The following is a 72089-nucleotide window of genomic DNA, read 5'->3' as shown; positions in this document are numbered from 1 at the left end:
AACCCAGGGAGGTAATATTCTTATCTTCATTTTACAGATGAGGAAACTGAAGATGGGGAGGCCAAATAATTTGCCTCAGGTCACAAAATTGGAAAATGAAGGAGCAAAAATTCGTATCTAAACCAACTGAGGTCAGGTCCTATGCCTCCCTCTCATCCAGAAGATTAATTCAGTGAGCAGGAGTGATCTATTTCTGTCGCATAGCCTTCATTCTGTGGATGACTAATCAAACCTAATAAAAAGATTGCCATCATGCCTTAGCCCTGGCTCATTTTGTTGGATTCTGGAGAAAAAGATAGGATGGACGAAATAGACGGCCTCCAGGGCTGAGGTGTCTGGCTGGGCGTCTTGGTATCTGGACCTAATTTCTAGGTCATATCTACTTCCAAGGAGTTTGGAGGCTCTAGAGGACAAAGGCATCTCAAGAGACCAGCCCAGAAGTCACAGCACCTCCCTGCAAACTTCTAGGCAACAGGAATCCCCATCTTTAACCTGCAGAGTTTGCATTAGGTTTTTGCCAAGTCTAACATTCTGTGACAGACTATGATGAAAACAACTAGAATGACGTTTTAGAGGATAATCAGAGCCCTCCAAGACAACAACCAGACACTGTATTTGTACTCAATACTCCAGTTACCACCCCACTCCGCAAACTTAACAGAAATTAGCCATTTACTGAAGATCTGTTTCTCAGTTTGTTTCTATGGAGAACACACAAAAAGTGACATGGAGCAAGCCAGTATCATCTGGGGATTGGTAGGAACTGGGGATGTTTAACTTGGAGAAGAGAAAACTCAGTAGTGGGGGTATGGGTGGGTGTAGCTGTCTTCAAGTACTTGAAGGACTGTCCCAAGGAGGAGGTATTGGATCTCTTTTGTTGGGCCCCAGAGGGCAGAACCTACAGTGATGGAGAAGTCACCAAAGAGGCTACATTGAGTTTTGATGTCAGGAAAGTCTTCCTCACCATGAGAGCTGTACAACAATGGAGCAGGCTGCGTTGGGGACTTTGAGATCTTTCTCTTTGGAGGTTTCAAGCAGAAACACAAGGACCACTAATTTCTTATGTTATAATGTTATATTGGAGATTGTTTTGTGTGTGAGTTGGATTACGGGGCTCTTGAGTGCCTTTCCAACTTGAATATTCTGTTGTTATGTGAGTCAGAGCAAGAGTGGCAGTTTCTCCCAGTTCTCTATCTGTCTGTCTGTCTGTCTGTCTTTCTCTCTCTTTGTCTGTCTGTCACATCTCTCTCTCTCTCTCTCTCTCTCTCTCTCTCTCTCTCTCTCTCTCTCTCTCTCTCTCTCTTTCTCTCCCCCTCTCGATCCTTCCCTTTCTCTCCCCAAAGATGTTAATATTACCAATTAGCTGTGGATTTCCAGTGTAGGTCTGAAGTAAACAAGCAGCATTTGGGAATCAGCCTTCTTCCTATCTCCATCACCTCCTTAAATCTCTTCCCAGTAAGGGATCAAGGCCAGGTAGGAGGAAGAAGCTAGAGAATCTTGTCTCCTGATACCTCTTTGGACCAGCAGTCCAATCTTAGATCCACACAAAACCTTCCACAGAAAGAGATTAGACTAGACCATCATTGAAATTATTGCCTGAGGAGAGGAAAACTTCGCTACTTTTGCCACTGAACAAGGTCTCTCAAGGTCTTACTTACCTATCTGTATAATGGGAATAATAGCAGCGCTTCTCTTCATTGGCCCAGTGACCTTCGGCTTGCATTTTCACTTCTCTTAAATAAGAGAAGGTTCTCTTATTTCAAAGTCTGTCCCCTTTGTTCTGCCCACAGCAAATTTGCTCAATGTTCTTTTCATTCCTAATGCCTATGCCAAAGTTATTACAATACCTACAATTATTTCCTTGTTTCAGCTCGTCATTCTCTCATCTACCTAGCACTTAAAAAGTTTCTGAAATCCTACTTCCTCTGAGGAATCTTTCCCTGAATAAAGGAAAAGAGAAGACTATTATATACAACATCCCATAATTCTCTGTTCACTTTTCCTTTCTTGCGTATGTGATGAGTATGTGTTTATTACATAGACAGATTTATTCAAGAGTTGTTCAATGGTCTGCATGCCTGTAGCATCAACGTGGCCTCGCTTATCTGATTCAACTTGAAAACTATTAAGCACTCTCAATGAGCTTACAACCCAATATAGGAAATCTGCATCTACACAAGCGAGTGTACTAGTCTATTAAGACAGAATGCAATGAGTACATGACAGAGGCCTAGAGAAAGCATCACGAGAAATGTGAGGAGGGAGATGTGGTTTTCAATGTGAGGATTAGGAGAACCTTCATGGTGGAGTGGCCCCCACCTTAACCTTGAAGGAAAAGAAAGATTTCAGCAGGCAGAAACATTTAGGGAGTGTATTCTAGTCATAGGAAATGTCCTGGGTCAATCCGTAGAGACCAGAAAGGGCGGTGTAAAAGCTTGGCTGGAAGACAATGCTTGAGGTACATCAATGAACAACGAGCTTGGAAAGGTGGATTGGAGCTAGTTGTGGACTGTTCTGAAGACGATGGGCAAAGGCCTGAGTGTTTTCGAGCAGGGAATTGACATAGTCAGACTTGTGCATTAGGAAGATTATTTTGATGTTTGTTTGGGGTAGTGTCGGGGAGAGAGGATGGAGTCTTCCTGACTCCAGGCCCAGCACTCTATGATGCACTAAGGCTAAGCTATCTACATGCCAGAACATTTTAGGAGTGGATAAAGTAGGCAAAGACATAGGGGCACAGGTAAGGAAAGGCAAGAAGGACCGTTTGTCTGGGTAGTAGTATGTGGGAAAGGGAGGAATGTGCAATAAATCTGGAAAGGTAGGATAGGGTTAGGTTGTAAAGGGCTTTAAATGCCAAATGGGTTTTATGTTGATCATATTCCTTATAGATACCGATCTCATATCTATCTATCTATCTATCTATCTATCTATCTATCTATCTATCTATCTATCTATCTGTCTGTCTGTCTGTCTGTCTGTCTGTCTGTCTGTCGGTCTGTCTGTCTATGTATCTATGTATCTATGTATCTATCTATCTGTCTGTCTGTCTGTCTGTCTATCTATCTATCAATCATCTATCTATCTCTGTCTTTTCTGTCTGTCTATACATCAATAATTGGAATTTATTGACTGACATGAATAGTCTTTAATTTTATGGACGTCACTATTAGAGCTGAGAAGAGGTCAGGTAGGGACAGACCTGTGGCAAGAAAACCAAACAGGAGTTATTGCAATAGTCCAGCTAAGAGATGCGAGGTGCTTGTACTAGGATGGCGGCTGTGTGAGTGGAGATAAGGGTATGGATGTGAGCAACAGTGTAGAGTAGGCTCTAGAGGATTTTACAACTGATTGGCTATTTGCAGTGAGTTAGTGGATAGAAAGAGTGGAGGTTGATGCTGAGCTCACCCACCAGGGTAACTAGAAGAATGGTGATTTCCCCTATGGAAACAAGGAATTTAGGAAGAGGGATGGTTTAAGTTTTCAGAGAGGTAAAGACAAGCTATAGCAGTTCACTTGCTACCTGTGTGACATTGTTCATCACTTAATGTTCCTAAGACTCAGTTCATTTGTAAAATATTGGGATTAGATTACATGGTCTCTAAGTTCCTTCCATCTTTAAATCCTAAGAATAGGTAAGATTTCCAAGTAGAAAAAGCAAAAAGGAGAGAAGAGAACTAAGAGCTTCCAAAGCTAGTCAAGCAAGGAAGGGGAACATTCATGAAATGGAAAAGGGTGGGGTGGGGTAGGAGAGGGAGTGTTGTATTTGCAAGAATGGTAGGACAGTCCATGGGAAAACCGGCCACTAAACAGCTGCTTTTGTTAGAATTCAAATGACCTTAAACTGCAGGAAGGAAGAACCTAGTTTGGTCTGGTTCTTTGGAAATGATGCCCACAACTTCTCCTTGGTAGCACCTACCCTCGGGCCAGGAACCTGTTCCCAGAAGTTTCACATTTTCCAGCATCTTGCCAACCACTGTCTTCCTTTCTCTCCCCACCCCCCAAGTAAATAGGGATAGTTTCCTTACCCACAGAGCCCTGAGTAGTAGGCAGAAAGTGGGCACTAGAAACTCAATATAAGCTGATGCATGGCTGTACCTATGCGGCCCAAATGATTTGGAATAATCACATCTTTGTCTACATTGGTTACTTGGAATTTTCCCCTTCCTTCCCAGTATTTCCATTTAAAAAATCTCTGTATTTTGGAGGGGGACTTTTCAGGCAATAATTCTAGTTCACACTTTGCTTTCTTAATTTTTGATATCTTCTTCTGTTCCAAGAAGACAGAGTAGGAAAGGGATGGTCCTGAGGGGAAATAAAGATGATTTACTTCAAATATAGGCAGTCCCATTCTACGCCATTCATTCTATTCAATAAATGTTTATTAAGTGCCTACTGTATGCAAGACAAGAGGCAGCTAGGTGGCTCAATAGATAAAGAATTAAATTGAGTTGGAAGAGCTGAGTTCAAATTTGACCTCAGATATTTACTAGCTGTGTGACCCTAGGCTAGTCACTTAACCTCTATTTGTCTTAATCCACTGGAGAAGAAAACGGCAAACCACTGTAGCATCTTTACCAAGAAAACCCCAGTCTTCCTAATGCACAAGTCTGACTATGTCAATTCCCTGTTCAAAAACATTCACTTTATTTTGTGCGTGATTGGGTTTTTTTTTTTGGTCTGTGTTTTCTTTTACAACATGACTAATATGGGCAGTATTGTGTTATGGTCCACGGGTTCATAAAGAGTCAGACACAACTGAACAACAGCAGTGCGTGCCAGGCACTGTGCCAGATATCATTTTATCTGATCCTTTGAAGGAACTTATTTTCTACCATGACAATATAACCTGTGCATAAGGAAGTAATCACACAAAATGTGCAAAGTAATAGGAGGTTATTTCAAGAGGGAGAATGATCAGCATTTTCACTTAACAAGCAAGGGGATGAGGAAGGGCCTCATGTAGGAGGTGACACCTAAACTGTGCCTTGAAGGAAGCTAGGGATTCTGCAAGGTGGAGGTGAGGAAGGACTTCATTCCAGGAATGAGATAACATTGATACAAAGGCATGGAGGTAGGAAATGTCATGTGTACTGGGCAGTTTGACTAGAATGGAGGGTGTGTGGAGAGTAATAGGAAATATGATTATAAAAGTCAGTGGGAACCAGATCATGGAATTATTTACATCTCAAGAGGCTGACTTTATATTCTATACTAGAAGCAACAGAGAACCATCAGAGCTTTTGGAGTAGGGAGGAGGTGACTATAGTAAGATTTGTGTTTTAGGATGAACAATTTGGTGGTTATGGAAAGGATCAGAGGGGAGAGACTGGAGGAAGGGAGGCCAGTTGGGAAGCTGTTTCAAGAGTCTGAGCTGTGGCTGTACCAGTGTGTTCACTGTTCTGAAGGAGTATTCTCATCCCTGGATGTCTAGCATTCCTGGTCAAGATAGACTTATATGAAAGATCTAAACTTAGGCCTTTAGTGTCAACATCCTGGGGCAGCAGTCACTTCTCTTGGAACTGATCCAAGGAGCTCTTTTCTTTGGCTTTGTGACATGCTCTTTTCATGATTTTCTAAACCTTCATTGATCACTAAATCCCAACTTAAAGTAGTGATCTGTTAATTAAGAAGATCTCCAATCTTGGATCACTGAGCCATCTTAGCTTCAAAGAGGACAATCCAGAGATTTGCTATATCTGATAACTGATTACCTTTGTCCCTTCTGTCACTGCTACTATGTCCTAGGGCTTGAGCTAGCACCTTATTTCGTCTCCTCTTCCCAATCCAGTCACTACAGAAGAGTAGCATCTTAGGATTTAGAGCTAGAAGGGACATTAGAGGTCATCTTATTCAACTGTTCCATTATATGTATAAAAAAACTGAGGTCAAGGGATATGAAGCAAACTGTCTAGGGTCACATAGTTAGGAAGTAATTGACTTAGTACTATAAGGTTGCAATTTTCTAAGGTTTATTTGTGAGAGAAAGGAGAACATGAAAGTTCAGTAATAATTAGGTTTATTTATGAAAGAAAGGAGAATGTGAAAACTAAGTAACAATATACCAGAGATAGGTAATATGAAGTGAGAATAAAAGAAAATGCCTTAGTTCCAGACCAGTAGCTACCAAACTAGCAATTTCTAATGAGATTTTGGAACACGACATGCTAAGTTGGGAACTGTCCATACAAGTTGAGTTCATTCATCCACCCATCCATCCATTTATTTATTTATTCATTATTTATAAATTAATGAATTCATTCATTTGCCTGTTTATCTATCTGTTCATTCATTTGCGTATTTATTTGCTTGTTAGTTTATTTTTATACTGTTCCTTTAAGTGACCAGAATGATTTGTGGTCTTGAGAAGGCTGTGTCTGATAGCATATGTGATATTTCAGTGTTGAGGAAGTACAGCTCCCTGCATTTATTTCAAGCCCTGACCTTATCTTGTCACCGAGAAAAACCCAAACTGAAAATTGCAGTCTGAAGAGAGAGTTATGCTTCACCACCTTTTTCTCTGGTCAGCCCCACATATGGTTAGCTTCCTATAGGTCTTCCAGTGTTAGCTCTGTTTTTTCTCCCTCCATTCTCTTCCCACTTGCCTACTCTCATCTCTTGGGAACACATCCTTGAGCATACACAGCACCAAGTCACTGCTTCATCCACCTTTCTATTTTCTGTGGAAACAGAGGGGACATGACAAATTTAATTCAAGCTCATCTCATTGCTCATTATCCTCTGAACACAAGATTAGGCTTCCTTTGTGTTCCTTTGTGAGATGACATTTGACTGTATGAGGATGGTGAAATGGGACTATTCCTTATCCTAGTTCCCCACCTGCCATGAGAGTCTGGGAAGACAGGGAAGGTGGGGAATTTGGAGTCAGAAGACGTATTTAAATCCTGTCTGCTGCTTACTTTGGAGTGCCAGTTAAATTGTCTGCATCTCAGTTTCCTCATCTGCAAAGTGAGGGGGTTGAACATTTTGAGGTCCCATCTGCCTCTAAATTTATGATCTATTGATCTTCAAGAAAGGCAGTTCAACCAGCCAAATTTTCCCTCTAAAATATCCCTAACCAGATATTCGTCTAATTTCTGAATGAAGACATTTGACTAAAGAGAAATTAATATCTCCTGAGCTCACCCCTTATTTTTTGGAAAGCTCAATTATTTGGAAGTTTTCCCTTACATTGAGCCTAAATTGACTTCTCTGGTACTTTTATTCATTGCTTGTTGTTAGCAAATCACCTAACCTTTGTAAGTTTACAAATGGAAAAGAAAGCTGTGTTTATCATTGTTGACAGATTTAGCTAAGACAGTTGCTAGGGGGGGGTGGGTGGGACATGAGCCGACAATAATGAAAAATGGAAGGAAGACATAACTACTCAACTCTTACTTTGTTTCTGTTATTTACTGTGGAAAAAGCTCTTTAGACTGGAAAGGATAGGATAAAAATGGTTAGCAGGGAGTTGAAATGTGAAATAAATCAAGAGAAGGTAAGAGAATACCAAACTTCTTTTAGTGAGTCACCAGGTTGGATGAACTACGTCCCAGAATACTGAAAGAACTGTTAGAAGTAATATCATAATTAATGGTTAATATGCTGTTGCTTTCTAGATCTTTGGCAGAAGAATAACATATGCCTCTCATTTGACTTCAGCCAGTGCAATAGATCTCATGAAAGAGGGGTCCCCAATGGGTCATTTTGGTTGGAGTGGGGTGGTGGCTTTCTATTATTTCTGTCAGGGTAGGATCGTTTTGATTAAAAATAGAATTGTTCCTTGGAAAAATGTGTGGATATATTTTTGTTTGAATGTGCACCTTCACTTACCTTAAGTTTTGGCAGTGTCTGGGATGCAGCAGGTAAAGCATTTCTTAACCCTCAGGAAGGAGGAATTGAAGAGTAGGGAAGAATGGCTATGACTAAGAGGTCAAAACACGGATATTTTAAGCCCCTTTCTCCTTGACCTTGCTCTCTTTTCTGCAGAGTAAGACATCAGTGGCTTGACTCTGCTCAAGATCACTTTTCTTCTTTACCAGGTCAATTGTAGGGGAGAGCTGAAAGGTTTCTCTTTTTGTAGGGAGAACTTACCTTCTTTGAAGGCAGCAAGACTACTCTACTTCTGGTGGGCAAATAAACAACCAGCAGACTTTTTCCTTCCTTCCTTCCTTCCTTCCTTCCTTCCTTCCTTCCTTCCTTCCTTCCTTCCTTCCTTCCTTCCTTCCTTCCTTCCTTCCTTCCTTCCTTCCTTCCTTCCTCCCTCCCTCCCTCCCTTCCTTCTTTCATTCTTTCCTTCTTTCCTTCCCTCCATCTTCTCTGTCTTCTTCTCCCTTCTCTCACTTTTCCCTCCTCTGCCTCTTCTCCATCTTCTCCCTCTGTCCACATAGGGAATCATACTCTTACCTGCAGGTGCTCTGCTCAAAGGAATATAAATTTTTATCTTTGAAATCTAGCAAGATATCTTGGGGTTTAGAGGCTAGATTTCTTTTTTTATGGATCATTCCTTAAATCCAAGCCTCACTTGGTCATTGTTTGAATTTTGATGGCTCAGAGTGAGTGTAATTGTTTCTGTTTTGGCCAGAAATCCTGAGCTTTTTCATCTCCCAGATTAATTTTTTTTTGACTAGGTAAAAGAAGCCATTCTTTGCCTCATTTTTTTACATAGCTTTAATCGCTGAATTGGCATTGCCTCAGACAAACTGGGGAAAGACCTTAGCTTAAAAAGACCAAGGCCTCCCACTGCATCTGGGGCCATCTCCAATCGTCCTGATCTATATCTTGTTACTGGACCCAGATGGCTCTGGAAGAGACAGTGAAGCTGGTGATTTTGCATAGCCCTGCCTCACTTAAATCCAATTCACTTGCAAGTCATGACATCTCCTTCATGATGTCAAGGACCTCTTCGAGAACAAAGTACAGCCAACAACAAGAAGGATAAGGACTACTCTTCTTGTAGGCAGATAGCCAGCAGACTTTGTCTTCTTTCTACTAGAAGTTAGGAAACCTGCATGGCTTCATGTCAACATTGGCCCAACTGGGAAAGTTATCCATTGCCATCTTCCTTTTAGAAAGTTATATGTCTTGTAGTTTTAGGATTTTTGTTAAGGAGTCCAGTCTCACTTATACAGGAATTGTTTTTGACAGATTGGAGTATTTGTACCGAATTAGAAATTTCTCTTTATAGTATATATACTTGAAAGTTCTTATTGATTATCTCTTTCTCTGGAATAGAATTATTTATTTAGTGGTGTTCAGCCTATTCAAAGATCAGTAGGTGAAAAGAGGACTCTGGCCCTGAACAGATTTAGAGGGTTGTAGCCTGGTTAACAAGATAATTGATGGAAGGGTATGGATTGTCAAGATAATTGATAGAGAATAATGAGCAGTCTCATTAACATCTGCTCTTTGAAAAATCACGGCAAGCAGGAAAGATACCATAGAACTAGAGATGAGCACTTTTATCCTGATTTTCAAAAAAGGGAAGAGTTTAGAGTCTTCAGATTGAACCACTTGTGAGTTTCATTTTGACTCCTGGCAAAACTCCAGAACATTTATTTAAAGGTATGGTTTCTGAGCATTTAGGAGAGGATTCAGTGATTGCTCTGATACACCAGGACTTCATTAAGAAATGGTCGTGGCAGACTAACCTTCTATTCTTTTTTGATCATTTACTTCAGGGATTCATTCTGATAATTTGCTTCAGGGAATTTCATAGACATAGTATACTTAGAATTTTAGCAAATAGTGTGACATTTTCTCATGCTATTTTTTAGATTAAATTTTTTTTTTCAATTAACCAAAATCTGCCTTCTTCCCCTCTTCACAAACTATGGTGGGAGTACCAAATCTGTCAGCCACAGACTGCTTTTGTACAGCCTGAGCACTAAGAATGGTTTTTACATTTTAAAATACAATAAAGCCTTATTTAAAAAGGTAAAAACCATTCCCAGCTCCTGGGTTATACAAAAGCAAGCTGTGGGCTGGATTTGGCTCTGAAACCTGATTGTAGTTTGCTGATCTCTGGATTAGATGATCTCTAAGATTCCTTCTGGTTCAGAATTCTATAAATCTATATATTGCACTCAGTGCATAAGCACTTTCTACCCCACCAAAGGTTGTTACACGGTTGTGAGTAATGGAATAGCCCATTCCTTGGAGAATCCTAATTTCAGGGGCCCCCAAGAGCAGTGCAGAGATGCATGGCAGATGCTTTGCTTGTAGGCTGAAGCATATTGCTGACAACGACGTGTGTAAGAAGCAAAGTGAGAAATATTATAGAGGAAATGTAGGATCAGAAAGGGAGGCCATAATGTAGCAAGAGCGAAAGGTAGCATGTATGTAATCCAAATGTTACACTGGTACCTTTGAAATGCTAAAAAAAACCTGAACACCTCCCCCCCCTAAAAAAAAAAAACCAAACCAAACCAAACCAAACCAAAACACCAAACTTAGAGCAGGGGGAAAGGGAAAGAAAGGGAATAAGCTTTTATAAGGTGCTCACTATGGGTCAGGCATTGTGCTAAGCTCCCTATAAATATTATCTCATTTATTCCTCACAACAACCCTGTGAGGCAAACAGGAGATTAAGCGGCTTGCCCAGGGTCACAAAGCTAGTATCTGAGGTTACATTTGAACTCAGGTCTTACTAACTACAGACCCAGCACTCTACCCACTCTGCCTCCTAGAGCAGAAGTACTTAACATGAGACTCATAAACTTGGATGGGAAAAAAAGAATTACATTTTTATTTTCACTAACCCCTGGTTGAAGTTAAGCATGTTTTTCTATTATAAATGTAGGCAACAAACCACAGTAGAGCTAGCAGGACCTGTGATTGTCATCGTTAGAAACCGTAGATATTTTTCGTATCACATTCCAGTGGTTGGAGATATCTCAAAATAGTTTTCAAGCTCACAACTTCTAAAAAATTACTGTAGTTATTAAACCCACTACTATATCACATATGATTGCAGTCTTCTTGTCTCTAGACTATATTTCAACATAATTTTGCAATCCTGCATTCTTTTATTTTATACATTTAAAAACAGTACTCTGAGAAAAGTTCTCAAGCTTCACCAGGTACTGACAAAGTGGGGTCTATGACAGTCTCAGTGCATTGGGTGGGTTTAGGCAGGTAAGTGAAGCCATGATGCATAGACCATAGAGCTAGGATCAGGGAGACCAGAGTCCAAATCTGACCACAGACATTTTATTAGCTGTGTGTCTTCAGGCAAGTCTCTTAACCTCTGCCTGCCTCAGTTTCCTCAACTGCAAAATGGGTATGATAATAGCATTTACCTCTCAGGGTGGCTGTGAGGATCAAATGAGTTGATATTTGTGAAATGCTTTAGCATGGTGCCTGGCACCTAGCAGTCACTATATAAATGCTAGCTATTTTTCTCTATAGAGGATTTATGGAACAGCATAGACAAGCCCTGCATAGGATAAGAAGATATGGTTGGGTGCAAACAACACTATTGGAAGGAATATCCTGGATATATGCTCATTTTGCAGGACTTTTTTTTTTTTTACAAGGGAAGGAGCGTGGCAAGTGGAAAGAGCATTGGACTGAGGAATAGGGAAGCCTGGGTTCTGGCTCAGAGTTGCTACTATGGTAAATAACTCTGTGGCCTTGGGAAAGTAATTTCATTTCTCATTTATCTTATTTATAAAATGGGGAGTGGTAGGGTAAGTTGATCTCTGTGTCCTGTTCTTTCTATATGGCTTGCAGCATAATTTTACTTTTTTAAATGTTTATAGAGGGTGAGACTTATTTGATATTTACTATTGGTCATCTCTGTGGTGTCTTTGATGCCAAGTCTGTGATCAGGAATGGAGTCCCTACTTATAACTTTCTTATGGACAAATACCATCTACTTCACCACCATCTGTTTTGTGACTGACTTCCAAGAATAGAATGCACTGGGGTAAGAAGGCAGAGAATTAACTTTTTAAGGATCTGTAGACTGTTCCAAGGCTATTTTAGCTCTAAGTTTGAAGGAGCTGACGCAATGAAAGAAAGTAACCAGTGATGTCTTTATCTTTTGTCGTTTTTGAGAATTTCCAGTTTAAATAAGGACATATTTACATATCACTCACCTATCATCACTCATGATACTGAATCTGTGCCCTTACCACTTAGGAATGTGCAACACAAGGGGGAAACACACACATGCACAGACACACACACACACACGCATATGCCCCCCCTCCCCCACGGAGAAATTATAGTCAGGAACAAATAGTTTACCAAGATTAATATTTGACCATGATGGCTGGGCAGGTCCACTAAATACTAAAATTAATCTTGTGCCTTTTGTTAAGAATGGGCAAAATACCAGGTTGTTTCTCTCCATTTCAAAGGACAGCAAAATATAAGCACAGATTTATCTAAATTGCAAGATGAAATGTCCTGTGTATCATTAACTTGCCCTGCCCCTATAATATAGGAATGCACCATGTGACACATTTTTCTACTGTTGACATTAATTGAGTTTTTGAAAATGGCAATAAACATATGTGTGTGTGTATATGTCACTTTTCCTTCAGTATACCATTTTCTGAGTCTGTGCTAAGTTGACCCAGCCTTCTTCTTTTAGAAAAGGAAAGAAGGTAAAAGAAGAATGGGTCATGTAAGGGGACTTTAGGAGAGATACTTTTGTGAACTTAATTTGCTTTCCTGTCTTGTCTTGTATTTTTTTTTAATTATGTAGGAAAGATTTTTTAACTTGACCTTGTATTGACTGAGTCAAGGGAAAGAGGGCTTGCCTAGGCTCCAGCTGGAGATTAAAGGTGAACTAGCCATGGTTGACTAGGATTCAGAGTTGGACTGAAGCTTAGTCTTCGTGCTTGGGGCAAATTCATTTGGGTGGCAGAGTGGTATATAGAATGGTTTGGCTGCAGCTGTAGTGGCATGAAGGAAAGGGATAGCCTGTCTCTCCACACTTACTTTCCCAAGAATATTGCTCCTGCCTCCCATGAGATTTAGGGGTAGGGGAAGCAGACCCTGGGAGAGCCAATGACAAGACCCTGGTGGTAGTAGGCTGGGGTTGTTGTGATGTGTAGGAACATGGAGTTGCACAGGAGGATGAAGTGATTGTATGGGAATCAGAGTTGCCTTGAGGAAGAAGTCTCACACCTACAGGGAGAAGACTTTCGCCTTCCAGAAGTGCTCGCTTTTTCCCATGTCGAATACCTGTTGCAACTGAGCTGGCCCCGTGCTAGTTCTGATTCTGTGCTGCTAGCAAAAAGAAAGAAACCCCTTGACTATATCTACTAGGTTTGGTAGTAGAGGCTTTCCTCTAGAGACAGAAGCAATGTGGTTAGAGTAGTTTAGCCTCTCTTCTGGGGTTACTTTCCCAACTTGCACTTTCACTCTCGTGTTGTGATCCCCACACTGTGGCTATTACTTCTGCTCAGAGTCCTAGGAGGTAATCTTAGAAGAAGTGCTGAGTTTTCAGTTCTGTTACTCACAAGCCCCCACTGGTATGCCTTCTATTAACAATTAGCTAGTTAACTCAATTTGCTTTTAGCAAACACGTGTGCTATGGGGATACAGTGAGAACAGTTGGTACAAAACATTCCCCTCCGCCAAAAAAGAAAAAAAAGACCCTGGGACAACTCTGTCACAAATACACAGATCCGTGGGATGATCAGGCTAAAACCTGCAGTGTAATAGTGGTGAAGGGTACGTATGGGTTACACATGTGGCAAAGGTAGAATACAGCTACTGCCACTTCATGTCTTGGAAGTGCTTTCCTGAGTCCGTAGCCAGAATTCTTCTCTGGCGCAAGCTTCTTCTTGGAGTTGCTTCTACTCTTAGGTGATTGTCTTTTCCCATCTAATTTTCCCCAGTGTGTCACTCTGTTTCCAGTTGAATGTGTCCTATGTTGACCTAATGTTTTGTGAACCTTCTTCTGTTAAAATCTGACGTTGCTCTCTTTGATATTACAGTTTACACTTACTCATGATGACTGACGATGACATGGTCAATTTGAGGTGGAGGGACTTAGAGAAAGAGAAAGAGAGAAGTTGAAAGAGAGAAGAGAGGAAAAGAGGAGAGGAGAGAGAGAAAGAGAGAGAGAGAGAGAGAGAGAGAGAGAGAGAGAGAGAGAGAGAGAGAGAGAGAGAGAGAGAGAGAGAGAGAGAGAGAGAAAGGCTTTTCTCCCTTACCAATAGCATGTCTGGCTCCAACTCTGCAGTCCTCAACCCCCTAATTTGGAATTCTTCACTTTTTGCCTGGCCCACTGCTTGACAAGCCTCCTGCTGGACTGACTGTTATTTTTATATATATGTGCGGTGATGTGTCTGATTCTTTCAGCCAATCATTGGATGTTTCCTATGTGGCATCATTTGCTTTCCTCCAATTATCCAAGCCCTATAATCCTCTCAAATTGGTTAACAGCTTATTTATATGCTGTGGTAAGATTGTTAGAAAATTCCTTAACTTCTACTAAAGGTTTATTCAATTGATTCAACTGAGGTGTCTGAGTCTTCTATGATTATATGAATTGAGACGAGGGATAGAACCTCCACCTTTACATCAGGAAGATTTGGGATTTAATTCCACCTTAGACGCTAACCCTCCCTAGACAATTCACATCACCTTTCTGAGCCTCATTTTCTATAAAATGGGGATAATAATAGCACCTAACACAAGGTTACTATGAGGACAAATGCAAAGGCATGTACGAAACTGTTTGCATAACCTTACTGTACTATGTAAAAGTCAGTTATTGTTTATTATTATTAATGATTATCATCATTATTACTCTGTTAGCTTCCCAAAGGCATTTCTTTGCAGGGCCCTCATGAAATAAAACTCATCTGATGTGCTCAGCCATTGCTGCGTGCATGTGCAATGGCTGCTCCCCTCTCACCCCCTGCTGCTGGGTGAGTCATTCCACTTAGAGACAGCCATTCTGGGTCTTGTGTGGGTGGCTGCTGCACAGAGAAATTTGTTCCTGGATTGATCACTACCCTGTGCAAGAGAACAATTGTCCTAAATGTGTCTTTGATTTGCCATTATTTTTAATATCATCTTTATTATTATAGCCATGACAGCTCCTGTTTATATGTGAAGAGTCCAGAAAAGGAACAGGCATTCACAGTGTACGGTTAAGAAAGTGGCTTGCTTTTCTCTCTTGTGATACCCAGTGCTTCAAGGATTTAACCTGCCTCCCCTGCCCTCAATACCACAAAGCTGAGCTCTTTCCCTTTGGCACTGTGACTGCCCCAAAGCACAGGCTAAATAATCAACTCTGTAAACCTTTAATTCCTACCTGCCTTAGGGATCCAGATTCATTGGTTCTCTCCTCCCGTCCCATCTAACAGATGGTGCCATGATGGTTTTATAACTTCTGAGGCCCCAAAGATGAATTGCTTCCTTATTATACCTAGGATACGTCAGAGCAGAGATAGCAATTATCAAGAGTCTGGGGAAATTAGAAGAAAAGCTCTTGTTTTAAACTATTTTTATGTCTAATTGAGCTTATAGTTAACCTTGGAGGGGAGAGGGTGAACTCCTTAAAGGGAGATACTGTCTTTTGCCTTTCTTTCTATCCCCAGTACTTACTCCAGTGCCTGGAACATAATAGGCACTTAATAAATGCTTACTGACTGACTGTAAGGGAAGTTGTCCTAGGTTTTCGTCTCTAAAAGAAGGTTGGCTTTGGAGACAGAGGATCTGGGTTTAGATTTTTGCCTGTTTTCTGTATGACCTTAGGTGAACCACCTGATTTTGGGGGCCTCAGTTTCCTCATTTTTAAAATGATGGTGTTGGATTAATTGACTTCTAAATTCTTATGACTCCAAATACATGAGCCAGTGATCTCAAGTTGCCACGGATCAGCAATTCTAAGCTTCCAGAAGCACAGATGGAAATGACTTTCTGGGGAAGGAGGGAAGGAGGAAAGAGGAAGAGAGAACTCCTAGCCATTTGAAACTGAAACAGATTTTATTCTGATTCACACGAATTGTTGGTAATAAAACAGGAAACTTTCAAGTCAGTTTGCACCATTTGAACCTAAAGCAGGGGAGGACGTTATAATGACCAGCTATTCAAGTTGTTTCCAGGAGATAGAGGCACCCTGAGATGCAAACTTTACATTGTGGGCGGCTGGGGTGTGGGTCTGTAAAATATGGTAGATTGTGCCTGCCTCTGTAACAGTACAACCAGTGGGGCTGACCTTTGTGGGATATCTCCCCCTAGCTCTGAGCTGGCCTGATCAGAGCTGAGGTCTCCCCACCTCCACAGGGTGAGTGGACAGAGGTGAAAATGATGGACGACCAGAAGCAGCTGAGAAGCCACAGCAAGCTAAGGGTTGGATTATTGAAAGGTAACACACAGTTAGGGGCCAGAGGTGTGAGTCATGACAAATGTGCTCAAGGGCATGTGAGGCTGCCTTTCCATGAGAAGGGATGGTTTCTTCCACCTCTAAGTATACAATCCTATTGTTTTCTGTGATAGCTTTCAGCTCTAAAATTCTATGATATTTTTAGAACAGAGATCTGGAAATGAACACAGATTCTTCCATCTAATTACGTATACTAGAGCTGTAGGAACTAGGAAGGGAAGGAATTTTGGAGAAGTGTTGAGGTCAGTAGGTATAATGTGCTCTGTACCTCCTTAGTTCTATCGCCTCCTTTGACGGAAGTTTTCAAGCTATATGGAGCATCTTAAGTGTGTAAGTGAGTCCACTTTGGGAGGTAGGGTAAAAAGGTGGCTACAGAAGCCAGATTAAAGATGAGGGAGGAGCTAAGGGCGGGATCGTGATAAAGCCTAAATCACTGATAGAAACGGGGCTACAATCAGGGTTGAGAAAGGCTAACAATACCATGTGAGGCTTTGGAGGCATGTTGTTGGTCATTTCACAAAGTTGCTCTGCTCATATGAGGGGTTCTCTTTTTAGAAAGGAAGAACCTTCAGTTCAAACTGGTAAGAAACTTCCAAGCCTTCACTGCTATGCTTTGTAGAGTTGACTGGAGGAAGAAAGGCTTTGCCTCTGCTGCTTGGAGGAACTTAATGAAAAAGGGAAGGCTTTTCTTCTGTTGAATGGAAAAGCTGACTTGGGGAGGAAAGTTTGCCTTTTCCTGCATCGCTACCTGCTGCCTGAGAGGTGAAAAGTCCTCAGAAACCAGCCAAGGGAGCAGATGTGGAAAAGCTGTACAAATCCCAGGCTTAGGGTTTCTCGTTTTACTGAAAAAGCACAGCACTGCTTTGGTAGACCAGAAGAGGCTGAGCAGAGCAATAAGCACGCTCATTAGTGAATCACTGAGCAGATCATCTCAAGGAAAGCAAAAGATATCAAGGCCTGAAGTACCCCAGTTTAAATTTCCTCAGGCAATGTAAACCTTATGTTTGTGCCTCCCTGATAATGTTCTTCTAGTGTGGGTTCATTGTCCCCCACAGATATTGTGTGCATTGGGGAGAACATGTGTCCCAGGTATAGGGGTAGACTATTATATTATTATTATTGTAGCTTTGCTTTCTGACTTTTCTCAAATTTTTATTTTTTTAAACACCAAAGAACATATCCTTACACGAAATAGAACAAGAAGATTCCATATGGATTCATGAATCTTCACTTCACACAGCTTGCTTTTAAAAAAATAGTATATGATAAATTCTACATGCTATTTTCAAAACTAAAACTATTCCTCTTATCTGAGCTTCCCTTCAAGCCTCCTTCTGTTCTCCTCTTTACATTTAAAAATGCCTTATAATAGCTCTTTTTTGCATCTTTATTGCTAACCTCTCTCCTCTCATTAACTGAAAGTAGAAAAGGAACACCCCTCCCTGCAAAAAATAGCATAGCCAAGCAAAAGAAATTCACAGAGTGGCCGGGTCAAAAATGTATGGCTTTGTCAGGAGGTGGGACAACATACTTCATAATAGATCCTCTGGAGACAGAATTGGTTAGTACCTTGGTCAGAGTTCCCGAGTTCCTCAAAACTAACTCTCCCCACAATGTGGTCCTTGTAAAAACTATTGTCGTCATTCTGCCCACTTCACTCTGTCAGTCTATAAACTTGGATTTGTGTCCTTTGCACAATAATATTCCACTAGCTGCACATATGATCTGTTCAGCCATTCTTCAGTTATCTAAGAGTTAATCTTAGGCATCCTCTATGGTGTCAATTCTTTTCTGCTCTTTTTTACACCTTCTTTTTATCTTCCTTTCAGGATCAGGAAATTTATTTTTCATCTGGCTATTATTTCTTTACTATTATCCTCCCTCTTAACCGCACCTCTTCCTATTCTTGCTTATTTTCCTGTTGAGTTTGATGTATTTCTACACTAAACTGTTTTTTTGTGTGTTCATTCCTTCTTTGTTTCATATGAATTACGTTCTTCTGATGCCAACTCCCCCACTTCCTACACATTTGTGTATTCTACTCATGCACTCCAATTATGAGAAGTAGCAAGTTCTACTCCTTTCTTCCTCTTTTCTATACTTGTGCATGCCTCCTCTTACTCTCCCTTTTCTCTTCCTTCTTAAAACTCTCAAAACAGAACAAATCTAACGTGACTTCTGTTTTTCTTATTTAACTCCCTCAATACCTTTTGAAAACATTGAGATTATTGACACTTATTTCTTCTCCTCCTGTTAGAATGTTAGCAGTACATCATCAGATAGATTTTTCCAATTGCTCACATTAATTTACCTCTCTTTGTTTCTCTGGAGTGGTGTTTATATTTCAAAGTTCCTACTCAGTTCGGGTCTTTTGATCAGATATACTTAAAACTCCTCTGTTCCTTTAAAAGTTCTTCTCCCTCCCTAATTATCTCCCCCAACTACACGGAATTATTTTCAGCTTGCAGGGTAAGTTATTCTCGGTTGCAAGAATATGTCTTTTTCCTTTTGGAATATTACATATTCTAAGATCTTCTTTGGTTTTCAGTAGAGGCTATAAGGTCTTGTGTGAGCCTGATGATGATTCCTTGGCACTTGTACAATTTCTTTCAGGATGTTTACAGTATTTTTTCTTTGATGTGGCAACTCTGGATTTTGGCTATGACGTTCTTGGGACTTTTCTTTTTTGGACTTCAGGGGGTATTCAGTGGATTCCTTTTATCTATATTTTGATGATCTGGGAAGTTTTCATTTATGGTTTCTTGAAGTACAATATTAGGCTTCTTTAAAAATATGGTTTTAATGAAGTCCATTGATTCTTAAATTATACCTTTCTGATTTTTCTGGTCCTTTGTTTTTCATATCAGATATCTTATATTTTCTTCTTTTTTTTAATCTTTTGATTTTAATTTAGTATTTCTTGCTCTCTTATTCCTTGCATGTCTCATTGATTTCCCTTTGGTCTACTTAAGTTTTTTTAGGGACTCCATTCCTTAGATAAAGTTTACTACTTTTTCTTCTAAGCTACTTATTATGATCTAACTTTTTCCTTGAGAACTTTTATCTAATCTTTTATGTATTGTGGTATTTCTTCAGATATTCATGTAAACCTCATGGACAACACACTTGTCTGTTTAGATATGTTTAAAGTTGTTACAGAATTAAATTTGCAATAATTTTTGATACTGGGTATCATTTTCTTTGATTTACTCATCACTCCAACTTTACTTCCTGAATTGGGGACTTGTGCCAGGGCCAGGCTCTGCCCTTTGCTGCATTCTTGATTAGAATGGTTGGTACTATTGGTTCTTGTCCTGAGTCTCCTGGATTCTTGTGTTGACTTTTACCTCCTGGGGTTCAGACTCCCCGGATTTTTTTAGTACTGGATCTTTGGGTCCTCTCTATTGTCTTCGGATACAGTTTTCAGGACCTTGGAGCCCCAGGCTTCAACTGTCTCCCATATCAGCACTGCGACATTATGCTTGTCATTAACATTATGGTCACTGCCTGCTGCTTTTCCCTGGGATTTTTATGGTCCCTACCCTGGGGAGTTCTCAGAACAGCCCTCCTTTCTTGCTGCCCTCTAGACACAAAATGTTTTAGGCTAGCTGTGTTCCTTGCCATTTCTGTTACTGCTGGGAGGTACTGATGCTAACATGGGTTTTGCTAGTGGGGGATGTTGGCTAAATTTTTTGTGCATTTTTTCCCTATGGTAGGTAGAAGAAGTCACTTACTATAGTTTATCTTTGGATTTCTTGATTATTGTTTCATCTAGTAAGAATGTCAGAATTTTTCTCAAATAGATATGTAAAAGCTGGGTGACCTATCTCTGTATTTTGCTTTTTGGCTAGTAAATAGCAAGGCAATTAGGTGGCACAATGGATAGAGTGCTGGCCTTGCAGCCATGAAGCCCTGAGTTCAAACCCAATCTCATACACTTACTAGCTGTGTGACCTTGGACAAGTCACTTAACCTCTGTTTGCCTCAGTTTCTCCAACTGTAGAATAGAGATAATAGTAGTACCTACCTCCCAGTGTTGTTGTAAGAATCAAATGATATGATATTTGTAAGGAGCTTATATAGTTGGTGCTATATAAATGCTAGTAGTCATCATCATTTTGAAATGTTTCTGTTTAAAAGTTAATTCAAATCATTTTGGCCAATTTATTAAATGGGAAGGAAGCATGTTGATGGGACTCAGGCGCCATAGTGTACAGTAATAGGAGATTAATTCTTTTAGAGGATTACTGCTAGTTAGTTGTAGCCATGACCATCCCTTCTGAGACCCCCTTTTCCCAACGCTAGTATGAATGCATGTGGGATGATTGAGTCAACTCAGAGAACCCAGAGAGGAGACATCTGGACCCACAGCTTTGCTGTATATGCATTCTATCTCACATATAACATTAAGAAACGTATCCTCAAAGTATGACAGGTACTGGACTACTGTATCATAGAAAGTTCCAAATGGAAAGGAGCTCATAGATCATCAAATCATGTGATTTACACGAAAATACATAGGAGTGAGCAGAGGACATTCAAAGGAGATACAGACAAACAGGGAAATGTTAGAATATCCATGTTAAATTTGAAACATACTTTCAAAAACCTAGAATATATATACTGGAAATTCATGGTTTCATATATTCATTATATATTTTATTGATGCTTTTCAAATTCATAATAATAAAAAGGAAAATTTGAAAGAAAAAAAGAATCATGGGATTTAGAGCTGAAAAGATTTCAGAGATCATCTAGTACAGGGGTGGGGAACCTGTGGCCTTAAGGTCACATGTGGCCTTCTAGGTCCTTGGGTGTGACCTTTTGACTGAGTCCAAGTTTTACAGAACAAATCCTTTTCTTAAGGAGATTTGTTCTGTGAAGTTTGGATTTGGTCAAAGGGCCACACTTGAGGACCTAGAGGGCCACGTGTGACCTCGAGCCTCGGGTTCCCTACCTCTGATCTATTATAATCCCATTTTAGAGAGGAGTAAATGGAGGTTGAAGAGGGGTTAAATGACTTGCCCAAAGTCAGCTAGGTAGGAAAGGGCAGAATAGTGAGTTCAATCCAGACCTTCTGACTCCAAATTCAGTGTTCTTTCAACTATATCATCTAGTCTTCCATGGTATCATTGGTTGGCAGATGGGGAAGCTAAAGTTCAGAAGAGTGAAATGACTTACCTTACACAGCCAGTCACTGTCAGAGTTAGGGTTTGATTTCATGTTTTCTGACTTCACAGTCAAGTCTCTTTCATTATACTGTGTTGAAGAAACTGAGGCCTAAGAAGAGAAAAGTGATTTGCCCAAGGTCTGAAAGGTGTGATTTCAGCTATTGACTAAACAGAACTTGTTCAGGCATTTTCCAGTTGTGTCTGACTCTTCATGGTCCCATCTGGGGTTTTCTTGGAAAAGATGCTGGCGTGCTTTGCCATTTCCTTCTCTAGCTCATTTTACAGATGAGGAAATGAGGCAAACAGGGTTAAATGACTTGCCCAGGGTCACACAGCTAAGTGTCTGAGATCAGATTTGAACTCAGGAAAATGAGTCTTCGTGACTTCAGGCCCAGCACTCTACCCACTGTGCTACCTAGCTGCCCATAGTTTAGCCTGGAGAAGAAATATCCCCAGGGCACTATCAATCTCTCTCTGTCTGTCTCTGTCTCTCTGTATCTATCGGTGTATCTATCTTTCTATCTATGTATTGATGTATTTCTTTCTCTCTTGGTATCTACTTATCCATCTATATATCTCTATGTACCTATCTTTCTCTCTCTGTATTCATCTATTCATCCACGTATCTCTCTCTCACTCTCCATCTATGTATCTAACTCTATCTCTCATCTATCTATGTCATATCAGTAGACTGGCTTTCTTATTATTTTGCTAGCTTTTGCCTTAGTAATACATAGCTGTATTTTAATTCTTAATTGTGCAAATATATGACTAATTTGAAAAAAAAGGAAAAGATACAGATTGAGAATTTAATGATGCAAAATCATTGAAACCAAGTTGACATCAAAATCACAATTGAACTCACATAGGAAACGTCCTGGCTTTGATTCACTTTCTCTCCTGAGTATAGATATGCACACACACACACACACACACACACACACACATTTTTCATTACATATACCTTCAAATGTAGGATGTGTATGAGGGTGAAGAAGTAATCATTTCCTCTCTACAGAGAAGATCTTGCTTTTTTTCTTCAAGAGGGTTGGGAGAAACAAATGTATTTTGGTTCATTTTCCTCTGACACAAATCAGTCGGTAGTATGAAATAGGAGGGGTGAACTGATGGACGGGATCAATAGGGATGTAACAGAGGGCTGGGGAGTGGAAATTTGGTGTGTCAGGGACTGGTGAACAGGCAAATAACAGTCAGGCCTTTATCATTCCTGAGCTCAATGGCTGCAAAATAAGGTTAGAAATGTCACTGCAGCAAAGAGCAACGGAAACTCAAAAAAAGTACGTGGCATGTGATGCCAAGTATGGGGCATCCTACAGATACCTTGGGGGTCCCAGGGCAGAGTGTGCCTAGAAATTCAGACTACAATAAGGCTGTAAGCTGTTACAGAAAGCTGCCACTACTTCTGTAGCATAGGGATACCAGGGTAAAGTGATGTAAAGAGCCCAGGAGCTCCTTCATCCTCATCCCCTTAAACAGCAGTACCAGTCTTTTCTCTCTCCTCTCCTTCCCCTTCCCTCTCCCCCTGCAGCTTTTCTTTTATTTGATTGTGTGTGTGTGTGTGTGTGTGTGTGTGTGTGTGTGTGTTTATCTCTAGGGCTTAGCAAATTACTTGGCACACAGCTCTTCTACTTAACATTTTTGTGTGACTTTGGGCAAGTCACTTTAAGTACTGGGCTACAGTCTTCTTCTTCTTCTTCTTCCTCTTCCTCTTCCTCTTCTTCTCCTCCTCCTCCTCTTGCTTCCTCAGTTTCCTTACGTCTACGATGATAAGAACAGACTAGATAGATAAGTTCTACCTGCTTTTCAACTCTGAAGTCCTACAGTTCTATGAAGTCCTAGAAAGTGAATATAGGTTACCATGGCAATTGTTTGTATTCTGTTCACCATGGTGAGATATGGACCTTTGGATGATTTAAAAATTTAATTCTGTTCTTGGGAGGGTAGTTTATTTTAGCTATGTCTATATATCCATTCTTCTTCCTTTTTTTTTTTTTTTGGTGAGGCAATTGGGGTTAAGTGACTTGTCCAGGGTCACACAGCTTATAAATGTCAAGTGTTTGGTCTGAGACCAGATTTGAACTCAGGTCCTCCTAACTCCAGGGCCAGTGCTCTATTTGCTGCACCATATATCCATTCTTCTTGAGTGGAGGGAAAATGTAATAGGAAAAAAGAGAAATACATTTTGGCTATAATTGCTATGGATCATGTACTTTTCCCTGAGAGCCTGAAAAAAAAAATTTGTTCTCATCCTTTCATTAATGAAGTTCCATTTTCAGAATCGTTCTGTGGAAGAAAGAAGTTGACTGAACCAAAAAAGAGGAATATATACATTTAATCTAGTCTTTTAGTTCTTTAAAAAAAATAGATGTGTTAGCTCTTTTTTTTATAGATGTGTTTTATTTTTATAATGTTTGTTTCTGGATATATCTCCTCCCATTCCCAAGGCAACTAGATACTTGTGGCCTAGAGTCAGAAAGACCTGAGTTCAAATCCTGCCTTAGATGTTTACAGTTATGTGACACTGGGCAAGTTACTCAACAGTGATCTGCCTCAGTTTCCTAAACTGTAAGATGGGGATAATAACAGGACCTACCTCACAGGGTTGTTGTAAAGATCAAATGAGATAATATTTGTAGAGCAAACAATGTGTTCTATTACTTGAGTATTTTTTTTTTGCCAACCAAACTTTTTAGATTATTATGTAGTTAAAAAACAAAACAAAACAAAACAACAAATTAGGTTTCCCTATCTTATCTAGGCTGTAAGTATAGTGTCTACTCATAGGCTGGATCCCACTATTGAGTGGCACAGGAGCTTTGACCTGCAACATTCCCAGTCTGGTCTGGTTCACTCCTCTTTAGACACTCCGGAGGCTCTTCTGCTTTGAGGGGGATGGGCTTGCCATATTGATGCCATATTAGTTTGGACACCCAATGGGCTTAGCCCACTGAAGCTCTGAGCTCCCAAGCTCAGGAGATCTGACAGCCTCAGCTTCTTCAGCTGCAGGGATGATAGGTTAATTCACCATAAGTGGCTGGTTTATCATATAGTTTGGAAGGATCATAGATTTAGGGATGGAAGAGAATTTATAGATCATTTAGTCCAACCATTCTACAGATTGAAAAAACTGAGGCCCAGAGGAGGGGTGACTTTCCCAAGATTATACAGATTAGTAATGAGAGAACTAGGATTTGATGGTTGTGGGGTTTGTATATGTTTACTTTTGCTTTGGACAGGTTGAGTTTGAGATGCCCATGGGTCATCTAAATTGAGATGTCTGTCAGGGAGAAGACAATTTGGAACTGTAGTTCAGGATGAAGATTAAGGCTGGATACACAAAAAGTTGGGAGTCACAAACAGAGATATAGAAGATTACAAATTCCTTGAGTTTGAGGTCTTTTAAAAGAATTTTTGGTTTTGTATTTCAAGTGCCTACCACAATTTCTTGCACATAGTAGGTGCTCAATAAATGCTTGCTGGATTGAATTGAACTAATGGGAGCTGAGAGGATCACTAAAAGAAATAAATGTAGCAAAAAAGTAAACGACTGAGGAGTAGTCCGCAAGGGAGTAAGCATTTATATAATACCTACTGTGTGCCAGGCATTGCGCGAAGTACTTTTTACAAACATCATCTTATTTGATCCTCACAACAAGGGGAAGTAGATACTATTATTGTCCCCATTTTACAGAGACAAACAGAGGTTAAGTGACTTTCCCAGGATCACACAGTCTGAGGCTATATTTGAACCCAGATCTCCCTGACTCCAGGCTGGTTATATATCCATTGTGCCACTCAGTTGCCTCATAGACATTACACTTGTCCAAGGTCACCTAGTCCAGTTAGGATTTGAAGCCAGTTTCTTAGACTCCAGATTTAGTGTTCTTGTAGGAGGAGAAGAAAATGTTCCTTTTATACTTTGTCTGGGGTTCAAGGGGGCACCAATGACAGATATCTGCTAATGTCTAGATCTAGGTAGTAAGAGTAGTATCTAGGTAGTAAGAGGCTATTTATAAGTCTATAAAACCTGGATTGTTAACTGCTTTGGAAGATGAGAGTTTATCACACTGAATCACTGGGAACAAAGTAGGTAATAAATAGTTAATATAATTCAAATTCAAAGTAATGTACTTTTTTGTGAGTTCCTGGAAATTACAATCTGTTCAATCTAACTTTGGTTTGTTTCAGAATATTGGGAACAACATGAAAAGCACCTTGGGAATGCTTAATGTACCCAAATTGGAATCCTTGAGTAGCACAGATTTATCAAAACAAACCATGTGTGACTAATCCAATTGTGCTTTCATTGGAGTGACATTTCTTTCTGATAAGGAGGCAGTCTCTCTGCCCTGACTGGGCTTTCAATAAATCATCTGACAAACATCTTTTGCCTGAGGACAAAGTGATTTGGAACCAACTTTCACATCAATACGACCTTGTCACCTGAAGACAACTGCCTTTGACTGCTCCTGACTGGAAGGGCAGGGTTAATGATTTCATCAGCTCAGTGCAGCAAAACATTACAGGTTGGGGCCCAGATATCACAGTCTGTGCTAGGATGTGTGAAATCCTCTGAAGTATGCACCAAACAGCCTATTTCTGAGCTTGGCTTTGACTTTTTTTTTTTATTACCAGATAGAATATATGGATTTCACATGTAATCAGGTTATATCACAATGTCAGAGCCCTCCCATGAGTTTGAACAGCTACAGTGGACATTTGTGTAGCCCTTTAAGGTTTAGAAAGCACTTCTAATGCATTAGCTCAGTTGATCCTCCCAGCAACCCAATGGGGGTAGATGCTTTTATTATCTGCATTTTGCAGATGAGGCAGCTGAGGCTGACAGAAGTTCAGTGACTTTCCCAGGGCTCATAATTATGAAGCATCTAAGGAAGGATTCGAATTTAGGTCTTCCTGACTCCAAGTCTGGTACTCTAATCACTATACTGTCTTCTATTGCCAGAAGCTCTACTTTCCAGTTTAAAATCTTTTAAAATGTTTTGTGTGGGGTGCAGCAAAATGAACTATTAGCATGTACCTCTTGGTTTCAACAGCTACTGTTTATGTGGGTGTTTGATGTTGGTGGAGGCTATGACACGGAACACTTGGCCTGGAGTCAGGAAGACCTGAGTTCAAATTTGACCTCAGACACTTACCAGCTATGTGATACAAGTCACACAACCTCTGTCTTCCTTAGTTTCCTTATCTATCAAAAAGGAGATAAGACTAGCACCTATCTTCTAGGGTTGTTGTGAAGATAAAATGGAATAATATTTGTAGAAGACTTTCTAAATATTAAAAGACTATATAAGGGTAGCTATTATTCAACCAGCTCTTGGTTTTTCATTTTGTTAGCTTTAATTAGAATTGCAAGATTGAGAGTTGATGACGGCCTTAGACGCTGAGTATGTCCAGCACTGTGTCTGGCATATAGCAGACACTTAATGAATGCTGACTACAGGAGGACCATAGACCTAGCGTTGGAAGGGGCGTTAGAGGCTATACAGTCCAAACCCTCCTTTTTACAGATGAGGAGACTGAGGTCTAGAGAATGGAAATGTTATGTCTGAGGTCATTTGTCTAATTCAAATCAAGATTATCTGATTTTTAAATTCACCAGACTGTCCCTTTGCTCTTTCATTTCTGGGGCACCACGTGATGCACAGGTTTTCCCTTACCCTCTTATCTTCTTCTCTCCCCAAATTACAGAGTCACAAATATAGTAATCTGTAGATGGAAACTGCTCCTATTCCTTTTCTCTGCTTTAAATCCTATGGAAAATCCTCCTATATTGGAAGACTAAATAAACTTTCGCTCACTTTTAACTCTTCACTAAGCTTAATAATTTCATAGACTCACAGTATTAGAACTGGGAAGAACCTTAGAACTCATCTAGTCCAGCTTTGTCATTTTACAGATGAAGAAACCGAGGCCCAGAATTTACTCTCCAACCCTGTCACTTTTTCACACATAGGTTTGCTCTTTTTGTAGGTCTCCTCTGAATACTCTGCAATTTTTCTATGTCCCTTTCCTGTGGGGCTCAGGACCAGACATCACTGTGGAGAAGGTGAACAATGTGAACTGCTAAAAGGGTCACCATATTTGACAGGAGTCATGGCAGTTCTGTCAGGCTGAGGGCCCAGTTCCTTTCAGAAACATCTTTTGTCAAAGAGGATGATAGAAAAAAAGAAGTTGAGAGAAAGACAACTCCATAAACAAAAGAGGGCAGCTCTAGGAGGCCAAGGAGCCACATGGGCTCCAGAAAAGCTGACAAAGGAAAGATACAGGAACTTGAGGCAAATACGGAGGCTAAATGGAGATTAATTTCCTGGGGAGGTGACATCTTTCCTCTGTGATGTCAGAAGCAGCTGGTGTTGCCTTGGCAACCTCATGAAATCCATGTGTTGGGGATACACGCACTGCTTGATTTAAATGTTCTTGTCTCAAGGGAAGATGGGTTAAATATGGACTGCACCAGCCCCCAAAGCAAGTTAATACCAAATAGACATAACCCAAGATGGGCATTTGGTGGGCAGATATAATTCGGGGAGCAATGATGCTCAGAGACATAAGAGTAGAGAGGGTTGGAAATTTTTTTTTTCTGCACAAGAAAGAGAGGTAGTTATGGTGTCAGAAATAAAGCATGCTGGACTTAGAGTCAGACTTGACTTGGGTTCCAATTCCGCTTCAGATAGCTACTAGTTGTATATCCCTGAATGTTATGTGTCTTTCTCAGATTTAGTTTCCTCATCTGAAAAATGGTAATACTCGTAGAGTAGTGGGTTTAGTCCTGGGGGAGTCTGGCCTCTATAGAGAAGGATGAGGCTCTTTTTAGTAGCTCTTTATGCCCCCACCCCAGAGCCCATGGGAAAATCATTGAAAGAAATCTTGCTCATGTCTAGGGTCTCCCCAAAAGGGAATAGAAAATATTCAATGTACTCGGTAGATGACATAAAACAGCTATACATTTCCTCTAAACAAGAGATGCTTGAAACACAGGAATTATGGATGTGCATTGACGAAGACCTAAAACATGAAACAGTAGTCCATAACTTCTATTAGTTTCTCCTGGAAGACTGATACTTGAAATACGGAATCATGAAATTTTTTGTGGGACTGCTGAATGGTCATTTCACTTTCACCTCAGCTCTGTCCTGTTTAATCAACTCCCCCAAGTTCCATGGCTCATCACGATCTATGTGCTTGGCACATAGCAGGCACTTAATAAATGCTTGTTGCCTTTCCTCCTCCCTCTTGTTCCTCCTCTGCATAAGGAAGCCATACCAGTATCCCCACTGCCTGGTACATGGCAGGCACGTTCATTTAAAAAAAAAAAAGAGCTTGTTGATTTTGTCTTAGTTTTCAGCCCTCCTTAATCTTAGCGCTTTCCCTCTGAGATTATCTCCAATTTATCCTGCATATCTTGTTTATGCATAGTTGTTTCCATGTTATCTCCCCCTTTAGAATGTAAGCTTCTGGAGAGTAGGAACTGGTTTGTTTTTTCTTTCTTTGTATCCACAGTGCCTGACACACAGTAGGCACCTAAATGCCTGTTGCCTTGATTGATGGAGGGAATGATACTTCCATTTACACATGTCTAATGCCTTTCATATAGGAAGGGCTCAATAAATATGGATTGTGGTCATTGTTTATGATGATGTTTACAATATAGTCCTGGGTGCAATTAAGAGGAAGTCAAGATTTATTCATTTTGGGGCTTTGTTCATGAAGCAGCAGGATTTACTTACGTAGGGATTTGGTGTGATGCAGCTGAAATCATGCTAGATTTGGGGTCAGAGGACATGAGTGAGATTTCTGGCTTTGCCATTTATTATTTGTCTGATCTTAGGTCACTTAATCTCATTGCGCCTTAGGTTCCTTATTTATAAGGTGAGGATGGTAGAGTAGCTAAGCTCTGAGGAGCCTTCTAGATATAAATCCAAGGTCCTATCTGTGAAAAAGAGCCCCATGAAACCTGCCCAGAGGAGAGAGGGGAGTGGAGCAGGAGCCAGCCCCCTGCACCCCACATTTGCAGCTGCTGATGTTGTTTGGGAAGCCCTTTGTTTATTCATCACATGGCAAGCTCCTCTGCTCCTCCTCTTATCTTTTATCCTTATTACCCTGGGGAATAGACACCAATTTCAACCTCAGTTTGTCATTTTCCTCAATGTACATTCATAGCAAAACCACCCCTGCTGCTTCTAGAGGACAAGGGATCCATTTTCTTGAATTTAAATGAAGTGAAATTCTTTAGCCAAAATGGATTCTTCCTTCCTTCCTTCCTTCCTTCCTTCCTTCCTTCCTTCCTTCCTTCCTTCCTTCCTTCCTTCCTTCCTTCCTTCCTTCCTTCCTTCCTTCCTTCCTTCCTTCCTTCCTTCCTTCCTTCCTTCCTTCCTTCCTTCCTTCCTTCCTTCCTTTCTCTTTGTCTCTTTCTCTTTGTCTCTTTCCTCCCTCCCTCCTTCCTTCCTTTCTTTCTCTCTCTCTTTCTTTCCCTCTCTCTCAGCTTTGTGGCCTGTGGGAGAAAAAACCCTTCATGCATCAAAAAATATAAGTGGTTAAAAAAAAATAAGTGGTTACAAGTAATTTTTTTTCTCCTTTCTTATAATGACTTTTGCTGTGTACTAAAGAGGGCCAAGTGCTTCTCTAGGAGATGGAAAACATGTTTTGGTGTGTCTGAATGGGACACAACAAACCATAAAGTAGCACTCTGTCTAGTGGTTACTATAAGTGGTGAGGATTCAAGACAGTGCCATATACTACCTTGTATTTCTTGTGTTTTTCTTGTGTTTATTCATCCTGTATTTGTGATACTATATGCGTGTGTACACATACACACACACACACACGTACACACTCACTGTCTTCCCCATTAGACTGTCATCTCCTTGTGAGTAGGGATTATTTCATTCTTTGTACTTTCACCTGCTGTGCTAGGGCACAGTGCCTGGCACACAGAAAGCTCTTCAGAAATGCTTGTTGGTTGATTGAGTGATAGCACTGATTCAATTAGAAAAAGACAAGACTTAACCAATTCATTCATCCATTTAATTACTTGCCAAATAATGATTGGATCCCTATTACACATGGAGCATTATGCCAGGTGATATCTAGCTACTGAGATAATGAAGACCCTGCTCTCAAGGATAGTCTAGTAAGGGAAATAAGACGATTAGGTTACAGCTATAAGACAAAGCAGGATAATGTATGCCACCTGAGAGATATTTGAAAAGGGAGTCACAAGAATTCTGAGCAAGGAGACAGAATTTCTCCCCTGAGAGTATCAAGGAACATTTCATAGAGAAGGGGACATTTGAGTTGGGCATTGAAGGATGAGCAGGATCTCCACAGGGAAATATGGGATGTCTGGGGAGCATTTCCTACATTTTCCAGTGTAGGAAACCAGTCAGCAAGATTTGTTCACCGAGTGACAGCAGTGTGCATTGCCCTGTACTAGGGCACGAAGAGGTGGGAGCTATGGTCCCTATTCTTAAGGAGCTTATAGTCCAGTTAGGCAGGCGAGACATGCACACAGAACACAACCAGAGAGTCTGTTAAAAGGCATTAAGCTGTGTGGTCTAAGTGGGATGTGTTCAGAAAAACGACAGATTACTATTTGAACCTAATGAAATGGGCTGGCCAGATATGCTGGGCTCTTGTCACTGGCATAAAACCCCAAGCTCAAATACTTTTCTGTCAGCATGACTCGGCTAATCAAGCTAAGGTTTATCAGGGCAGTTAATTGAATTCATCTCACTAAAATCGTGTCTTGCCGTAGTTCAGTGAACCATTGAAAAGGCCACAGACTTGGATGATGTGGCTTCCCATCACAAATTGACTCCTTCCCTATGTTTTTTTTTCTTGTAGAGCTGCAGTTAAGTGGGCAGGGGAGATGTCTGAATGAAACAGGCTGGAAATTTGGTGGTATCTTCCACCTCCCCTTCCATATCTTTTTGGGTCAAGGACCAGAGCCTGAAAACTCTTGAATTTGCCCTCCATCATGGAAGTAGTAGGCCAAATGTTTCTAAGGCTACCAAAGTCAGCTCTCTAACAAAGGCTATCTGCCAACTCCCCGTGTTTTTCTTGGTCACCACCCCCATGCCCCCAAGCTGGAATATTCTCTCCCTCCTCATCTCTGGGCTTCTCTGGCTTCCCTTAAGTCATTGCTAAAATCCGTCTTCTATAAAGAACCACTTCCAATCCCTCTTAGTTTGCACGCCTTCACTTTGTTGATTATTTACGATTCATCTTGTGTTTGGGTGGTCATACATAGTTATTTGCAACCTTACCTCCCCCATTAGATTGTAAGTTCCATGAGGGCAGGGATTTTCCTTTATCTTTCTTTGTATCCTTAGTGTTAAGCACAGTGTCTGGTACACAGTAGGAGCTTAATAAATGTTTATTTAATGACCTGAATGCTCTTGACTGTGTGGGTCATATTTGAATATTCTAGTTGCCCAAGGCCAAGGTCATGGTCCCTGAGATTCTGTTCCCTGGGTTACAATCAGGGGTGTACTGAGAACGGGGATTTTAACATTTTCAATGTTAAATAGGCAAACATTATAAATTAGGATGTGATTTATTGCTTTGTTGATTGTCTAGACTTAAGAAAGTGATGGAGGAAACGTTCATAAAGCAGATTAAGCTTAAAAGCTGCATTGTGCATAGGGCAGCTAGGTGTGCAGAGGAATGCTGACCCTGGAGTCAGGAGGACCTGAGTTCAAATCCAGCCTCAGACATTTACTATCTGTGTGACCTTGGGCAAGTCACTTAACTCTATTTGCCCCAGTTTCCTCATCTGTAAATGAGCTGGCGTGGCAAATGATACCATTATTTTTGTCAAGAAAACCCCAAATGGGGTCTTGAAGATTCAGACACGACTGAAATGACTGAAGAACAAGACATTTCCAATATTTCAAAAAGCCCATGATATTCATTAGTGTCTCTATTCCCTCCATGCCTTAGTAGATTATTTAATGAGTTGCTTCTGGGAACAGTTCCCTCAAATAAACAAATTCATCATATGACACTGAAGATTAAAAAAAAGATATTCTGTCCAGTCATTCAGTTAAAATCATTCATTCGTTCATTAACACCTAATTACAAAAAATAAAAACAAGTTCTCCATCTTCCTTATCTCTCATATCTCATTGGCTGCCAACTCCCATCGATTCTAGGTCCATATCACCTCCTCCCTCTGTCTCTTTAAAGAGGGAGTTCTCTTTCCCCACGCAACCCCCTGCCCAGTTCAGGCCCTCTTTCCCTCTCACCTGGGCTATTGCATCAGCTTCCCACTTGGTCTCCCACCTGTATAATCTATACTGCACCTGTCTGGATCTGCTCTTGTGAGAAATAATTCATTTGGACCCCTACTCTATTCCAATTAGTATTAATCAGTCTGATATTCTACATAAATCATATAAGGATAGGTGGGTTCTTATAGTGGGCCTCAAACTTTAATGTAATGTTCACTACTTATTTACCAAGTTATGAGGCTTACTTGGACAGACATAAGAACGCTGACAAAGATATCTCCATTCTGTTTTACTCAAATTCCATGCCTAAACCCAGCATGGGCGGGATGCCTTGATGCTTTGGAAAGTCTCCCAATTTGTTTTGGTACCTCTGGACCATTCTTTCTTTTCCAACATGAGCAGGTGACCATCTTATGACCATCTTATGACCGCTTAGTCAGTGGACAATTTTAATTCCCATACTCTTAAGTATTCTGTTGCAAGGCTTTTGTGCAATGGCAGCATGCTGTAGAAGCAGGTGCTAGGGCTGGGGGGACCTAGTTTTGTGATATTGGGTTAAGTCCTTTAACCTATCAGGGCCTTGGTTTCTTCGTCTGGAAAACAATGGCTTGGACCAGAATGGTCCCTAATCTTCTTTTCATTTCTACTTCTATGAGTACCCTTCCTCAGGTGTACCACTCCTGACTGGAGCTGGGGGTGATGACTCATTCCTGTAACCCTTTGTTGGGGAGGGGAAGTGGGGTTCATGCTGGTAAGTACTTGCACTTGGGAGTTCCAAGCTGCAGTGGGTGAAGCCATTTGAGTTCTGCATCATGTCCGACATTAATATGATAAGAGGCTGGGCAGAGATCCAACAGGTCGCCTAAGGAGGGGAGAACTGACTCAGTTTAAAAATGGAGCTGGCCAAAGCCCCCTGGTTATCAGTAATGGGGCTGGCCCAGGAGTAGCCCCTGTATTTCCAGCGTGGGAGAGATAGGGAGCCCTAGTCTTAACAAGACAAGACAAAAGTGCTGACTGTTCTTTAATTCTCACTTTTCTCCCCAGTGAAAATGCAGTGATAAATAGATAATACCTGTCTACCTATCTCCCAGACAAGTTGCATGGATTAATGAGATGGAAGTAAAACACCCTGAGCTTCAGGGAAAGGGCTTGGAATAAATATAAAGTATTAGCATTAACATAGCAGCAGCCTTGAGTTTGAATGGCTGGAGCTTTGGAATGACTCAGGGGAGCATTTTATAGCACCTCAAAGCTCACCGACAGCAGCAGAAGCCTTATTGCTTCCTGTTTTCAAACAAAAAAGCTCATTTTCTTTATGCACCTTATGCACTTGTAAAGTCACCCTTCGCCACAGATGCGAAGACTTTGTTTAAGTCTTGTGATGCTCTTTTGGCAACTCCTATTCTTAGAATTTCTACACTGGAATAGAGAACAAACTATTTCCACTCTCTGGAATGTGGAGACCGAAGGAAAACTGGGAGGAGGAAAGGAAAAGGGGACAGAGGAGGAGGGCTTGATGATGTTAATGGTCTGCTTCTATGCAATTGTATCTCAGTGCTTAGCACAGTGCCTGTGAGCACTTAATAAATGCTCTATTCTATCTATCTGTATCCATCCATCCAACCATCCATCCATCCATCTATCTGTATCCATCCATCCAACCATCCATCCATCCATCTATCCATCCACCAACTGTCTGTCTTTCTTTATCATCTATATTGCAAGTTTGTCTATCTTTATCATCTTTATCTATCTAGTCTATCTCTATCATCTATCTGTATCTATCTATCTGGTCTATCTCTATCATCTATCTGTACCTATCTAGTCTATATCACCTGAATCTATCTCTCATCTGTCTATACCTATCTGTCTATATCATCAATCTTGTCTATATCCCCTATCTATCTATCCTACCTCTATCATCTCTCTATCTCATCTCTATCATCTATCTTGTCTGTCCTGTCTATCTCTATCATCAATTTATTTTTATCTAATGTATCTACCTCTATCATCTCTATGTTGTCTATATCCTGTCTCTATCTATCTATCTATCTATCTATCTATCTATCTATCTATCTATCTATCTATCTGTCTATCATCTATTTATCCTGCCCATTTCTATCTTACCTATCTTGTCTATCACTACCATTGATCTATTTGTATCTATCTAATATATCGATCTCTATCATCTCTATATTGTCTCTATCTATCATCTATATATCCTTCCTATTTCTATTGTATCTATCTGTGATGTCTATCACTATCATCAAGCCGTTTGTATGTATCTAATATGTCTTTATCATCTTTATGTTGTCTATATAACTAGATAGATTGATAGATAGATTCAGATTTTATCTATCTATCCTATCGCTATCTAATCTCTCTCTTTATCCTGGGAAGTCCTTTAATGAAGAGTGGATTGTAAGATGGGTTGGGGACAGGAAGTGAGAATCAAGTATCATCGTTGTCCAGTTTGTTCCACTATGTTCCATTTTGTGAGGCTTTCATGATAACACCAGAAATGGTTCCAGGCCGCCTTTTTGGTCCATCTTGGATAACAGATGTAGAACCAGAGGGGCATTTGAAGTCATCTGGCTCATTCTTAGCCTCCCTTATTCTATGGAGGAGGGATTTGAAGCCCAGAGAATTTAAGTGACCTGTCTGGGGGGCAGGAAGTAGAGCTCATGGGCCTCAGAAGAAACCTTGTTGTTTTCGTTTGGCCCTCACAACAATCCTGTGAGGTAGGTATTTTTAATTCTCCCATTTTACAGTTAAGGAAACTGAGGCAGAGAGAGGTTAAGTGACTTGCCTAGGCTCACACAACTAGGAGGTGTCTAAGGCCAGATTTGAACTCAGATCTTCCTGACTCCAGGCCCAGCACTCTATGGACTTAACTGCCAGTGAACGCCTTGTTTACCTCATAATCACTTGCCTGGAATTCTCTTCTTCAACCCCACATTCAACAGAAAGATTGTTCCAATAACAATCATAGATGAAATTTTTTTTCCTGTATGAAAGGGGAGAGCTGGGAAGTCATCTTTGGAGCTTCCCTATCTGGATGCAGACGTGGAGGGTTACAGCCCTCCTCCAATAGGCCTTCTGAGGTCTCATGGGGCCATGTAGGATGTCCTTTAATAAATCTCACTGGTGCGCATCAGTCTCGTGTCTGGTTTTTCTTCTCTTCCCGATCCTTGTACAAAGACTCAGTTATCACATAGTCACTTGTTTGGAAAGGTTTTTGCCACCAAATATAGGAACTGAAATGGGTAGGTAAAACAGATAACTCCTAGAACTTGTATAGAGAGCTCTCATCCATGCTTCTGGAGCGAGCGCTCCTAATTCACTCCCAAAGTGATAATCCTAAAACATAGTTTTGACCATGTCACTACCCTCCTCAAGAAGTTTAATTTGATTTAATTAATCCTTGGTTCTCTATTGCCTCTAGGATCAAACACAGATTCCTTGGTCTGACATTTGAAGCCATTCCCAAGCTGGCTGTAACCTGCCTTTCTGGTTTATTATGAATTACTCCCATTATTCATGTAGTCTACAATAGAAACAAACCAGCCTTCTTGCTGCTCCTCACACATCAATCAATCAATCAACCTTTATTTAACACCTACCAGGCACTGTGATACAAATAGGGGCAAAAGGCAGTCCCTGCCCCTGAGGAGCTATCTATTTAATGGGAGAGACAAGTAAGCAAATATATGCAAATTACATACAGCATAAATAGGAAATAATTAAGAGAAGGAAAGTGCTAGAACTCAGAGAAGTTGGGGAAGGTTTCCTGTAGAAGATGGGATTTTAGTTGGGTCTTAAAGGAACCAGGGAAGTCAGCAAGTAGGTGGGGATGAGCATTGGAGCATTCCAGGCATCAGAGACAGCCAGAGGAAATGCCTGGAGGGAAGATATGACATTCTATTTTCCCCTCTTGCGGCAGGGAGGCCAATTAGGAGACTATTGTAATAATGGTCTAGGCAATAGTTGTCGAGGGCCTGAGCTAGGGTGGTAGCTGTGTGAGCGGGGAAGGGGACAGATGAGAGCTGTCATGGAGGTAGAATCCATAAGACCTAATGCAGGGAGAATCCATAAGACCTAGCATTAAATTGGATAAGTGGGGTGAGTGAGGAAAGTGAAGGTGAGAGAATGACGCTGAGGTTTTGAACTTGAGTTTGGAAGATGGTGGCATCCTGAAAAGAAATAGGCGAGTTAGGGAGAGGAATGGTTTGGGCCCAACCTGGAATGAGGCAGCTAGGTGACACAGAGAAACTTGAGTTCAAATTTAGCCTCCGACATTTGCTAGGTGTGTGATTATGGACAAATCACTTAACCTCCATCTGCTTCAATGTCCTGATTTGTAACATGGGGATAATAATATCACTTACTTCAGTGAAGGATTGAAAAGATAATATTTGTAAAGTGCTTTGCAAACCTTAAAGCATTACGTAAATGCTAGCTGTTATTATTCCCTCTTCACCTCCTCCCCTTAGAATGTCTAATTTCCCTCAAAGCTCAGTTTAAGCCTCCTACAGGAAGCCTTCCCAGATTCTCCTCCTCCACAGCTGCCAGAGGCTCCCCCATTGCATTGTATTGACTTTGTATATATTTGATACAGTCTTATGTGTACACGTGTTATTTTCTCCAATAGATGTTATCTATCGGTACTACCATCTGTAAGAGCAAGGCCAGCGACCAGCAATCAAAATGACTTGGCTTTTCTCTGAGCACATGTGTTTTAAAAACGTGGGTAGAGTACGCACACATCTCTGAGTAAGGCTGGGTAGAAAGAATGTGTGTGTGAGTGTGTGTGTGTGTGGCTGTGTGTGTGTGGGGGGTGGGTGGGGAATGGATGCTAGAGGAGAGTGGATATTCGATTTATGCGATTGCCTCTACATCACATAACTGAGGGAGTACGCTCTCTTCTCTAATGTATACTTTGCCCCCGTTAAAAGTAGCATCATGTATGGAGCCTTGCAGTTTTCTCAGGGAGGGAAGGGTGAGAAAGGGATAAAGGAGTAGGGGCGAGTGCCCTGTCGGATCTCCTTGAGGAAGGGGTAATTAGCCCCCTGGCAGGGTTCACAGCTGACTCACAGAAGAGCTTCCGAGGCTGTGTGTGGGCATAATAAGCACATTATTACTCTTCCTCCCTTTCTGGAACTGAAGGAGCAATGTCTTTCTGTTTGTGAATATCTGAGAGAAGCGATGAGTACAAAATGCAATCCCACTCCCTTGTTTATTAATGATCACTTATCCCTGTTGAGTCATTTTAAATCTTAATTCTGTCCTGATTTTTTAGTCAGGAAGAGACAAGTGAAGGCCCAACTGGGAACAAAATCTGGTTTATTTTGTAGCATAGTAGCAGAGGCTTCTTGGAGAAAGGTCAGAAAATCATGATATTCTATAAAAGGCTGGATAATTAATGACCAATGAGAGGCAGCACGGTGCGAGGCAGAAGGCTGGCTTCAGTCAGGAAGACCCGAGTTCATGATTTACTTGTAACGATTACCTGCTGTGTAACTTACCACTTCAATCAATTGACCCATCTCTAATAAAGACCTACTATGTGCTACTGCACTGGGGATAGAGAGAAAAGTAGATCAAACTTTGTACTGAGGAGCTCACAATTTAGCAAGGAGAGATGATTCATACCTCTGTTGGTATGTATGCGATGGGGTAATCGACCTGGATGCCCAAAAGGAAAAGACTGTGTCTTTAAAAGCAGCCCAGTCCCTGAATTTTCCCATTCCTTTCAGCAGCCTAGATCGCTGGCCTCTGCCCAAGGCAACCGGCCCACTTAGATCACCATCTTTTCATTGTACTCTTGGCCCACCCCAGACTACTCGCAAATACTGACTACTCTTCAATCCCATCTAGATCACTTAATTAGCCCACTTCATTAGTCCTTTCACTGTTGCACCTGGCAACCCCAGACTATTTACCACTCCTTAATCCCATGCTGATCCTTTCACCGTCCTTTCTGTATATAAGTATCAGTCTCACTCTCATTAAGTTGCAGATTCACTAGGAATTTAGCCCACGCTATTGTTGGTTACAATAAACCTTGCCACTTTGACTGGAAGATTTGAGAGTGTGAATTCTTTCCAGGTGGATGCTACCCTGTACTCTGACATTTCGGGGTTCCCAAACTGCATCAGTATGGGGGAAGGTACTATCAGCTGACAGTGAGGAAAGTCTTCATGTGAAAGTGATGTTTCAGTTTGAAGGGATTCTAGGGGTACAGGTGAAGAGGAAATACATTGCAGGCATGAAAAAAAGGTGGTCCAAAAGCACGGAGATGGGTGTAAGGAACAGTAAGAAGGCCAATTTGACTGGACTATAATGTGCTTGAAGAAAAGTAGTGTGTATTTTAAGACTGAAAAAGTAGGGTGGGTCCAGGTTGTGAAGGGTTTTAAATGCTAAAGAGAGGAGTTTATATTTGATTCCATAGGTAATGTTGTTGAATTGTTTCACTTGTGTCCAACTCTTCGCGATCCCATTTTTTGGGTTTCCTTGGCAAAGATACTGGAATGTTTTGCAATTTCCTTCTCTAGCTCATTTTACAAATGAGCCTTGAGGCAAACATGGTTAAGTGATTTGCCTAAGGTCACGCACTAATAAGTGTCTGAGGCCAGATTTGAGCTTAGGGAGATGAGTCTTCCTGGTTCCAAGCCTAGTGCTCTATCCACTATACCACCTAGCTGTCCTTCTATAGGTAATAGGGAACCACTTAAATTTATTGAGTAGAGGAATGACGTGGTCAGGTAGTGTAGAGTTTGCATTTGAATAGGGAGAAATTTTGAGTTGGGGAGGCCAATTAGGAGGCTATGGTATCAGTCCAGGTAAGAGTGGATAAGAGCCTGAATTGAGTTAATGGTTGAGTAGAGAGGAGGCACATTCAAAAGATGTTATGGAGATAAGATCCACCAGATGTAGTGACTGACCAGGCCTATGGAATGAATGAGAGTGAAGAATTGAAGATAACACTGAGGTTGCTGACATGGGTAACTAGAAGGATGGGGTCCCCCTCAATGGAATTAGGGAAGTTAAGAAGAGGAATGGGCCTGGGAGGAAATGGGTGGTATTGGCTATACTGAGTTTGAGATGCTTTCAGGCCATTCAGTCCAAAATGTCCAATAAATAGTTTGTGATGTGGGATTGGAGTCCATGAGAGAGACTAGGGCTGGATTATAGATCTGAGTCTGATAATTAAGAGAAGGTGATAAAATCACCAACAGAAATCAGAGAGAGAGAGAGAGAGAGAGAGAGGACAAGAAGACCTGTGGTATGCCCAGGTAGGAGGTGGGATATGAGTGATGATCTAAGAAAAGAGGTTGAGAAGGAGCAGTCCAACAGGTAGGAGGAGAACCAGAAGGCAGTGCTACAGAACCTGGAGAGAGATTGGTCACGAGTGTTAAATGTTGCAGAGCAGTCAAGAAAGATGAGAATGGAGAAAAGGACATCAGATTTGGCGATTAAGAAATTCTTGGTAACTTTGGAGAGAGCAATTTCAGGTGAGTGTTGAGGTCAGAAGCCATAATGAAAAGGGCTGAGAAAGAGTGTGAGAGGATGAAGTGGGAGTAATGAAGGTAGAAATTTTATTTTCAAGCTAGGGGTTTGGCTGAGAAAGGGAGGGGAGATAAAAGAAGATTTTTTGAGGGGGTGGCAGGGTCAACAGAAGGTTTTTTTAAAAATAAGAATGGAGAGGACTTGGGTGTGTTTACAGTGTAGAAGCCAATAGATGTGGAAAGGAATGATTATGGGGACATTTTGTTGGAGCAGACAGGAAGGGTTGGAGTCAAGAGCTCATGAATAGAGGTTGCCCTGTGGAGAAAACAGCCACCTCTAGATCAGAGACTATAGCAAAGGAAGGTAGAATGGGGGATGATGTCAAGGGGCTATATGATATAGAGAAGGGGAGAAGGATAAGGGCAGCCAGGTGGTGAAGTGGATAGAAGAGTGCTAGGCCTGGAGTCAGGAAGACTCATCTTATTAGCTGTGTGATATTTATTAGCTTTGTGACCATGGGCAAGTCACTTAACCCTGTTTGCCTCAGTTTCCTCATCTGGAAAATGAACTGGAGAAGGGAATGGAAAACCACTCCATTATCTGCCAAGACAACCCCAAATGAAGAGACTGAAACAACTGAACAAATTTTCTTTGTAAAGTATAAGGTGAGGTCCTCATCCTTGAGGTTGTGTGGGGGGCAGAGAAGTGGTAAGAGAGGTTTGAGGAGAGAAGAGAAAATTAACTTTTAGGTCTTTTGGGCAAGGGGAGGAAATCAGGAATTCTGGGAAGTCTCTAAATGGATGAGATCATAGGTCTGCCCCTTGCCCCTCAAATGGGTGTAATGGACAAAGCACTGAGCCGAAGAGACCTAAATTCTGGCTGATTCTGCCCTACTGCTAAGTAGCAATGGGACCCACGGTAAGTAATTTTGTTTCCTGCTATTATTCTCTTCTTCTGTAAAGTGAGGAGTTTGGATCAAATGATTGTTCTCTAAGGTCCTTTTCACCTCTAAAATTCTATGTAATTGTGAAAGCCCTTTAAAAAGGTATCAAATTTTATACATACGTGAGGTAGGATTATTCTTAAAGGGGTGATGTGAAGAATACTGAAAGGCTTGCCTTCCAGATGTGTTGCTGATCGGTCAATAAGGACTAATCAGACTTATAGCACAGATAAGTTTTTCACAGCTACTGGCAGAGAGTAGGGCCCCAAAGGACTGGGACTCAGTGGAGTGAAGACCCTCTATTTTATGATATAGGAAAGAGAAGCTGGCTTAAAAATGATTGATTCCTTGACAGAGATGACAACAGAAATAGCCCTCTGATTATATCTATTAGGCAAGGCATAAGACTAGGAGTGTGCTTCTTGAAAGTCTTTTCCATTATGGTACAAGAGATCCAAATGAAAGAGCTGTTCCTTGTAAGATATGAGGTTTTCCCTATTTGTGAATCACATCATTCTGGTTACATCAAGGCCCAGATATTGCAGGGCTTCCTAGAAGAGACCTGTAATCACTCAAATCACTCAAAAGATTTTATCCTAATTATCCCCACAGGAAAAAAAAATTAAAGGGAAGAATACCTTATTTTTCAGATGGTGACATGCAGTTTGATGAGAGCTTATCTATTAATGTATGTTATCTTTCCCTCTCTCCCCTCTCTCCATCTCTCCATCTCTCCCCTTCTCTTGTTCTCTCCCTCTCTCCCATATCTATGCCTAAATCTATATCTAGGACAGACAATACAAATGGACAATGAGTTGGGACCAGAATTAAACAAGAGGAAGAGGATGAGCAGGATTGCTTTCAGGAAATTGCAGAGCTCCTTTAATGACCTTGAACTTCTCCCAGAAACAAAGGAACAGCTTTTTAATATCAATATTCTACTGGTGGTGTTTTGTGGAGACAAGTAACAATGTAGCCTCTGGGTAATTAAAGATGATAATCACAGCACAGAGGCAGGCAATCAGGGTGAGTAAGCTGTAGCATATAGGAAGTCGGGAACTTTGAAGAAGAATTAGAGTGAAAGTTATAGGGAAAATGAGCTCAAACAGAAGGGTCAACCATGTGGTGAGAACAGAAAGGGAAACAGTTCCAATATTTCATTGTTTCCTTGAGAGAAACTCCTGGGAGAAGAGGGAAGGAACCTGAAGTGCAGGCACAGATGGGGATTGGTCTGCTCTGTGCCTCATTGGACCAAACATCTAAATAAATCAAAAGAGAGATCCATTGGAATAGTTGAGTATTTGCATTAACAAAAGTTTTACTGCATTCTTAAGTAATTATTCTTGTATTATACAGGAACACATCTCAGAAACAATAATCCAAACCAATCAGGAAATATGATTACATTTATAAAATATTAATTTACATTCAATTTAGCAATTATGGTCCAGTTATACAAAGCAAAACACACCAGTACCTGTTAGTTAATAAGGAAAGGAACTGGTGTTTATTAAGTGCCTACTGTATACCAGGCACTGTGTTTAGTATTTTACAAACGCGATCTCATTGAATTCTCATGACAACCCCTTGTGAGATAGGTGTTGTTCTCGTTTTACAGCTGAAGAAACTGAGGCCAACAGAAGTTAAAATGACTTTCTTGTAATCACACAGCTAGTAAGTGTCTGAGGCTAGATTTGAAGTCAGGACTTCCTGACTCCAGGCTCAGAACCCTAACCACTGAGCCACTTAACTGCCTAATTAAATTTAGGCAACAGTGTAGTCTAGTGGCTCTGATGCCAAAGGATTTCAGTTAAAAGCCTGGCCCTTCCACTTGCTAGCTAGCTGTGTGACCCTGGGTAAGTCACTTACCAAGTCACTGAGCCTATTTCCTCTTCTGTAAGGGTTGGATTAAATGATTTCTAATTTCCCTCTCAGGGGCACCTAGGTGGTGCAGTGGGTAGAGTGCCAGTACTAGAGTCAGAAAGACTAATTCCTGATTCAAGTCTGATTCAAATCTGACCTTAGACACTTTACCAGCTGTGTGACCCTGGGCAAGTCATTTAATCCTGTTTGCCTGGTTTCCTAATCTGTAAAATGTGAAAAAATGATTTTTCTTAGTAATCATTGTCTTGGAAACTCAGAGCTTCCCTGTCCCCCTTTCTTTCTAAATTCAGTCCTTCTTCAGAAGGACATTAAGGTGCTATCTAAATGAGTCTATTCCTGCTCATTATGTAGCCTAGACAGTTCTTCGAGAATGTTAATTCCTCCCTATAGTCAAGACAAGTGATGTGGAAATTGATGTCTCTTTGACTAGGATTGAATGAAGGGGGTCACTTACTGAAAGACCCTCATTTTAATATGGGCCATCTCCCAGAGTTGATTGGCATCCCTTGGTAACACCTACTCTTCAAAGGACTTATAAGGCTGTACCCCCCAAATCCAATTTGAGCCAGTTCTGAATTGGTCCCCTTGGGAGGGGGGGGTCCAGTTTTGGACTGAACTCGCATGCAATACATATCAAGCCAGCTTGAGAGAAATTAAACTGTGAACATATGTACCCCAATTTCATTTATCTCTTTCTTAGAGCTGACTCTGTTTCCAATTGGAGTACATTTTTTTGGGGGTTCACAAAAATGACCTGGACAAGGAAATGGCAAACCGCTCCAGTATCTTTGCCAAGAAAAGCCCCAGTGGTAACACAATGAGTTAGACTGAACTGAACAACAATAAATTTCCTTCCCAGCTCCAAATTTGTAATGCTATAAGTAACTGATCAGTTTTGTGAGTAAGTTTTCAAACAGGACAACTAGCATAATCTGTGAATATTTTACTACTGTATACTGGTCTACCCATAGTTCTTTCTATAACTGTTAGGGAAGAAGTCAATGATGCATCTAATCCAGGGGTGGGGAACCTGTGGCCTTAAGGCCACCTGTGGCCCTCTAGGTCCTCAAGTGCATCCCTTTGACTGAATTCAAACAGAACTGGGCCCTTATGGAGTAGAATTTGATTCTCCTAATCCTAAATCTTCTTTTTGCAAGACCACAGAAGAACTTTTGCTAAAAGTACAGTAATGCTTCCTGTGAAAGAACATGGTAGCATGCAGGCAAGCCTGAGGTTGGAGTTGGTAGAGAATACAGCTGTCCATAAAAGAGCAAATTTCAGGAGTCCAGCAGACTGACCCAGCAGAATCCTTATCTTCTTGTAGAATTAATCTGAAGTACTTTTTGTTTTCATCTTTTTTAAAAAATTTTTTTATCTTATTTATTTATTATCCCTAATACTTAGCATGGTGCCTGGCTCTAAGGACTTAATAAATGCTTGTTTGTTCAATCATAAACATTTAAGTGGAAAAATACTCTTTATAAATAGATGTGGTTTTCTACATTTTTTGTTTTAGTTGTTTCCAACTCTATGTGACCCCATTTGGCAGTTCATTTGACCGATGAGGAAACTGAAGTAAACAGGGTTAAGTGATTTGCCCAAGATCACAAAGTGTCTGAGGCCACAGTTGAATTCATGAAGAGGAGTCTGCCTGCTTCTAGGCCTGGCACTCTATCCACCATGGCACCCAGTTGCTTGGCTTTCTATATTACTATTAGAATGACTGGACTACAAATCAAGTCATTTTTGTTCCAATCTTGGCTCTGCTCCAACTCTGTAGCTGTATAATTGTTGGCAAATCACTCAACCTTTACATGCCTCAATTTTCTATCTGTTTTTATTTTTTGGAGGCAACTAGGCTCAAATAACTTGTCCAGGGTCACACAGCTGGTAAGTGTCTGAGGTCACATTTGAACTCGGTTTTTCCTGACCTTGGGGCTAGTGCACTATCCACTGTGCCACTTAGCTGCCCACCCCCTATCTGATCTTAGGAGAGCAGATTTCAAAGAGTTCTAAGAATGTATGGGTAGGATCTCATCAACTAAAATTCTTTAAGCAAAATCAGCCCAGGAGATAAGAAAAATCCTCATGCGTGACATTTTGAAAACAAAAAAAAATTTCAATGCTGATAAAAAGGAGCTTGTCAACCAACTTAGACTGTCAAAAGATAAACAGAAGATAGAGACAGGAATAGGTAATAGAGAATGCATATGAAAATGTGTCCGACTCCTGTAAGAATAATGTCAGTGGTGCTAAAGCTCAGATTGAGGTAAGACTGGCTAGGAAGCCTAAATATACAAAAAGGTTTGTTTGTTTTAAGGGGAAAATTGGGGGAAAGAGGATTAAAGAAGAGATAGGGGTACTGCTTGGGGTGATTGGGAAAATGAGAGTTGCTAACAGAAAGGAAGAAGAGCTTTATTTTACTTCTATTTTCTCTGCAAAGGCAAATGATCTCTGTACTGGAAAGGGCAGAACAAAAATGCGTAAGTAGAGCATCAATACCTGAGATATGGGAGCAGCAGATATAGATCATTGAGATGAATTTGGTAAGATAACATTTAACAATAAATGTAAAGTCCTTGCATTCAAAAATTACCTTTACAAATATAGGATGGCCAGATAACAGTTTATCTGAAAATGGCCTGGGGGGTTTTAGTGACCTGTAATTTCAGAATAAATGAACAGTTTGATATGGTAGCTGAAAAAGTCAAGAATTATCTTTTGTTTTAACCTTCATTTCTAAATATATCCTTTCTTAATCCCCTGCCTAGACAATCATCCCTTGTGACAAAGAATAAAAGGAAAGAGGGAAAAAAGAGTTCAGCAAACTTAACACATCAATGGAGCCTGATGATATATGTACAAAGTTCCATCTCAGCAAAGAAGGGAGAGATGTGCTCTTTTTCATCTCTTTTTGGGGGCTAAGCTTGGTCATGATCGTTTCCCCACATTCACTTTTGTTCTGTTCTTTCTGATTGCATTATTACAGTTGTTACATATATTATTTTCCTGATTCTGTTTATTTTGCATCAATACCTATGTCTTCCTATACTTCTCTGTAATCTCCATGTGCATTGTTTCTTACAGTGAAGGAACTTTGTTTTTCATTTATGTATCACAATTTGTTTAACAATTCCCCAATCATTGGGCATCTACTTTGTTTCCTTGTTACTACAAAAATGCTGCTACAAACATTATGATATATATGAGACTTTTCTATCTTTGACCTTACTGGAGGTATGTGCCTAGCAGTGGGTTCTTTGAGTCAAAGGAATCTGATGTAATTTTAGGCTCCATTAAGGGAGACACAGTTAACAGGAGTAGGGAGATGACACACCTGAGGTTCTCTGACTTGGAAAGATGACATTGGGGGATATCCTATTTAATTTAGGGTGGTACATTTTAGGGAGGACGGTGATGAACTGGAGTTTCCAGAAGAGGCCAGACAAAATGGCAGTCATGCTGGTGGAGGATGGAGAAGAGACAGCTTGGCTGTACAAATCTGACCTCAGACACTTACTAGCTGTGTGACCCTGGACAAGTTATTTGAGCCTAGTTGCCTTTCAGATGGAGACAAAATAGGTATATTCAAGTATTTGGAGGGTTGTCTCGAGAAAAAGGGATTAAACTTCTGATTCACAGAACTAGAACAGAACTAGAAGCAATGGGTGGAAGTTTCAGAGACATGGCTTTGGGCTGTAAATTAGGGAAAATATCTAAGCTATTGGAGCTATCCCAGAGTAGAATGTGTTGTCTAAGGTCTGGAATTCTCCTGAGTACAGAACTTTAAGACTGAATAACCACTTGTTGGTATGCTGTAGAGGGGAGTCTTATGCAGTGGACTAGGTGGGTTTCTGGGGTCCTGTCCACCCCTGAGAGTCTATAAAATGAGGGCGTTGGTCTAGATGACGTCTAAGACCCCTTCTGGCTCTTATATTATAAGATTCTTTGTTCCAAATGGTTTGATGAATATAATTTTGGCAAAACAACAAATACCTGTCATTCTGGCTGTGAAATTTATTGAGGAAGTCTGAATTTAAAAGTCTCAGAATCCTTTTGCTTGGTTTGTAAACATTTGGAGAGACATTGTTTAAAATCAAATTGGCCCCAAAACAGAGTCATTTGTTATGAAACTGAATGTAGTGCCTAAATTCAGGAATGGAAAATTCTATCTGGAGCGAAGTTAAGAGTAAACAACTTTGAAGCCCATCTCCCACATCTCTTCCCAAAGCCCAGCAAACTCCCAGTTGTCACCACTAATTTCTTTTGCAGAAAATATAAATAGTCATTAGAGAATGACTGTTTTTTTTTCTCTCTTACTTCTTGGCTTACTATAGCCAGTTAGATTCACTAGCATCTGAATCTCTGAGATCTTGATTAAATCATTTCTCATCTCTGTGCTTCAGTTTCTTCGTCTATAAAATGAGAGTATTTAGACTAGATCATAGAATCATGGATTTAGAGCTAGAAGGTATCTAAGAAATTGAGTCTAATCCCCTCATTTATAAGATGAAGAAACTGAGGCATAGAGAAGTTAGGTAATATCTAGAGTTACTTGCAGTTTCAATGTCTGTGATTCTATAATTCCTTTCAACTCCAACTCCAGAAGACTGCACTTTTTTTTTTGGCTAGGTAGTGGGGTTAAGTGATTTGCCCAGGGTCACATAGCTAAAAAGTGCTAACTGTCTGAGGCTGGATTTGAACTCAGGTTCTCCTGACTCCAAGGCCAGAGCTTTATTCACTGCACCACCTAGCTGTCCCAAAAGCGGCCTGGTATCATTGATAGAGAGCTAGGCTTAGAGTTGGTTTTTTTTTTTAAATAAGTATCCAGGGTGGGATTTTTTTGTTTTGGTGAGGCAAATAACAGAATCTGACAAGCGGTCTTTCAGCCTCTGCTTGAAGAGCTCCAAGAAGGGAGAAGCAACCACCTCTTGAGATGGCCTTTTCCACTTTTGGCCAGCTCACATTGTTAAGAAGGTTTTTTTTTTTTCTGTTTTCAAGCCTAAATCTACCTCTTGCTAATGTCTACGAATTGCTCCTGGATCTGCCCTCTGGGACCAAACAAAACAAACCTAGTCCTTTTCCCCCATAAGACATCCCTTCAAATATTTGACCAAGGCTATCATGCCCTTTCCAAGTCCTTTCCAAGCTAAAAATCCCTGATTCCTACAATTGATCCTGGTATGACATGGATTTAAAGTCCTTTTTTATTTTTATTTTTTTTCAATTAATTTATTTTTAGTTTTCAAGGTTCACTTCCATAAGCTTTTGAGTTTTAAATTTTCTCCCTCTTCCTCCACTCCTCCCTCCCCAAGATGGTGCACAATCTGATACAGGCTATACATACACATTCCCATTCAACATATTTTCACATTAGCTATGTTATAAAGAAGAATTAGAACCAACAGGAGGAATCACAAGAAAGAAGAAACAAAACAAAACAGAAGAAAAAAAAGCAAATAGTATTCTTCGATCTGCATTCTGACTCCATAGTTCTTTCTCTGGATGTGGATAGCATTTTCCATCATGAGTCTTTTGAGATGTCTTAGATCCTTGCATTGCTGAGAAGAGCCAAGTCTATCAAAGTCAGTCATTGCACAATGTGGCTGTTACTGTGTACATTGTTCTCCTGGTTCTGCTCATTTCACTCAGCATTAGTCCATACAAGGCTTTCCAGGTTTTTCTGAAGTCAGCCTGCTCATCATTTCTTATAGCACAATAGTATTCCATCACATCCATATACCACAATTTGTTCAGCCATTCCCCAACTGATGGGTATCCCCTCAATTTCCAATTCTTTGCTACCACAGAAAAAGCTGCTATAAATATTTTTGTACATGTGGGTCCTTTCCCCATTTTTATGACCTGTTTGGATACAGCTCTAGAAGTGCTATTACTGGGTCAAAGGGTATGCGCATTTTTATAGCCCTTTGGGCATAATTCCAAATTGCTCTCCAAAATGTTTGGATCAGTTCACAACTCCACCAACAATGCATTAGTGTTCCAATATTCCCACATCTTCTCCAACATTTATCATTTTCCTGTTTTGTGTGTTAGCCAATCTGATAGGCATGAAGTGGTACCTCAAAGTTGTTTTGATTTGCATTTCTCTAATCAAATGATTTAAAGCATTTCTTCAGTTGACTATAGATAGCTTTAATTTCTTCCATTGAGAACTTCCTGTTCATACCCTTTGACCATTTATCAACTGGGAAATGTTAAAGTCCTTCTTGAGGGAACCATACTGGTTCTTAGATACTGCAGCTTATAATGTCATCCTTCAACCATGGCACCCAGAATCGAACACTTCTACTAATGCAGGTCAGAACCTTCTCTACAGTTTGTAGTCTGAGAGTTGTCTGGAAACACTGGGAGGTCAGATGATTTTCCTAGCATCACATGGTACGTGCCACAGGTGGGATTTGACCCTAGATCTTCTGGGCTCGAAGGCCAGCTCTCTATTCACTCCCTCAGGCTACCTGGGGTGAGCCCAGGAATATAGTTTTGGACTAGTCCTGAAGTACTAAATGGAAAAAAAAATTAAAAACAAATTTAAAATTTTTTGGCAGTTCGGGTTAAATGATTTGCCCAGGGTCACACAGCTAGTGTCAAGTGTTTAGTCTGAGGCCGGATTTGAACTCAGGTCCTCCCAACTTCAGGGCCAGTGCTCTATCCACTGCACCAGCTGGCTGTGCACCCCCCCCCCAAAAAAAAATCTTAAGAGAAAGTAAATTTCATGTCAACACTAGGGCTTTTTTGAGAAAGGACTCCTTAAAAGAAGGAGCAATACTTCCACTAAAATCATTCTGTTGTGTGGCGGTGATGTTAGGTGCTGGTACGGTGCAGTCCCTACCAGGGTGAGAGGGTTTTGAGTGTAGGTTAATGATAGATGATGTAGCCATCATCTGAGGACCAGCCTAGCTAAGTTTGGAGAGGTACATTATGAAGGTAGACTACCATAGTTATCCTGGAAGACGGTCTCCTAAGGTTTGTTTAGAAAAGGAAATCAATAAAATCCCAGATCCTTGATTGACCATTAGTATAAATTTCCCAGTAAAAGTGGGCTGGCTTGGAGGCTTCCAAAAACAATGGTGCTTCATAAAAGGCTCGGCCACATTTTGTATATAAATTCCTTCAGACTACTCATCACCAAATTAGTCTCCTGTTGCCGTGCTATTGGTAAGAGTGGGAAGTGCTGGTGAGAAATTTTTATTTTTTGAGTTGATGGATTTTTCTTATTTTGGGGGAACCCATTGACAAGTATATAATTTAAAGCCTTTTCATTTTGTCTAAAATTCCAAATCCCTTTTAGTTTTTGGAACTGAGCTTGTGGAGAGGAGGATTGTGCAGGGGCGGATAGTGTAAATCTCTGGCATCATCCACAAATCATTCCAGTCATTGGGCTCAAGCCTTTCTTTAGCTGTTCAGCTTCTGTCTGAAATTGGTAGGTTGATTTGCTATTATTTGGGAGCCTGAGGGGAAGGACTCTTTTTTCTTCTTGAATTCTGTGCCTCCATGTTTCCCCTTGGTAAATGGCTGGCAGCTGTAATCCTCATGTTCCCTAAAGACAGAGCCATCCATTACCAAGAACATCAGAAAAATCTGGGAGGGAAGGCATAGGATTTGGAGAAAGTTACATTGTTTAGGATCCCTTAATCTTTTCTTTTGTCCCTCCTCCATCTTTATTCAGGCAAAATTAGGTTAAAACCAGTTCTTGATAAGCCCCATTTTCCCCAGCTATAAAACAAGGATAAAAATAGACACTGGAGATTGAGAATTTGGGTTCAGATCTTGACTCTGAAGATTACTACCTGTGTGACCTTGGGCAAGTCACTTAACATCCTTGGGCCCAAGTTTCCTCACCTGTAAAGTGAGGGAACTGAACTCTGAGGTTCCTTATCCCCCTAGATCTAGGAATCCTATGAATACTTGTATCACTTACTTCACAGGATTGTAGTGAGCCTGTAGTGACTTGGGTTCAAATTCTGCTTCTGATACTTACCACCTGTTCAGCCGTAGATGAATGATGTGGCCTTCTTGGGTCTCAGTTTTCTGATCTGTAAAATGGGGGCATTGGAGTAGGTGGCTTCTAAGATCCTTTCTAGCTCTGGGGGTTATCAGCTAGGACCCTAAGATGATTTCTAAGATGCCTCCCACCTCTCACATTCTATGAGATGATGATGTTCTATTTCTGTTGGGTAGGTTTGATGTTCAAAGGTAGTTGGAAGGTGCTGTCCCCTTGTTATGTGGGCATTTGGGTTGCTAAAAGGGGCAGAATAAGAGAATATTTGTGTGAGGAATAGTGATCGAATCAGCTTGGGAGGAACCAGTGTTCCTTACACAAATAATTCTCTCATTTTGCCTCTTTCAGCAACCCACATGTCCACATGTAAAAGGGTTGGTACCTTACCTCTCTCTCTCTCTCTCTCTCTCTCTCTCTCTCTCTCTCTCTCTCTCTCTCACACACACACACACACACACACACACACACACACACACACACACACAGAGGTGGTGTCAGAGGGGGAATTGACCCAAGGCCTCTGACCCAGGGTGAATGCATTTCCCAATGTGTCACAGAGAAGGATTTTGCCTTGGTGACTGGGTTTATGGGCTGGTTGTATGTGTGTGGGCATACTATGGTAAAAGAATGCTGGCTTTTCAGACAGAGGATTCAGGCTCAAGTCTTGCTTCTGAGGCTTCCTACCTGTAGGACCTTGGGCAGGTTACTTGACGTCCCTAAACCTCAGTTTCCTTATCTGTAAAATGATTGGGTTGGCCTAGGTGGCTTCTAAAGGTTATTCTACCCCAACATTTCTGATTCTATGGTTCTATGAACTTCGAGCATGGGTCATGGGCAATTGTCTTAGGAAAAGGTCTAGGGTAGGTATAGCAAATGTTTCTACTCTGTCACTTAGGATGGAGGGAATCACTACAGAGCATGGGGCTGAGTATAGTTGCTGAACATCGCCCCTGGTTGACCTTACCATGTATGTTTACTCTATCAAGAAGTAGCTTGGTGGGACTCCCAAGTTTTCTTCCACATCAAAAAAGTCTATGAACCCTATGATTCCATGTTGTTTTCAAGAATGGAAATGAATGTTTGCAGCCTTCATTCCATGTCCTCGAGATGAGACCATCACAAAGAGAATTTAAAATTGAGACAAAGGCATCAGTAACCACCACCATCATCTCATTATATCACTCACATGTTGGACCTACCCTGACTTGAGGAAGAATTACTCTGTGTGTGTGTGTGTGTGTGTGTGTGTGTGTGTGTGTGTGTGTGTGTGTGTATGCGCATATGTGCATCCATTTCTAGCTAAGGAACACATAGTCCTTGGACCCCTTTCCACTTGAAATGCAACCCTTGTCTGGCAGGAGTTTCTGTAACTCTGGTGTATTATCTTTATAGCTCATGGTTTCATGGGACATTTGTGCAGATGAAATTGATCAAGAGCAGAAAGAAAATAGCTGTTGCCTAGGCAACTGGCTGGTGACTCACCCCTGGCTTTGAATCTCAAAAGCTGTGAGACTGCAGTAATTTTCCAGATGCTAAATCCAGCCCTCCCTGTTATTCCCTCCTCCTTTTTCTTTTCTAACATCTCCATACTTAATTTTTCTCCCCACCTCCTTCCCACTGAGCCCATCCGGCTCCTGATGCCTGACCTTGCCTATGCCTACTGCAGAGACAGTCTTGCATGTTTTTCCTTTGGCTGAGGTCTCACAGCATCCATTCCATCTCTCTCTTGTGGGCTGGCTCTGCAGATAGAGCTTTCGATCCCTCCTCTTCCACTCCAACCCTTACCACTTTGCCCAGAAAGTTATTAAAACAACAATACTTGTAATGACCAGATGGCAAAAATTCTTCTGGAAGATGGCTTCCACTATCCTCACGGAGCTTCTAGGTGCCATTGATCTATACCCAGGGCACTTATCTCCAAGCCATATGCATGTATTTGATTTCACAGAATTAAAGAGAATTTCTCTGGAGTTTGCAGATATTTTCCCCAAGGCCGATTCTGAGCAGCATTGTGAAAGGGTAGTTTATATCTGAAGACCTCCCTCTTCAGCATGGTACAGTGGCATGTGATAAGAGTAGAGATGGTGTCAGAGGACTGGAATTTAAGTTTCATTAATGGCACTTGCTACTTTAGTGACATGAGAAAGACCTTAACTTTAAAAGGCCAAGATTTCCAGGGCCATCTCCAGTTATCCTGATCTATATCTTGCCTCTGGATCCAGATGGCTCTGGAGGAGAAAGAGAGGCTGGTGACTTTGCACAGCCCTCCCTCACTTAAATCCAATTCACTTGTAAGTCAGGGCATCACCTCAGGATGCCATGGTCCTCTTTGAGAACAAAGGATAAGCAACTGCATCAGGCAAATCACTTAACCAAGGCCTCAGTTTCCTCATCTATAAAACGAGGAGTTTGTATTGAATAACCTCTGAGGTTCCTTCCAATCCTAAGTTTATGATTCCTTTCATTCTGTGGCTTCTTCTCCTGCTTTTGACAATTTCTGACCACCTACTACCCCCATTCTATATCTGATTGCCCAATGCCCTCCTCTTAGCTCACTGTCATTATTTGTCCTAAGGTGATAAAACATGAATAATAAATACATAACACAGATCTTAATAAGAGACTCTTCCCTTATCAATATCTTTTTCTAGTGCTTCATTGTGTCATTGGGAGTGAGGGTGGGGTGGGGATGACCCTTGGTTATTGAAAGTGATGCCAGCAAAACACAAGGTCCAGAAGGTCTTTCCATAACCATGCTGGCAAGAGAGTACAGGTCTGTTTCAGAGACAGGTTGATCACTTGAATATTGGCCATTACATGATGAATTCTTTAACTAACACAATTCATGAAACCATCTAACAAGGTGTGGAGGATTTTGGTATATGAAATCATAGCTGTTTTAAAGTATTAAAGAAAAAGAAGGACTTCTTGAAGACAAAAGCCTTCTTTACCCATAAGAATGGGCCTCTAATGGTAGATTTTCAGTCATTATGATGAGCAGTGGGGTACATATTTTTGGTTATTTTTTTCTCAGAATCCTCCAAATTATGCCATATATGGAGTTATATATTCCAGTGACTACTTTCTAACCTGGATTACAATTGCCCTTCATCTATAGCCTTAGGGAATTGCCTGGGGGCACTTTGGGACTTGTCCAAGTTCACAAAGCCAATATAACAGAGGCAGGGATACTTGAACCTAGGTCTTTCTAATCCTAGACCTACTCTGTACCCGCTATGTCTTTCTGCTTCTTATGCCCATTTTAACCCCTAGTCCTCAAAATTCAGGCAAGTACAAGTTAAGTAACTTGACCAAAGTCACAATATTGGTTAGTGGCAAAGCTAGGAATGGAAGTGAAGTCCTATTAGCCAGTTCAGGGTTCTTCTTTAGGGTCAGCTGTAAGTAAAACTTGTAAAGTCAAAGGAGTTTGGATTCTATGCTCTATCTCCCCTTCAGTTCTCTCACTTTTTCTACCCTCACCCAGGGCCTGGATATGTTCCTTCCCTCAATAGAAATATAAACTTTTTGAGAACAGAGACTGGCTTACTTTTGTATTTCTATCCCTAGCACATAGTAGGGCAGCTAGGTGGCACAGTGGGTAAAGTGCTGGGCCTGAGGTAAGAAAGACCCGAGTTCCAATATGATTTCAGACTAGCTGTGTACCCTGGGCAAGTTATTTAACCCTGTTTGCCTCAGTTTCCTTCTCTGTCAAATGAGCTGGAGAAGGAAATAGCAAATCACTCCAGTATCTTTGACAAGAAAACCCCAAATAGGATCACGAAGAGTCAGACATGACTGAAATGACTGAACAACAGTAAAAGCACATAGTAGGTGGACTTGTTGACTTGACAGTTGAACGTTGCCTCGAGACTGTCCAGGATTTCCTCTGTGGTGCCTCATAATCTTAGACAAGCCCCATATTCTGGAATTCTCCCTGACATCAAAACTTTTCTCAGCTTAATACAATGGCCTGTTGATAGTTGAGATGAATTCTTCAGCCTAGTGTCAAAGGCAAAACTCAAACTAGGGTCTTTCCTGCTCCACATTCACTATTGGCATTCACTACTCAGTGCTGCCTTTGGAACCATCTGAACATTAGTGGGGAGACGTAGTCGTTTCCCACCAATATTCTCTAGTGCCAGCATTAGCCTTAGCAGCAGCCACTGAGGCACATGGTTATAACAGCAACATGAGGTAATTGCCTGAATGACTCTCCTAATGGTGAATATCAGGTTGGTCACATCTTTGTTATTTTTCAAATCTTTTATCATTGGACACAGAGGAGAAATAGTCATAAACTGAAGGGGAGAACATGGTACGAATGATAGGACCAATTTCTAAAGGACTTAGAATGGGCAGCACATAAGCTCATGTTTGGTTGTCTCTAATATTGTCGCTGTTCTTCAGTTGTGTTATTAATGCCTGGAAGACACTGTGGTTCTCTGTTCTGTATTAGTGCATTTTGGCCTTTTTGGGTTTCTGTAGCGTGATTTGCATGTGCTAGAGAGGGGTTGTTAAAGGATTATTACTATAAAAGGCTCTCATGTTGCAGCTCTGCTTGTTCTTGGCCTGTGTTTTTTTTTTTTCTTTTCCTAAAGTGCCACCCACCCTAAAGAAAAGATCCTGTTAAAAAAATCTTTTTAAAGAAATAGAAGGTGGGGTAAATCCATTCCAATTTAGAGATTCTATAAATACAGGCATATTAAAATGGTGTATGTTGGTCAGCCTGTTTCCTAAGATTCATATGTTGAGAAGTTTTCATTCTATTTGAAATAATTTTTTAAAAAAGTAGAAGACTCTGAATAGAAGTGCGCTAAGCCCCTAGAAGTTGGTGGAGCCCAACATTTGCTCACCAACTCTGTTCTGTTCTAGTCTAAGACTAAGACATTTGATAATGTAGTGATAACTCTGGACCTGTCCTCCCAGATTGAGGCTGGTTACATATCTGCCTTGGGATTCTAGGGTATCCCTGACAACTGGAAGTAATTGTTCTTTAACGCTAGAGGCTCAACCCCCTTCTAATGTGTTACCTCTACTGTTAATCACCAGTAAGTGGGTTGTAGTTTCAATTAATCAATCAATTGATAAGCATATATTAAGCACCTATTATGTGTCAGGCACTATGCTAAGTGCTAGGGATACAAAAAGAGGCAAAAGACAATCCTTGTCTTCAAGAAGCTTACGATGTTCCTTTTAACCAATTAATATCAATTCACTTTTATAAAGCACTCCAAAGAGGTAGCAAGAAAATGCAAATATCTTCCTCCATTACTGGAAGGGTACCATCTGTACTCTATCACCTGGTCTCAGCCTTAGACTTAACACAGTTTCTCCATTCCATTCACCCCACCAAATTCACTTCCAAATATGGCTTGGCCAATGGATTGATGGATTCACATCTCGGATACTGCTGGATGAGGTCAAACAAGTTGCTCAGGACTTTGCTTCTCACTGTCTGGGTTCTGGCAAATCCCTTCAAAGACTCCAGCTCTCAGACTTCTGATGACTCACTCTTTTGACCTTCAGAGCTGAAGAGATCATAGACATGTTCAACCTACTTCATCTAAATCCAGAAAGAAGAGAAATAATAGGGACAGAAACAATAGAATGATCAAGGAGGAGTAAGTCTACCACATATCCTCATAGGAGCTGGGGAAAGTTAGGACTCAGAGAGAGCCACTATGGTGATAGTAGCATGTCTTCTTGCACCAAAAATAATAAAAATAGCTAATATTAGATAACATTCATTTGGTATTTTAAGGTTTTCAAAGAACTTTTTATATGCTATGTCGTTTGATTTTCACAACAACCCTGGGAGGTAGGTACTGTTATCTCTATTTTATAGATGAGGGAACTGAGGCATAGAGAGTGACTTGCATGTAGGGTCATGCAACTAGTGAGTTTTTGGGGAAGTATTCCAACTCAGATGTTCCTGCTGTGAGTCCGGCTCTCTGTCATCATCACGCCATTAAATTGCCTCTAGCAAAGGGACTTTGCCAAGAATGGCAATGGACTTGCCAGCATGGGGAACACTGAGTCAACTAGATTAAGATACAACTTAATGGGGATGAATGCAAAGTCTTACTCTTAGGATCCAAAAAATCAATTTCACAAGTGCAAGATTGGGTGTGTGTGTGACTACGGCTAAACAGAAGTTTGTCTAAACAAAGATCTGGGAATGTTAATGGATTGCAAGCTTACTAGGAGTTAGCAGTGTAAAATGTCAGCCAAGAAAGCTTAGGCTGCATTAAGAGAGGCAGAGCTTCCAGGAATAAGGAGGCAACAGTCCCTCTGTACCCTCTTTGGGTCGGACTATATCTAAGTGTCACGTCTGATGAAGGATATTGCTAAACTGGAGGGTGTCCAGAGGAACATGACTAGGATGGTGAAAGACCTTGAGTTTATCATATGAAGATCGTTTGAAGGAGCTTGGGATGTTTGGCCTGGCTAAGAGACATATAATAACTGATTCCAGTTATTTGAAGGGTTGTCCTTTGAAAGAAAGATTCAATTTGTTCTATTTGACCCAGGGGGCAGAATATGAAAGCAGTGTTTGAAAGTTGCAAAGAGGCACATTTAAGCTTGATGTAAAGAAAAAAACTTCTTAATGCCCCCCCCCCCATGGCCTTTCCCTCCTTTTGATTGGAGAGGAGTGGACAGTGGACAGTGGAGAACTCCCAGATCCTCCATTTGAGGAGGGTACCCAGGGAAGTCACCTCATCATTTTCTTCCTGGCTGACCAGGTATCTTCTTTCCACTCTTCAGCTTCTTATTATGTGTCGTCTTCCTCCATTACACTGAGAACCTTGAGAGCAGAGACTATCGCTTTTCTTTGAATCCCTAGCTCTTAGCTCAGTACCTGGCATGTAGGAGGCACTCAATAAATGTTTATTAACTAACAATTGCAGTTATCCAAACAAAGGTGAGCTGGACTGCCTTGAGAGGTGCTGGACTCCCTTAGGCAGGAGACCTTTAAGTGAAGGTCTGGATGACTATTTGCTGAGAATGTTGTAGTGCTTCTGTGTTAGTTGGATCAGCTAGTCTTAGAAGTATCTTCCAGTTCTGGAATTCAGTGACTCTCTGACACTTTCCATAAAGTCAAGTGGCTTTTGGCTTCTGGGTTTCTTTGGTGACTTCATGATCCTTCTGCACGGATCTTTGTTTTAAGCATTCTTTGTAAGGCAAGGCTAAACTTCTCTGGGGTATATAGGGTCAATAGTAGTGAAGCAGAGGGCTAGGATCCTACTGTCACTGAAGACCTGGGATGGCTCTACTACACTTGAGTGGAGGAGGGGAGAGAGAAAGATATATAATCATTGTGGAGAGAAGGTAAGAAACCGATCTGATGAAACCAGCTGAGATGATTGAGGCATGAGCATGGGGGATTTTCCCCAAACTTCCATGTTTACAGATATGTGCTCAGCTTCTATCTTCAATAAACTGCACCCAAACCTAGGCAGCACTGGTGCTCAGTGAGTCATCTGTCTAGCTCTGTAGCCGATGATGAATGTTAGCATGGTGGTTCTCTGTCTCACATACCCTGCAGTGTACACAGCTACCATTCTGTGTGCTAAAAGACCACAACCAAGAGAAATTCTTTATGGCTGCTGCCTGGGTTTCTTTTGTTCAATTGAATCTCAGACTCAACTGGACTTTGGGACAACCTCTTGAAAAATACTCAAGACTTGCAAATCCTGGTTCAAGACCTCTTGTTGTAAAGATATGAGAGCTTTGGGTGCTGCTTTTGGTGATGTGTGACTTAGGGCTAAGTGGCTTGCAATCTGACATGGCAAAGAATCCCTTTGTTGTCTATGGAGCTATAACAGCTGATGACCACATAAAAGGCATTCCTATGTAAAAAGGAATGCCTACCCCTTCAATAATTCTCTTCCTTTTCAGCTGTAAATCATGTCAGGCTGTTTGGAGCTTCTTGAGATAGAGCATGGGGAAGGAGCAGCATTATTCTGGACTCTATATGGCCATGAGTATATGGCTTCTAAAGCACATATTCTGCTTAGGTAAGCCTGATTTTGGATTTGGGCTGCTTCTTTGAGGTTATTATTTCCTGATTTTAGGTAAATGAGTATTTATCCTGAGATGGACATGTCCAGGCTCAGTGGCAACCTTGTATATTTGAGAGGTTTGGATTTCCTGGGCTCTATTGGGCTGGAAGCTGAATAGTGGTAGGGGGAGTCCCTGACAACTACTTCAACCCTCTTGGAGAGGATGGATGCAATCAAGCCTGGCTGTTTTTCCAGCAGAAATGTATGGGGAGCTGTTTAGCAAGTGAAAAGTTGTCTTGAAAAGCTAAGTACCTAATTAGTAGTGTTGCAAATTATGTTATGTTCTGAGGAGGTTTAATATTGGCTTCCTAGAAGCTGAAAACAATATCTTTGTATATTTTAAGTTGTTAAATCCTGTTTTACAACATTCTTTAATGTGATACGGCTTTGATGTTTAGCATGTCTTTCATATGTAGGAATGAATTAGCTGCCCCATACCTGACTCATACATTATATTGAATGCCTTTTTACTCACCAGTTATAGGGAAACCATAGATGTGAGATGTAACCTAAGCTGTAAGCAAGCTTGTCCCTGAGGCAAAAAGGTAGAGGGTTAGTGACCCAAAGGTTATAAGAAATGGAAGCCTAACTCTTCTTCCTAGAGGCTGGTGTCCTTCAGGACTGAACTACATCCAAAGCACATGTTTGGGTAGAGGACAAGGAGTAGCACTGTGCCTCAGCCCCTGGGGGCCTAGCAGTGGTTCCTCAGTAGTGATTTCTATCTTGGTAGAGAAGAAGGAAACCAGCATTTATTAAGCACTTACTACATACCAGGCACTGCGCTAACTGCTTTATAAATATTATCATTCTTGAGTCTCATGACAACCCTGGAAAGCAGGTGCTAGTTATCATTGTTCAGTCATGCAGTCCTGCTGACTCTTCATGACCTTGTGGACCATGGCATGCCAGTACTATCCGGAGGTTTTCTTGGCAAAGATAATAGAGTGATTTGCCATTTCCTTCTTAAGTGGATTAAGGCAAACAGATTAAGTGACTTGCCCGGGATCACACATCTAGTAAGTATCTGAGGCTGGAGTTGAACTCAGAACTTTCTGACTCCAGGCCCAGTACTCTATCCACTGAGCCACCTAGCTGCCTCCAAAGGCACTATTATTATCCCAATATTACACAAGTTTGGGAAACTGAGGAAAATAGAGTTTAAGTGACTAGCCCAGGGTCACACATGTGGTAAGTATCTGAGACCAGATTTGAACTCAGGTCTCCCTGATTTGAGACCCAGTACTCTATCTACTGTTCTACCCAGTGATTGTAACAGGCAGAAAAGAAGGGGAGGACACTCTCTGTGAGGTGAATTGAGACTACCATTAAGCAGTCTTGACTTGTTATTTCATAGTATATTATTATATAGATTACTTTTCTGACATGACAGTTATAAAATCTATCCTTTATTATCTAACCACTTGTAGATTCATGACTCAGAGCCCACAGATGGCAGCCCATGCTCAGCTTGCATGCTCTGAGGCAAAACACATTTTTGCACATGGACAGGAAGGAAACGGGAAACTCATTTATGCCTTTTAACAGAAAACGAAGACTGACTTCCAAGGTTCCATCTGAAACTTAGGTTCTGTTAATTCAGCGATGCTAGGATTCCTTTCCACATCCTTCCAATTCTCCAAGGTTTGGTGAGCTTATAGCCCATCTCTCATGGGTTTTGCTACATGATGAGTTTTTGGAATCCTCAAAAATTTCTTCAGAGGCAAAAAAAATGCTTGGCAATTTCTCTTTTCTTCTAATATTTTTAGAATAATTGTCAAATTATTGAACTGATTTCAATATTTTTCTCTTTCTTGTGCCCTCCATAATCAACCCTTCCCTGCCCTCTTTCTCAAAAGAGTTGCCCAAAATGCCAGAAGATCAGTGGTTCTACATAGATATAGTGTTGTTGTTGACTTATTTTTCAGTTGTGTCTGACTTTTTGTGGCCCCATTTGGGGTTTTCTTGGCAGAGATATACTGGAGTGGTTTGCCAACTCATTTTACAGATGAAGAACTGGTGCAAACAGGATTAAATGACTTGCCCAGGGTCACACAATTAGTAAATGTCTGAGGCCATGAACTCAGGTCCTCATGACTCCAGGGCTGGGGCTCTATACACTATGCTACCTTGTCACCTAAGTATGTAAGCCTGGGCAAATCACTTGCCCTATCTGAGAATCAGTTTCTTAATCTGAAAAATGGAAGCAGCCCTTTCATTTTGGACAGCTCCAATTGTTAGAAATGGAGGGGTTGTCCATCATTAGGAGAAGAGTTGAACAAGTCATAGTATATGAATGTGATAGTAAGATGAAGAGAATTGGCTAAATGATCTCCAAAGTCTTTCCTGTTCTGTAGCCCTGTTCATTTAAAGTAAAAATAAGAGTCCTTAAGGAACTTGCCTTTTTTGGTCACATTTTTTCTGTTGGTCTTCCTAAGAGGTTCAATCACAGAGAGAATCTATATTCTATGGTTTATGTAGCTACCCAGTGGCTATAGTTTCCCTTCCCTGTAGAGCAGCCCCGGTGACAACAATTTACCTCAATAACACTCCTATTAGAGAAGTGCAGCTTTAAAGGGCTGGGTGTGGGGAAGGGACTTTGAATGAAGTGATTAATAATGGTAATTTATTTCTTATCCTGTAAGAGGTGGCATCCTTCTGTTGTTCTCCTCTGCAAAGTAAGTGAAATATGTGCTGATAACACTGAGACAAATGGGTGATCCTTGTCTAAAGGAGCTATTAATAAATTGCTAAATTAAATATTTTCACCTAAGAGTCACTTGGTTTTCAAGAGCACCCCATGGTTGAGGAAACCTCTTGTTATATATCTGAAACATTCTGAATCAGAGAATCACAACATTTCAGAGTTGGCCGAGGTTCCAGCGGTCATCCAGGCCAACCCATATCCATAAAGGAATTCCCACATAGTACCCCCAAGTAGTCATGTGGCCTTTGCTTGAAGACTTTCAGGGAGGGGAAACCCACTAAGGTGAACTGAAGCGGTTCTTCCATATTTGGACAGCTCTGATCATTAGGAACTGAGAGATTGTCCATCAACTGGAGAATGGCTGAACAAGTTATAGTATATGAATATGATGGAACATTATTGTGCTATAAGAAATGATGAAGAAGATGGTTTCAGAGAAACCTGGGAAGACTTCCATGAACTGATGAGTGAAGCGAGTAGAACCAGGACAATTCATACAATAAAAACTAGATATAGATATCTATATGTATGTATAGGTGTATGTACATGCACAGGTATATACATACTCACGTGTGTGTGTATATATGTATATATATATATATATATATATATATATATATATATATATATATACATACACACGCATATGTATGCAGTTGTTATTGTACGAATTATCCTCCTACTTTCTCTCTCTCTCCATATAGTTACACACACACACACACACCACACACACACACACACACACTTTTATGTGGCCCATGTAGGAATTAGTTTTGCTTGACTACACATATTTGTAATAGTAGTTTTGTTTTTCTTGCTTTCCCAAGGGGGGTGGGTAGAGGGGAAATGAGAGCAAGATGGTGGATTTGAAAAAGAAATAAAATTGAATTAAAAATAAATCACTCTACTTGTTAGCAAATTTTCCTTATATTAGATTGGAATTCATCATTTGTCCTCTCTCACCAATGCTGCTATTTTTAACCACCGAGGCTGAGAAGTTTAAAAAATATAACCATTTTTATTCTGACCTTAACAAACATCAAATAAAATGGGCACTTCTCTATATGTAACAGGACAGAAAAAAAAGCACGCTGTTCATAAAACTGTGAGTCTCCGCTATGTACGGCTCGTTAGCCAGGACCAAACAGAAAAAGTCTATTAGACTGTGAGCTCCTTGAGAGCAGGAACTGCTTATGTCTTTCTTTGAATTCCCAGGGCTTAGCACAATGTCTGGCACATGCTTGTTAACTGACTGATTGATCCCTTTCCATATGATGGTTTTTCAAATACCTGAAGACTCCTCCACACAACCTGGTCTAGTGCACTATGCCAGATGCTAGGAAACTCGGTTTTATTCTTTTCCTCTGACATAATATACAGACTCTGGAGGACACTTCAGCTTTTGAGTCAACAAATTGCTCGCCTCACCCTCAGAAAATACTGTTCTTTTTTCCCTTTAGTTATTTCATAGAATAAAGGAATTTTATAACTGGAAGGGACCTGGAAAGCTGTCTAGTTCAAGCACCAAGCTAGTGCAGGAATCTTGTCTTTAAATACTTGAAGAGTTGTTATGGAGAACAGTAATACCTCTTCTCCATTTTATTCTGTCTGAGTCCAGTGAAGACCATTAGTAGAGGTGGTCTTCGCTGGACTCAGACAGGAAGGCAGGTTTTCACTCAATACAAGGAAGAACCTCTTGACATTTAGAACTCTCCCCAAGTGGAATGTGCTGCCTTTTGGGGTAGTAGACTTGCCATCACTAGAGGAGTTCAAAAAGAGGCCAGAAACAGCATGGCTTAGTGCACATAGTCTATTAGAAAGACATTAGAAAGATGTGGGTTGGAATCTTGCCTCAGACACCTATTAGCTATGTGATCATGGGAAAATCAACTTAACTTCCAGTTTCCTGATCTGTAAAATGGGACAATAACAACCGTAGCACATAACTTCATAGAACTGTTGTAAGGATCAAATGAGATAATATATGGAAAGGGCTTGATAAACCTTAAAGCACAAATTAATGTCAGTTATGATCAGAGGTGTGACGGTGTTTAACAACGGGCTCTCTGGAAAAAATGTACGTGAGACATGCTTTAATCTGCGTTATTCACATTTTCTTCATTACTTTCTTAGGTCTAGACCAGGCCACATGTGGCCTCAAGACTGCAGGTTCCCTACCCCTAGACAGTCAACAAAATTGTAAGTCAAGCCTTGATTTATAGCATCTGCCGATTTTGGAGGCATAAATGCTCATGCTGAAAAGTTAACGATTGGCTCTCCTGAGCTGGTATGAGCTGGCTCCCGCACACACCCGCTTATTGTTATTGCTGTCGTTGTGCTGCCGTTGTTATTCACTGGTCAGGAGTTTAATAGGGTTGAGAAGTGGAAGGGATCGCAGAAATCACCTTATCTGATCCTCTCATTTGATGGATTAGGAAAACTGAGATCCAGAGAAGGTCAGTTACTTGTCTAATATCACACAGATGGTAAGCAGAAGAACTAGGATTCGAATCCAGGTTCTCTGATGTCATATTGTCCTTCATTTAATGCCATGTGGGTAAAGAAGTAAGAGAAGTGGTCCTCTCTGTGGATATGTGGGTTCTTTTTTCTTTTAGGCAACTTAATTAGTACTTAGAGTGAGTAACAAAACTGTAAAATTGGCAAAGCTTTTTTTCAGCATTCTTGACTTTTCCTTTTGGTTCCCCTCCCTCCTTAGGGACAGCAGTGTGTCTTTTCAACGTCTCCTAAACCTCAGGTGCCCAACGTCTTCACATACTCGTCCCTTTCATCTCTACCAAAATCTATTGTTAGCCATCGAGTATGAATTCGTTCACTCTTAGGTGAAAACAATGGATCAAGCTTACTGTGTCTTTTCTCTTCCTTTTCCTGTAGTTTTATTTTAAAAGGGAGCATTGGCTTAATTCATAAGAATGAATGTTTAACCTTATAAGATCATTTATCATCTAGCTGATTGGGGAGCTGTTTTATTGGAATAAGAGCTCTTTCCCAAGATTCCCAGAAAATCTTGGCCGGCTATTTACTCATATGGTTGCCTTGAATGTTAAAGGATGAGGGTGCCTCTAGTTCCATAAGCCCTATAAAAGGAACAGGGCCAATACATGAGCTGAACATTCACCTGATTTGTCTGCTAGGGTTTGGGAAAAAGGAATATAAAACATTTTCCCCCACATATTTTTGTAATAATGATAATAACAATGATAATAGCTGGCTCTTGATAGCATTTCAAGGTTTGGAGAACACTTTTTTTTTTTGGGTGAGGTGATGGGGTTAAGTGACTTGCCCAGGGTCACACAGCTAGTAGGTATTAAGTGTCTCAGGCTGGATTTGAACTCAAGTCCTTCTGACTCCAAGGCCAGAGCTCTATTCACTGCACCACCTAGCTGCCCCAGGAGAATACTTTTCATATGTTCTCTGAGCTAAGCTTCACAAAAATTCTGTGAGGCATTAATGCCCCCATTTCACAGATGGGAAAACTGAGCCGCAGAGAGTTAAATGCATTGCTCATGACCGCACAATGATGTCAGAGGAAGGATTTGAACTTAGGTCTCTCCTGATTTCAAGTTCAGTGCTCTGTCCTTTATGCCATACTGCCTAGAGACCTGAGTCATAGAATCACAGAATCTAAGAGCCAAAACGGACTACAGAGACCAGGTACACTTGCATCTGATCAATAATCTCTTCTATATCATCACCAATGAGTGGGCATCCAGCCTTTTCTTGAAACCTTCCCTCCACTTCCCTTTTACGTACTGTACAACTTCTCAGGATCCTCATCCCTTCTCTCCTTCAGTCTCTTGTCTGTTAATCAACTAGTCAATCTACAAGCATTTATTAGGTGCTTAATATGTGCCAGGCCCAGGGCTAATTGTTGGGTACACAAAGGTAAAACAAAAACCTGCCCTAACAGAGTTTACATTTTAATGGAAGAGACTACATGAATGTTAGATTGTAAGCTCCCTGAGGGCAGTTTTTTTTCCATATCCATCCATCCATCCATCCATCCATCTATCTATCTATCTATCTATCTATCTATCTATCTATCTATCTATCTATCTATCTATGTGTGTATATGTATATATGTATGTATGTAAAGAAACATACAGAATAGCCTTAGAGAGAAGGCACTAGCATCTGAGAGGACTAGGAAAAGTGTTTTGTAGTAGGTGGAGTTTTAGCTGAGTCTTAAAGGAAGCCAAGGATTCTGAGAAGTGGTGGCACGGAGGGAGAGCATTTTAGGCATGAGAAATGGCCAGTGCAATGACAAAAGATGGGAAGTGGAGTATTTGTGGGAGGAAAAGCAAGTAGGCAAGTATGGTTAGACCACAGAATGTGTATAGGGGAAATCCCCAAGAAGACTGGAAAGATACAAAGAATGCAAGTTGTGAAGAGCTTTAAATACCAAAGAGAGGAGCTTATATGTGTTCTAGAGGTAATAGTGAGCCATTGGAATTTATTGAATATGGAGATAACATGGTCAGACGAAGCTCTTTAGGAAGAGCTAAAACTTTGGCATGTATATGGAAGATGTATTAGAGGGATGAGAAATTGAAGCGAATCTAATTACAAGGCTAATGTAGTAGTCTAGGTAGGAGGTGATGAGGAGGTGATCCAGGGTGGTGACCATGGGAATGGAGACAAGTGGACGGATGGGATATATATCATGGAGAAAGAAATAACAAGTTTAGGTAATTGATTAGATTTGTGGGATAAGTGAGAAATAATCCCTACCTTTATATTGTGAGCTCCTTGAGGGCAGGGATTTTCTTCTTGCCATTCTATGGATCCTTAGTGCTTAGCACAGTGTCTGACACATAGCAGACACTTAATATTTATTTATTTTTTAAAAATTAATATTTATTGACTGATTGAAGCCAAGCCATCTACACATGTCCTTGATAGCTGTGCTACTTCCTATGGAGCGGGACTATTTATTTTTCTTTTGCTGTCATCAGGTCTGGTACATCAAAAGAAGAAGATTGGTGTTCCCCCCCCTCCTCCAAAGTGTTTAGCAGTGCTTTCATATAACTGACTAGAAAGGACATTCTGAAGGAACAAGAGAGATTCTCCTTGTTATGATCAAGTATATTCCTTCCTTGGTGTCTTGAGATAGAAATTTCATAGTCACATCTTAGATAAGCACACCCCACTCTTTTCTCACCATGTAACTTGGACCCTAGAAACAGATATCCCTGTGAACAAAATGATATCTAAGCATGCTTTGTATGTCTAGGCTGGCCTTTCCTTATGTATTTCCAAGTCTGGAAATTGTTGCTCATTGATATCTTTTTGCTAAATTAATAGATGTGGTATACATAGATTTTAGCAGAATCTTTGATGAAGAGTCTCATTCTATTCTTTAGGGGAAGAAAGAGAGATATGGAGTAGAAGTTAATTCAGTTAGAAGGATTCAAACTGGTTCAATAGATATTTGTTGATCGTTCAAGGTCAAGTTGGCAGGAATTGTCTAGTGGAATTCTCTAGGGGTCTCCACTTGGCCCTGCTCTGTTGAACACTTTCATCAATGACTTGGCACATTCATCAACTTTTTAGATGACTCATGGTTGGGAGGAAAAGCTAACATAATGGATGACAGTCATGAGGTGAAGAATCTCAAACATCAGGCTGAACTGAATACAGTGAAATTCAACAAAGATAAATATCAAGTCAACATTTGGGTTCAAAAAATCAGCTCGAAAGTTATAGGTTGGAGGAGGAATTTATCTGAAAAAAATCTGAGGGTTTTTCACTGGACTCACTGAATGAGTTACCATTGTATTGTAGCAATGAAAGAAGCTCTTGGGCCATATTGAAAGGTGTAGCTTCCAGGAATAAGAAGAGGATAGTCCTATTGTGCTGTGCTAGAGTACTGTGTTAAGTTCTAGATGCCACAGTTTAAGAAGGTCATTGATGAGCTGGAGAGTGTCTAGAGGATGGCAATTGGTATGATGAAGGGTCTTGAGTCCACATCATATGAAGACTGGTTAAAGGAACTGGGAGTATTTAATTAGAAAAGGAGAAGACTCAAGGAGAACATGATCCCTGTGTTTACATATTTGAAGAGAAGTCATATGGTGGAATAGTTATATTTATTTTTTATTAGCTTAGAGGAAGGGCAGAATCAGGAGCAATGAGTGGGAGTTGCAAGAGGCACATTTAGTCTTGAAATCAGGAAAAAGTCCATAAGGGTTAGAGCTTTTCAAAAGCAGAACGATTAACCTTGAAAGGCGGTAAGTTCCTTTTCATTAGAGGTCATCAGCAAGCACAAGTTGAGTGATCACTTCTTAGGTGTACGGTAGTAGGGGATCTTTTGGGGTATGGGTTGCAGAAGATGACCTTTGAGGTAATGTCCAACGCTCACATTTTGTGATGATTTTTGCAGTGGCAGAGAGCGTTTCTTAAATGCCTTAAATGGTGCGCGAACTTTTGCCGGGTGCTTTAAAAAATACCGTTTCTGACTTGATCAGATAGTGAGAAATGAATACACCTAAGAGGGTGAGTGCTTAGGCTGATATCCTCCCTCACCTGGGCAAAAAATAACACACCGTCACCGACTGCCTTGATAGTGCATTCTGAGAACCCTGGCCCTGTAGGCTGAGCAACAAGGAGGAAGAAGACAGCACATTGAGCCAAACGGGATGTCTCAGGGTGGCAGAATTACGTGATCTCAGTATGTCTCCCATCTCTCCCGCTTTGAGAATAAGGCAGTTTGTAGAGAGGGATTGCGGGGAAAAGTCTGAGGAAATGATACGTATTTGACCACAGTAACTAAGCTTATAAGGTTTCATCTATCCAAGGAGGCCAGGTCTAATATGTAAGTAAGTAAGTAAGTAAGTAAGCAAGACTTTCTCTCCTTTCCCTCCCTCAGCATATAGATTGAGTTGGGAGTAGTGAACTCAATACCTTTTGATGAAAAATAGTGCTGACCTGCTCGTCTCTGGAGCATCACCTTTCCAAACTGATACCAAATTTTGAGCTGTGAAAAGAATGACTGAATCTGAAAGTTGGAAGGGCTCTCAGAGGCTATCTCATTAGTTCAGCCTGAACAAAAAATGCTTCCTTTCTACCACATTCCCTAACAGGTCATTATTCACCTGTTGCATAAATATTTAAAGATGAGCTTACTACCTCTGGAGGTAGTCCATTCTTCTCATGGGCAGCTCTAATAGTTAGAAAGTTTTTTCTTTACAGCAAGCTGAAAACAGCCTCTACAACTTCCATTTGTTGTTTCTAGTAAGAACACGATGTATACTTCCTGTACATGGCAGCCCTCCACATTCTTGAAGATACCTGTCATGTTCACCTTAAGCCTTCTCTTTTTCAGGCTAAACATTCCTGTGTCCTTCAACTCATTCTCATATGGAATTAGCTCTAGTTGTCACACTATTCTTGTCACCCTCCCTGGACCCACTTCAGTTTGCCCTAGTACTTCCTAAAATATAGCATCCAGAAATGAAAATAATATTCTAGATATTGTCTGACCAGGATGAGCTATTATATTCTTTATTCTGGACAACATTTCTCTAATAAATATAGCTCAAGATCCCGATAATGCTTTTTCTTGGCGGCCATGACACAGTCTTGATTCATACTGAGCTTATCACACACAAGAATTCCCGTATCTTTTTTCATAGGAACTATTGTCTAGCCACATCTGCCCTCATCTTGTACTTGTGTAGTTGATTTTTGACCCCAAGAGTAGAACTTTGTATTTATATCTATCAAATGATCCAACCTATCATGCTAGTGTATTGGGTACTGACTATGTGAACCCTCCCCTCAACCCCCTTTAAAGCTATTCTTCCCAGTCATATGTCATCTGAAAATCTGATAAGCCTACTCTTTTCCAAGGATGCCCTGACTCAGTTTCAAGCTGGGTTGTAATTTGCCATGATTCTTTCATTTTTTAAAAGCTTTCATTTAGTATTTTATTTTCCCCAGTTACACGTAAAAGCAATTTTTAACATTTGTCTTTAAAACCTTGAGTTCCAACTTCTCTGCCTCCCTCCCTCGCCACCCCCATCCCTCACTGAGAAAGCAAGCAATTCCATATATATATATATATATATATATATATATGTGTGTAGTCATGCAAAACATATTCATAATAGTCATGTTGTGAAAGAAAACATAGATAAAAAACCTCAAGAAAAATAAAGTAAAAAAGAAGTATGCTTCAGTCTGTATTCAGGCACCAATAGTTCTTTCTCTAGGGATAGATAGCATCCTTCATCATAAGTCCTCCAGAGTCGTCTTGGATCATTGCAGTGCTGAGAATAGCTAAGTCATTCACAGCTGACATGATTCTTTCATTGACTAGGGTTGACTTTGACATCCATTCCAGCACTGAGATTCTGTGTCTACAAAGGTCAGGGCAATGAATGGAGCGATCATAGAATCACAGAATTTCAGAGTTGGAATGTACCTCAAAGTGTACCTTGTCTAACCTTTACCTCAGAAGGAATCTCCACTACAACACACCGGGCAAATGGTCATCTAGCATTTGCTTAATTCATCTGCTTGAGGGGCTTCCCTATTAACTCCTGAAGTGACCCTTTTCCACTTTTGAAAACTGGATTCCACTTGAATTGTTAGAAAGCTTTTCCTGATTTTAAGCTGAAAATGTGCCTTTTTAGAACTTCCACCCACCATTCCCAGTTCTGCTATTTGATGCCGATCCCTCCTCTATATGACAGGTCTTCAGAGAATGCTATCATGTTCTACCATTTTTTCTTTTCCAGGGTATATACCCTTAGTTCCTTCAAATGATCCTCACAAGTACACATGGGTCACATCATTGTTCTGAATGGTTTCTGAATATTTTTCTACTTTTTGTCACAGATGCCAGAAGCCAATTGTTTTTCCTGCTGAATTTCCTTTTCCTGTTCAGAGGACCCTGGGGCTTTTATTTACAAAAGAGAGTGCATGGAGTAGTAAGCAGAACCTGAACTGAGAAACGTTGAATCCATGGTTTTCCACTACTTCCCTAAATCCAAATCTCTAAGCCTCAGTTTCCTCATCTGTAAAATGAGGAGGGTAGGGCAAATTACCCTCCATGGTCCTCCAGATTAAGTGTTCTATGGTTCTGGTATTTTAAAATTGAATTCTGAGATTAATGTCATTCTTAGTGTCTGGCTAACATTCTGTGAAGGGATTCTCTTTTTACTCCCCAGAATAGTGTGGTCCTCTGAAAATTTGTTCTCAAGGAACTCTTATGTGAAATTTAGTGATAGTTACATAAGTTTCTCTAGGTTGATGTCAAAATGTGTATTGGAAGGACAGAAAAAGAAGCAGAAAATTTTGGAAACAAACAAACAAACAAATATTCAGGCTAGGACAGGACAAGGCAGGTCAAGGATGATAGCTGTTTTATTTCAGATTTTTTTGCAGTTAAGTATTTCCTTAAGAACCATCGTTTTCTACTTTTATCCCACTTCCTGCTACCCTTCCTCATGCCTCGATCTTCTGCCCCATGCCAAAATGCTAGCTATAAACTTCAGGTCTGTGTGTGTTTGACAAATTCATCCCGTGCTGCTGCTGGCCTTACCTGGTGGGGCACATCTTCCTGCCACCTTATTAGGGGAACTTGGTGCCTGGCTACTTGCCCATGCTCTGATTATTCCTGGGTGGCCATATGCTATTGCAGTTATTTTGCAAGCTAGGTGTGGGCAGCTTGTAAATGAGTGACTTGAATTCTAAACCTGTTTAGCTTTTACTTGCTAACTACTTCATATCCGATAAACTGGGGAGGGAACCCCATAACTATGTTTGCTTTGGGGCTCCTAGGCATGTACCTAGTGTACTTCTTGCATAATGCTTCTCTGAATAGCAATTCATTAGTTGATGCTTTTGGGGTACCACTGTTCAAAGGATTCTGAGAACCGGCCCAATAGTTTTCTCTACAATTATTCAGCCCACTTTTATCTGCCTAGAAGGGAGGTGGAGGCAGATTTCCCTCATTCCAACTTTGCCTGACCCTTCACTGTGGAATTTAAGTGGGAAAAAAATGAGTATAGCAGAACAGAGGCTACTTGGAATGTCCAAGGATAGGTTATTCTGGACAGCCATAGCTAGGAGTTTTACCCTTGGAAGTACTGAAGGGATTTCGGAGCATATTCTCTTCACTCCTGGACTCACCTAGGCATTT

Source organism: Phascolarctos cinereus, unplaced genomic scaffold (genome assembly GCF_003287225.1).
Source record: "Phascolarctos cinereus isolate Bilbo 61053 unplaced genomic scaffold, phaCin_HiC Scaffold_5;HRSCAF=322, whole genome shotgun sequence".
In the NCBI taxonomy this organism is placed as follows: Eukaryota; Metazoa; Chordata; class Mammalia; order Diprotodontia; family Phascolarctidae; genus Phascolarctos; species Phascolarctos cinereus.
The sequence above is the reverse complement of the archived record's forward strand: the minus strand, read 5'-3'. Positions refer to the sequence as shown.